The following is a 69195-nucleotide window of genomic DNA, read 5'->3' as shown; positions in this document are numbered from 1 at the left end:
AGCAGAACTGATGAAAACATTGCAAAAGTTCATTGAATTGTGAGTCAAAATTATTGCCTGACTGTGAGAAGCATAGCAGACCAAGTAAACATCGATAGAGAAACAGGAAATCTTAACTGAAAATCTTGGCATGAGAAAGGTGTGTGCAAAAATGGTCCTAAAGGAGCTCGCCGATGAACAAAAGCAAAGGAGAGTCAAAGTTTGCCAAGACCTTTTGGAGAGACAAGACGATGTTTTGGGCCGTGTTATCACTGGTGATGAAACATGGGTGTACTAATAGGACCCTGACACAAAATGTCAAAGTGCACAATGGAAGTCAGCCAGTTCTCCATGACCAAGAAAGTTCGGTCAGTCCATATCAAGAGTCAAAACAATGTTGCTCACCTTTTTTGATACCAGAGGGATTATTAAAAAATGAATTAACAAACAGTTAACCAAGTTTATTCTTTGGAAGTGCTGAAAAGGCTGTGTGGAAAACTTAGAAGAAAATGACCTGAACTTTTCGCCAAACGATTCACAGTTCTTGCATCACAACAGTGCACCAGCTCACACAGCACTCTCTGTGAAGGATTTTTTAGCCAGTAAACAAACAACTGTATCAGAACACCCTCCCTACTCACCTGATTTGCCCCCCTCCAATGACTTCTTTTTTTACGCAAAGATAAAGGAAATATTGAAAGGAAGACATTTTGATGACATTCAGGACATCAAGTCTAATACAATGACAGCTCTGATGGCCATTCCAGAAAGAGTTTCAAAATTGCTTTGAAGTGTGGACCAGGAGCTGACATCCATGCCTAGCTTCCCAAGGGGAGTACTTCAAAGGTGACCATAGTGATATTCAGCAATGAGGTCTGTAGCACTTTTTCCAGGATGAGTTTGCAAACTTAATTGTCAGACCTCATATGCTCTGCTTTGTGCTGTTTTGAGGTGGTCATTTGGCCGTTATCCATGTAGACCTATAGTTCAAGAGTAGCAGATTTAAAGTTTGGAGTTTTCAGCATAAAGAAAAAGATTAAACTTGTGGGGCAAGTGAAATGGGGGGAGTGGGAAGTAGGGGTTGTATAACAGGACGCAGAGCTATCTGAGGGCTGGGCAGAGGCTTCCGGGCCATCAGTAGAGGCACAATGGTGGGGCTGTGGGAGGACGACCAGGGGACACAGAGTGTGGACATAGGGACAGGGGATGGCCTCAGAGTGAATCCGCAGTGCTGACACTAACACTGAACTGTGCACCGAGTCTGGTAAAATTCAGAGAGTGCGTTGTCCCCAGGAGCTCAGAGACCCTCGAACGCTGTCAGGACAGAGGCCGAGCAAATGCTCAAAGCAGGGGCTTTGGGGGTGAGTGGAAGATGAGGACCCAGAGACATGTGCACAGGCAGCATTTGCACTAAGTCTGCTTCGAGGTGAGGAAAGAGGGATGGTGTAGCTCGGGAAATGTGAGGCTAAGGAGAAGAATTTTTCAACGTGACTGGTTTAAACACCTGTAAAAGCTGATGGGAAGGACAGGTTGGGAAAACCGGGGGAGAGGGGACAGGAGGTCACTAGGAATTTGCGGCTAAGTACATGGGCTCTGGAGAAAAATTCATGTGAGTTTAGATTCTTACTCTGCCATTTCTTATCTGAATAAGTCAAATGAAGTAGACATACTCAAGTCACCTTTAAAATTACAGACGTAGCAGGGTCACTCGCTTTTATCTTTCCCTGATGCATCTGGAAGGAAAGGACTGATGACCATCCTCAGACTTAAGAAATCTTTTCAATGTCTATGCCAGTTAAAGATATGGACATGCTTTTTCCACATTATTTCCGCATTATTTTTGTGAAATAACCGTCCTAAAACATAGTAGCTTAAAAAAAAACGAGGAGGTGGGGAGGGGAGGAGAAGAAGACAATGTTTATTCTGCCTGTGAACCTGGCGTTGACCCGCCTCCGTGGAGACACCTCATCTCTTGGCCACCCGGAGTTGGCTGAGGGTCTGTTAACTCAGAGTCTGGAGAGAACACTGGCTCTGCCCAGGACCCGTCAGTTGCTCCAGGTAGCTTGGGCTTCTCCACAATGTGGCGACTAGGTTCTCAGAGTGTGTGTCTTGAGGGACAAAGCCAGGCGGGAGCTATATTATTTTTGATGACCTAATTTTGGAAGTCACTCAGTGTCACCTCTACCTCACTGCATTCATTTATTGTGTCACCAATGTCAGCTGCATTTGGGATGGGGGAGGGGGCATTAGACTCCAAGTCTTAACACAAAAGTCTCAAAGAACATATGGGCTTGTTTTAAAAACCAGAACACCGATACATTGCCCATTAAGATGACAAATTAAAATTGCAGGTTTTTTCAGGGTGATTTTTACAGGACATAACAACTCTTGAAGCCTTCTTCATTCTTTAAGACACTTTTGTTTAAATAATACTTGCAAGGGCACATTTATTTTAACTAAGAACAGAAAAGATGGTGACTGTAACGAACATTCATTCAGGTTTCCACCTTGCACAAGAAAAACGTGATGGTTTTGCGGCCGTTCTCAGTTTACTGTTTCTCAAAATGGACCCTTCGAACTAGTTTATGAGGCAGAAGCATATCCTCTCACTGGACCCCTGTGTCGCTGAGACTTTCTTGCCTGTCACTGTGAAGACTAGCACCGCTGGCAATGTCAGCTGTATGACAAGCAGAGGGCAGGCCTTTGCGCTGAATTTTACCCGTTTAATGGAAAAGGATGAAACAGCACATTATTTAATGATGGAGTAAGGAGCATAGGTGTGTTCCCCACTATGTGCTGTGCCACTTGGCATGGCACAGCTTTTGGGGAGACAAAGGAGGCAGCACACAGGGTGTTCACTAAGGACCACGAGTGACCGGGGCTGGGGGAGCCCGGAGGAGGCTGGGGGAGGTGCCCTGGGTAGGGGCAGCTCCTGCGTGTGCTGCGTGAGAGAGAAGGAAAGGACAGCAAGTGTTCATGGGTTTCAGTGTGGGCTTGTGGGGAGTCGGGAAAGTCGTCTTCCATGAGTTCTAGTACATGGCTGTAAGTGAGGAAAGAGGAGGGAGGAGACAGAACAAAGTGAGGGAGGTTTGCAATGTTTTCTGTAGAGATGGAACAGGCAGCAAATTGTACAACCATGAAAGGGTTGCTGGGCAACCACAGAGGCCAGTTGCTTTGGGTACCATTGCTGTGCAGGGCCAGTCTGCAGTGGTCTCCAGATACTCAGTGACTTTGGTGTGGAGTCCAGGGGGCTGACACTGGACAATGCAGAGCTTTGCCAGTGGAGGGGGGTCATATTGAAAAAAGAATGGCCCAAGGGAAGGGCAGGAAGGAAGTGAAGACTGGAGGAAAGCAAGGTTGACTAGGTCAAAGAATTGGGTCCCTGGTGATGACAGACACAGTAGTGGGGAAAATGTACTGAGAGTGAGGGACAGCGGGGGAGAGGAGGGAGGGAGAAACGGGCCATGAGGACTATCTGTTGTCATTAGAGGGTAGCATTTTGAACTTTTAGGAGCTAGAGAGCTTAGAAGTGATGACAAGGCACAGGACGTGGCCCTGAAAGTGGATAGAAGTGGAAGTCACTGGAGGTGAGACGTCAAGGGACTGAGAGGTCTCTGGGGATTTAGGACCAAGAGTAGGACATGGTTCCAGGTGCCAAATACTGATACATGGTGGCAGGGGCCGTAACAGGTGGCCAGGAGCCAAAAGCTACAGAGAGCTGTAGGGTGCTCTAACTTGAAAGGGCTGAGACTCTTTTTCGTTTGTTTTGCTTGGTTGTTCATTTTACGAAGGTTGCAGATGTCAAATCAGATGTCAGTGCAAACGTGACCTACTGTTGGCCCAACTTCCTGGCCTGAACTATCTGGTGTAGAGGTGTCAGCTGTTTCTCCCTGAAAAGGCTGCAGGGAGAGCAGTGTCCTGGAAGAGAGCCCGGTGTCAGCCAGGGCAAGACCTGAGGGGGTGTTTAGGAACAGGAACTTAGAACTATAGAGAGTCACTCGTTTTACAAAACAGCATGTACCTGGTGGGTACAACACTGTTCTGGGCACTGGGATGCATTTGTAAATAAGACAGAGTAAGGAATTGACATTCTAGTGGGAGAGACAGAGGATAAACTCCCGAATAAGCATTCAATATAATTTTGAATAGAGATACAGATTGTGAAGAAAAAGTAGATGGGGCTCTCGGATGAAGAGCAAAGGGTACGTGGAGGAAGTGGGGATTTTCTCTGTCACAATGGTGTCCCCTAAGGGGAATGGAGGATGCGGTGGAACTCGTGTCAATGGCAAGCCTAGACAGACTGTTGGATGAAAGTTTGCTGGAAGAGACAGCTCTGTTGAAAGCTGGTGGACACCGGGGTTTGTAAACCGTCAGGCAAGACGATAGCTGCCAGGGTTTTCACAGCATTGTGGCCGCCGGGGGAAGCTGTGGCCAGGTACCTCTGCTACGGGCTGGGCCAATGATAGACACTTGCAACCGCTGCCACCACCTATAGGCCGAGAGCCACTGGAGGAGCTGCCTGCTGTGGGGGCGGGAGGCAGCCTCAGCAGGCGGTTTGCACGCAGCTCAGGAAGCAGTGGGGTATTCTGGAAGTTGAGTAAAGGGAAGTGGCTAGCACTTCAGACATGACACTCCTTGAGGCTTAGAGGAGACTTTTTAGGGCAAAGAAGAGTACATTGCTCTTACTAGGGATAAGTAAACATAGGAAATTTACTCTCCTAATAGACCTGTGGATAAGGTGGGGGTACCAGGAATGATACTGGGGGTAGAGCGGTAACTCCTGGGATGTCGCTGGGTGTCCTGATGGCCAGGGCACCCGAGATGCCACTCAGGCCCAGGCCGCCCGCCTAGTTCTCCTGCCTCAGGAGCCTGCAGGCCACGTGCTCATTGTCTCCTTACCTGGACTGCTTCAGATACATTTTTCTAGCTGCAGTGAAAGCCCTTCCCTTTTAAAATGACTAAACTCATTCTTTATTGATTCACGTATTCCTACTTTCACAGCTCTTACTATGTCCCAGATACTATTGTAGAAACTAGAGACTCAGAGATTTAAAAAAAGTGACAGTTCATAATCCAGTTGAGAGAACAGTTTTAAATATGACATTACAAAATAACATCAGCTGAAATATCAGCTGCCCTCTTCTTTCTCTCTCAGGCCTCAGTCATTACTTACATATCTTTATTACCTAGACACCCCCACCAGGGGCCCACTGCACTGGGGTCCCACTTCCCCTCCCGTCACCCAGGCGTCTCATCCCCACCGGGTCCCACTCATACCTCAAATACCACACGACTTAAACTAAGCGTCTCCCTCTGCTGCCCTCAGAACCATCTTCTCCTCCTTGTGTCTTCTTTCTCAATAAGTGATTCTACTGCTGTTACCTAAGCCCAAAACAAGAATAACCTTGATCTCCAACTTCAGTAGTCACTAAGTCCTGTTGAATTTACCTCCTAAATATTTCTAGGGCCTTCTGTCTGCCCTGACAATCATGTCCATAGCCTGGACCTCGTCTCCTCATCTGTGGGTTCCAGGGCAACCCCCCAACCAGCCTCCTTGCTGCACTTGGGCCCCACCTTGGCCCCTGCTGCTGCATCCGGTGGTCCCCCACTTTCTTCCATGATTCCCCTGTGCTCTTGGCACAAACAAGATCCCTCATAGTCTGGGCCCTGCCAACCCCCAGCTCATGTGTCCATTGCCCTCGTGAGTCCCTGAGCACACAGGACATGACAGCCACCGTGAGCCTCTTGTCAGTTCCCCAAGACATTGTGCTCTCCCACTAGATGTCTTTGCACGTGTTGCTCCTTCAGGGCAAACCTAAGGACTCAGCCCCTCAGATAAATGATGTGTAGCTCAGTGGCCAGATTACGAATCCCTTCCCCACTCCCCTGTGAGACACTGGGTCACCCCATCCCAGCAGGTGACAAACTACATTTTATTGTAAGCCTCTTCAGTTGATCTATAAGCAGCCTCCTGGCAGGGCGCTGCCCTGTGCATGTTTGTGTCTCCAGTGATTGTGTCATAGTAATAAATGTGGTCAATGAATAAATCAAGAACAAAAGTGGAGAGTGCTTAGAAACAAGGCAGAGGAGGGGCTAATCCATGCTGGGAGCAGGCAGAAAAGGAGTCAAGGCCAGAGGGCTTGTCTTCAGAGCAAAGGACACGAGCTCAGGCTCAGAGGCAAGCACGATGGTGAAATGTGCTGTGTTTGTCAGGATTTAGTTGTAGGTAACAGAAAATACTCTGGCTGATTTAACCAGGAGATGTTTCATATTAACCCTCTGGAAGTTTGAGTCGGCTGAGTGACAAGAGGGGTGGCCTTCAGGCTGGGAGTCCAGAAACAGCTTGCTGGGGGTCGTCAGGAGGCTGCTGTCACAAGTGCTGAACCTGGCGCAGGATCAGGAAGGCCAGAACGCTGCCTCTGAGGTGTGCTGTGCTTGCCAAAATCTGCAGTAAGAGAACGGGTGAGTCTCCCCCAAAGAATCAGCCCAAGTCCCCAGGTCCCGCAGTGTGTCTGATGGCAGAACTGAAGTCACGCGTGGCACCTCAGCTACAAGCAGGCTGAGAAATGCTGGAAACGTCATTTCTCAGCCTAGGTGGTGTTGCGGGGATAAGCTGGAGGGATTAGAGGCCGCTTCCCACCTTTACTGAGGGACGGTAACCAGAAGCCGCCCGTGTACGACAGTGGGGCAAGCGGAGCCCTGTGCAGGGTGTCCTCCCCCAGCTGCCCAGCCACGCTGTCCAGCCATGCAGGGCTGGTTTGGCCCATGCTCACCGGATAAAGTTGAGCCAACAGTCTTCTGAAATGAAGGCCACGCTCCTTCTCTGGGTGTCCACTTTGTGGCTGAGAACCCGAAGTTAACAGAAGGAGCAGTCAAGGGGATGGGGTCACCCACCAAGGCATGTGGGCACCTCTAGAAGATAGAAGAGGCTTCAGCCCTGGGCCCTCCAGAGGGAGCCAGGCTTGCTGACACCTTGTTTTGCCCGGTGACACTGTGTCCGACTTCCGACCTGCACAGCTGTAGGATAATGGATTTGGGTGTGAAGCCTGGTGTGTGAGGCAATGTGTCACAGCAGCAGGAAACTAACACAAGGAGGGTCATGTCACCAGCAGAAAGAGAGTAGTCAGAAGGGTGGGGTGCGAGGCTGACCACTCTGTCTTGGGGGTTCTGGGTGTCACATGTAGAGTGCACATCACTGGGGAGATGTCCATCCGACAGCTAGAAAGTCAGGGGCAGGAGGAAGGAAACAGTATTTTGAAAAGAAGTGGATAACAACCAGTATTTGTTGGGTACCAACAAGGTTTCTGTTTCCTTCACCAAGTTATCTTATCTGCTACCTATGACATCTTGGAGATGGTTTTTTGTTTTTTAACCTGATTTTCACAGGTAAGTGGCCAGGGGTCAGGAGATGTGATCAAATTACTCATCTAATAACATACAAAAACCGGACTCTCCTCTGGGTCAAATCTGATTTCAGACTGTGCTTTTTGTTTTGTTTTTTGTTTTTGTTTTTGTTTTTTTTATCATTTTGTGGTGTTATGGTTTTACTGCAGTTCTGAGGAAGGAAGTCAAAGCAGTTCCTGACAGATGTCCTAATTCTCAGTGACACAGATGAGGTCCCCAGTAGGTAATGTCAGGGTTGAGGGTTACTTTAAGAGGTTAGAGGTAAGTAAAGTTCAGAGCGATGTCAGTGAGAGAGGAGATGCTTCTCAGAAGGAAAGTTTTGTCATGTTATGAGGTCACGGGCTCCCAGACCAGTGGGTGTCATGGTGATGTCAGCAATGACTCACTGTCTGTTGGCCCAGCAGAGGAGGGGGCAGGAGACTGGGCAGTGTCTGGGGTATGTAACTCCTCCTGCCCCTAGTAATCTATTCCTGGGCCTCCTCCACGTGGGCACAGGAGGAAGTGTGTGAAGGGATCTCCCCAGTGTCTGAGGGCTCCAAGGGGACAGGGGAAGGAGCTCTTCATTTCTAGACTCAGAGCTGGGCTCATGTTGGCTCAAGGAGCTGGGGCGTCCTGTGCTGTAGACGCTTCCCCCAGCCCACACAGTATGGTTCTGAGCTGGGAGCCCAAGAACCTGACCTAGGCCCTTCAAGTCTTTGCATGTTTCTCCCTCTACCCAGAAGGCCCCTCTTCTGGCAAGAACTCACTGACCCCGAGCACTGAGCCGGTGCACAGACATTTCCCCCCAGCAGGAGAGCCTCCCCAAGGCTTCTGTGCCCTTCGCTTCATTTCCATGTTGCTACACTGTGTGAGGGCACATTGAGACTCCATCTGTTTCCTCACTGCTACTGGAAGTGTCTTGAAATCAGACCATGTTTAATCCACAGAAAAATGAATCAAATATGGGATCTGGAGTTGGAGAAACCTGGTTTTAAATTTTGGCCACACCATTGACTAGCTCTGTGACCTTGGACAAGTACTGAGCCTCTCTGAACCTCTCTTTCTTCGTTGGTACAATGTGGGTCAAAGAAAACCTGTTTCATAGGCTGTGAGCACGTCTAAGTGCACACTATGTGTCAGCTGTGCTGCCAGGCTTGTGGAACACTAACAGACCTAGGCCAGATTCTTGGGGTCCCAGCTCAGTGACATCCCTGCACACACTTCCTCATGTGTGAGAAGAGTGAGTGGGTTGGTGGCCACCACAATGAGTAAAGAGCTTATGACATCCAGGGACACTGTTGGCATGATGACAACCAAAGATACTGTGAAAAGAAAACCCTTAACCTTCCAACTGGGTCCTCATCAGAACCAAGAAAATGAACATCTGGGCCACTCAGCATTCTGTTCTGTGGCCACCGTGTTGCTCATTGTGTACGTCAGGGCAGCACTTTTGGTGGCATTTGTCTACTCAGAACCGTAAAGTCGACACTTGTAGTCAAACTTCTTGGTTTGGGACTCAGATGTGTGGTCATTGACCAGTAGGCACAACCATGGCTCAAAAGGGAGGGGAATTTGCATCCCGGCTTCACGCCCTCAGAGCTCCCTCTCTCTTGGAGCCCCGGTGGGTGCAATGACAATACCAGAGTGTCACAAGCACTTTTCATGTTTGCCACCCAGGCTTCACACCTACACATTTTAGCTGCATCATTCCCCAACAGTGTAACATTATTATTAATTTTCCTTGTTGGAACATTGTGGTTTCTCCTGTGTGCTGTTTTCATCTTTACTAAATTAATCATGTGGTTTTTTATCCTTTGGGTTATTTTCTGTTGAAAGGCTCCCCTAAGTGGGATCAATGGACCAAAGAGTCGTCATATGCTTAGGGCTTTGTATACATATTGCACAATCACCTTCTGGAAAGCTGGAACGGTGGCCTCTCACTGGCCTCAAGTCTCACTGCAACGTTACCAATACTGGGAAACGTGTTTTTCTGAGTGTTTGCTCATTCATTAGTGCAAAGACCTTATTTTAACTGTGATCCCCTTCTTCAAGACAAAACTTCAGCATTTTCTACATGTCTGTTTTACATCTGATTTTAATGTTTTGCAAAATTTTTTTTTGCTCATTTATCTACTGGGATTTTAATATTTTTCTTTCTAATTTGTGTGACTCCAAAAGCACAAGTGGAAAACAGACAAAGGCCTGGCTTGGAAGCTGCAGGAAGATGGACCAGGAGCAAGAAGAGCAGAGGTGGTAAAGAAAGATGCAAGGTCATAACACAGAGTGTGTTTTCACTTTCGGAGCTCCTTGCTATTTGTAACCTTTTTTGAGATTATGCATCTTTTTGACATATGGGTCCTTTCCCCCAAAATGAACCTGACCTATTGCGCAAAATTTACACGAGTTTGTGGACCCCTGACCTGTCCACAGACTCTCTCAGCGCAGAGCCTCTGTTCTGTAATAACTGCATTAACTAAAATGCTCATCTAGTCACGCTTATTTCACCTGTCTTAACAAAGAGGTAAGTTGTTATGTTTTGTGTTAGAACATCAATGTTATAAATAATGCAATGTAGTCTTTATTTCTTTTTCATTTTTTTTTTTTTGAGAGTTTTGAGGTTATTGCTGGATGGACCTCAAAGTTCACATGAGGATTTGACCTCACTATTCAGTCCTCTAACTCCAGGTATGACACAGTCTCAGCAATGTGGGGAACTTTGAAACAAAAGTAACAGATTGAGGCCCCCAAAGACTTCAGATTACCAGATTCAGAATTTTAAATAACTGTGTTTGAAATAGTTAAAGAAAAAAAAATAGCAAAAAGCAAGCAAGAGACAAATGTAACAAATGATCTGGCAGTTTTGAGAAAAAATTAAATTGAGTTTTTAGAAATAATAGTCTTTGAAATAAAAACTCCATGGATGGGTTTCAGCAGCAGAAGCAATGAATAAAGAATTATTGCACTGGGAGAGTGCAAAACAATCACACAGAATGCAGAACAAAGAAACACTGAGGACAGAATGAGGAGGCTCAAAATACAGCTAACTACAGCCTCTTAAGGTGGAAACAGAGAGCAAGGAGAAAACAATGTTTGAAGAGTTAATATCTTAGAATATTCCAGAACTGACAAACCAATGAATCCACAGATCCAGGAAACACAAAGGAAGATAAAGAGAAATTTGCATACAGACGTATTGTAAGGAGTCTGTAAACAAAGTTAAAGAGATTATTTTACACTTAGACTGATGGCTGACTTTGCCATAGAAATGGGGGCAGGAGACAGCTGAATGCCATCTCCTAAGTGCTGAGAAAATGAACTGTTAATATAGGATTGTCCACCTATCAAAACTATCCATCAAAAAAAAGGACAAGATAAAGAAATTTTCAGAGAAATAATAAATGAGTTTTCCACCAACAAGCCCTCATTAAAAGAATGTCTACGACGACTGGCGACCGACTGCCTCAGCTGAGGGGAGCGCAAGGCTCATCGTACCAGCACGGGCCAGGGAGCTGCGTCCTACACAGCTAGGCTGAGACACAACGGCTGGAACCAGAGTGGGGGGGAGGCGGAAGAAAGGGGGGAGAAAAAGAAAAAAGAATGTCTAAAAGTTGTTTTAAAAAGAAGAAAGATGATCCCAGAATTAAGATATATTTATTTTTTAATAGCTGCTATAACAAACAGTCACAAATTTTGTGCTTGAGAACAACACAAAATTAGCACCTTTCCTTTCTGTGAGTTAGAATTCCAACACACATATCACGGGCTGGAATCAGGGTGTCCACAGGACTGCTGGCAGCTCTGGACAGCCCGCCTCCCGCCATTCCTGCGCCCTGGTGGCCTCCTGACGCGCCCGGTGCCCTCCCCTCGTCACATCCCTCCTCCCTCCGGTCAGCCTCCACCTGAAGAGCCCTGCGATTCCCCTGGGCCATCCAGATGCCCCAGGACAAGCCCCCATCACAGGTCAGCTGATTAGCAACCTGCACTTCATCTGTGACCTTAATCCCCCTTTTCCATGTAACCAGGTCTGGGGATTAGGATGCAGATGGCTTTGGGGGCCGTTCTTCTGCCTGTCACAGGAGATCTGGGATGTAAGGGAAGAATGGTGAGCCAAGAAACCAGCAAACGTAGGGAAACCCAAACAAACCTCGTTATTATCTGGAAAACAAAAAATCTAAATGTGGGGTTAGAAAAAGAACAGAACTAAACTGCCATCAACAATGACATACAAGCTGACAGGGAGATGATTGAAGTTAAAAATACTCATAGATGTATACATTTGGGCGGAAGGAGAAAGTTGGGATATCTATTACCTTTACATGCTGAAAAGTTAAATACTTATGGTAAAATTTCAACAGTAACTACTAAAAGAGCAGAAACAGATATGTAACTTCTAAACCAGCAGGGGAGGTGGGATTGGAATTAAAAAACAATAACAACTCTCCCCTCCAAAAAAAAATAATAATAAGGCAAGAGGAGAAATAAAAAGCATTGAAAAGGGGCTGAAATAGGAATTAAAATTTTAGGTAGTGAAGCAAGTGCCAACATATTAAAGGTTACAAAAAAGTGGACATGGACTAAGCTGCCTAGCTGAGAGACAGTGTCAGGATGGATTTTAAAATCTGGCTTAGGGCTGTTTGCAACAGACATGCCCAAAATATTAAGCAGAAAAGTGGAAAGCAAAAGGATGAAAAAAACACAGTTGAGCACGAATTAGCAGGGGGCTGGGCCACTCTGTTCCTTTAGAGCACAGCTTCTTGACAAACAGACAGGAAGGGGACTGCCACCACATAGTAACCGAGAATTTAATTCACCAAATAGATGACATTTCTGCAAAAAGCAAAACAAAACAAAATACCCCAAAACTTCAACATACATAGATTGTGGGAAGAGCCGTGTCGGTCAGCTGACGTGCACTCACGCCCACATCACATACAGTGCTGTCGTCACCCCACCTCACAGATGGCAGGCCCTCTCCACAGAGGGAGGGGCTCCACCTGGCTGGGCTCTGCTCCCTCTTCCCTGAGCCCACACCTCACCAGGAGGCCTTCACATCAACCATGGGGTGAAGGGTGGTGTGCCTTTCCTGAAGGGCCACCATCACCCTCAGATGTGCTGAGATGGCTTTGGACGGAGGCTCTACTGGTGGCAAATGAATTAAGAGGCCCCTGGAGTGTCTGCCCCCAATCCGGTCACTTTATGCCCACAGGCACACACAACTCGTCCTGGCCTGGCAGTTGTGCCGACACTCAGACCCCAAGACCTGCTCTGGAGCTCTGTGAGGAGGCCACTGTCATCCTGGGCATGCATCTCCGTGCCCTCGTCCTCACCCAGCGGTTTCTTCCTGGGCTGGGGGCTGGAGTCCCGGCTTCCGTGGCCTGTGACTTTCTCCCATCAACCCCATTAGGCCCCAGCGTATTAACCCCAGAGAGGGCCTCTGGCCAGTCGCCAAATTAAAGAAGCAGGTCTCGCTGTGAGAGCAAGGCTCTTCCTGTCCCCCACAGCTTGAACTGCCAAGTGGAGGCGGGCTCAGGTGCCGACTGGCTGTGGAGCCCCACCTGCCCTCAGCCGCAGCTCCCATGGCTTCAGAGCCAGGCCTCAACTGGCAGGAAGCAGCAGATGTGCTGGAGAAAGCCAAGACCTACCCCTTCCCAGCCATGTGCCCTCAACATGCTGCCCCCACCCTTGAACCTCTGATGTGTGGGTTGTCACGCACCTGTGGCTGTTGACAGGAAGGGAACATAACATACAGAAGGGCCTGCCAGGGTTCCATGCTTGGGGGCATCTAACAAGTGTTGGCTGTTTCCTGCCTGGTTTGGGAAGTCTGCATGCTCTTGGATTGACTGGCTCTTCCTGCCGTGTTGCCCTCAGAGACACACTAAGGCCACGTGGACATGGATTCTGGGAGCTGATTTTTGGCCTAAGTTCTGTCACAGTCTTCCCTGTCACTTTCCTCCATCTCTCCATTTGCCAAATGGAGGTGTTTGCATTTGGCCTCTGCCGGCTGGAGTATCCAAAAGGTTTAAGACCCAGGCCAGCCTCAGAGGCCTGGGGACCCTATGCTGCCATCTCCTAGATCACGAGCTGCCCTTCATGTGGAGTAGAATTCTGTCTTCCACGTGTGTGGGGTCAGCAGCTCTCAAAGCACACCCACATGCATGGTCTTGTTCATGACTGGTCCTGGCAATGGTTCTATAGGGAAATGAAAGACAGATCGAGTGTCATGAGCTGTCTCACAGTGTGGGAAGTTGATGTCAGGCAGGAATAAGGACTTGTGTGGGACACGGTCGGTGGGTAACAGGGAAGCTCGTGCTATGTTCTGAGGCGGCATAGTTGGTGATGTGGGTTCCGAGTCAAACAGCTCTGTGCCTCAGTTTCCTCATCTGTAAAATGAAAATAATAGGAATATGTCTGAAAACTGTTGTGAGATTTGGTGAGGGTCCGTGTGACAGCCTGACAGCTGCTATGGTCATTGTCACTAGATGCTGGGTATGCTACCCAGACCCCGTCTGCCATGAGGGTGACCCACAGCTGAGGAGGTCTCAGCCCCTCCAAGGGAAGCCTGCATCCAGTGATCGGTCGGTGTGGGGACAGAAAGGCCTGACACCCTTGCCAGGGCCACGCTCACTCCAGACCTCCCAGGGGATGGGCGAAGCCTTGTGCTGACTACATCACAGTTCAACTCTATTCCTGCTCTGTCCCTCCTTCCTCACGCCTCCCAGTGTGTGGGACCCTGAGATAATTGCCCCATAATGGCCTGTGTGCCAGGCTTGTGTCAGTCCAGCAGGGGCCACAAAAGGGCGAGTTTGTGAGGGGCCATTGCAGACCCCCTTCCTAGAGATCAGAAAGGCTGGCCTGGGTCGGGTGTGTAGCTGTGTCTTGCAACAGACCCAGATGGTGAGACACGTGTAAAATGAGGGTCAGACGACTGCCCACCTTGTGGGGGTTGTAGGGTTGAGCCAGCAAACCTGGGGTGTATGAGACACAGGAAGCATTAGGTATGGACCTGCGGGCAGCAGCCCTCATCATGGAATGTCCCTCCTCATGTGACAGTGGATACGCACACCATGGTGACAAGACAGGCTTCACGGGCAGGTGCACCCGCTGTCCCCAGGCCCAACTTTCCAGGTTTACAAAATGCAGTTCCTCATCTGGCAGCAAACAGGCATTTCTGGGGTTCCCGGCCCTGCTCAGGCCTCGGTTGTCACTGGCGAGCCCAGCGAGAGCAGGAAGTGAAGGCACAGGAAGTCCCCGTGGTGGCGGCACCCAGGATAGACTGCTCTACCCCATCCCTGACCCGACCTCAGGCCTTGCGGGCTGAGTGAAGGATAACCAGGCCCAGTGACCGCTCAGAGAGACACAAAGGGCTCCAACAGGCCCCGCTGAGATGCTCGCGGACAAAGAGCCCTTCCACAGGTGAGCATGGCCGGTCCTTCCCCATGGAAGACACAGGCTTCAAGGTGGCAGGACCAGAGGCAGCCACCAGGTGGATCTGTCACCCCCATCCCTGTGTCCTAAGGCATTGCCACCGCAGGGCCCTGTCCCCACGCCCACCAAGCACAAAGCCATCTGCAGTCAGCGCCTGATCTAAGGTGGGGCCCGGGGTGACGGCCCTGCTCGGCATCAAGCGGAGGCCTGGGAGCAGGAGTGCACATCTGGGCACTTGTGCCAGGACTTTCAGTAGAAGGAGCCCTTACCCCTGCACTCTGTGCGTCACCCAGATGGTTCTGGGGGTGCTGAGTGTCTGTTCCCTGATGGTGGGATCCTGGGGCAGGGCACAGGAGAGCAGGCTCTGAACTGCAAAGAGACAAAGTGTCTCCCAGATGAGGTGGGGAAAGTGTAGCTGCCTTGTGGGCAGCGTCACACTGGCTAGGAGGGAGGTGGGGAATGTAGGACACCCCATTGCTCCCTAAGCCCCAACCACATTGGCCCCATTACCCCCACTCAGGGAGGGGCCTTCGCACTTGCTGTCCCCTCCACCTGGAACACACACTTCCCTTCCTTGACCTCCCTCAAGCCTCAGCTCCAATGTCACCCTCCTGAGGGGCCTTCGCCTACCACTTTCCCTAAGATAGAACCTATAACAGTCCCCTCAGAAAACATAAAGCTCTCAAGGCCACCTAAAGCTGTTTTCTCCTGGTGTCCTGTCCGTCTTCCTCTTTAGGACACCAGGGTCTTGCGTGGCACACCGGGCTCGGTGAGCCTGCTGTGTCTGGGCAAGTGGAGGAGTGCATGAACTGCTGGTGGTCACAGTTGGGTGGGCACACAGGTCCAGCCCCACTGGTCCAGCCCAGTGTCTCACACGTGACCTCCAGGTTTCGGCAGATAAGAACCAGTTTGGCTTCTGGCAGCCTGAGTCATGCTGTTGCGGCGGGGCGGGCCAGCCCTGCGTGGGTGTCAGGAGGAAGCACGCCCAGCCCAGAGGCGCTGGGGCACAGGTACCGCCTACTGTCCTCCTTCCCAGGCAGCTGCTTGTCTGCAGCCAGGGCCTGGAAGACCTAAGGACACCTCGTGGCTGCCAGGCCTTCCCCATGGCTTCAGGTAAGCTCCCTCCACTCCTGTCTTCCATCTGAAAATGGGCAGGACAACGCCATTAGTGGTGTTTGCCAAGTGGTTTCAGATTCTGGAGAACAAGGTCCCCAGGAAACGTCACAGGTGTGAGCTGCTGGCCATGTGGGAGGCCTGGCCACTGTGGAGGAACAGCTGTGTGAGGAGGCCATGCAGAGGCGGGGCTGGGCCAGCAGGTGACAGAGAGGGCTGGCCTGCCATAAGGAAAGTCTGCAGCTCTTAGAGTCTCTGCTCGTTTTCCACTGTTGGTAGAAACAAGGGAGCTGGAGAAATATTTCTGTACAATGAGGGGGAAGGACGGTGTGAGCTCCCCGAGGAACACCGATAGGTCTAAGCAGCAACGGGGAGGGTGGTGACTGTCACTAAGTAGTTCTGGCAGACGCTTGTCACAGGAGAATGCAGGCGCAGGTGGCCAGGACCTGTAATTTCTCCAGAAGAGTCAGATATTCTGATTTGGTATGTGTAGTATTTTGATTGAATAAAATAGTAACATGAACAAATAAAATATACAGTGCATGAGCTACCAGCTGTCACCTCTAGATCCGTGTGGGCAGAGAACAGATCTTAAGGCTGGTGTCTGAACCCCGTCCTCTGAGGGGTAGACTCTCTCCTCTGAGTGTCACCTCCTGGTTGTCAAGAGGAGGTTGACACAGGCACACCTAGTTTCATTGCATCTCACAGAACTGCTTTTTTTAAAAAAAAAATTGAAGGTTTGTGGCAGCCCTGCATCCAGCAAGTCTATCGGCCCATTTTCCCCACAGATTTGCTCAGTTTGTGTCTCTGTCACGTTTTGGTAAATCTTGCAGTATTTCAAACGTTTTCATTATTATTACCTTTGTCACAGTGACCTTTGACCAGTCATTTTTAATGTTACTATTGTAATTGTTTTGGGGCACTACGAACCATGCCCCTATTAGATGGCACACGTGATCGATAAATGTGTGTGTGCTGACTGCTCCCTGCACCGGCCATCCCCACGTCTCTCCCTCGGGCCTCCCTTGTTCCTTAGTCCCTGAGACACAGCCATGTTGACATCAGGTCACCTATTGACCGACAGTGGGCCCTAAGTTTCCAAAGGAAAGGGAGAGTTGCACGTCTGTTCCTGGCGAAGATGCTGTGAAGACTGTTGACATGACAAAAAAGGACTGAGAATGTCACATAAACTCAGTTGACAAAGCGGTGGCAGGTTTCAGAGGACTGGCTCCAATTCTGAAAGCAGTCCTCCTGTGTGTCAAATGCTGTCAAACAGCTTTGCACGCTATAGAAAAAAATCATTCATGAAAGGGAGAGTCGATCCGTGTGGCAAAGCCTGTCGTCGTTTCATTTTAAGAAATTTCCAGGGCCGCCCAGCCTTCAGCACCCACCCCTGACCAGTGGGTGGCCATCGACACGCAGGCAGACCCTCTACCAGCACCAAGATGGCGACTCGCTGTTGGCTCAGACGTGGCTAGTGTTTTTAGCAATAAAGTATTTTTTAATGAAGGTACATACATAGTTCTGTTAGACATCATGCTGTTGCATTGTCTAGACTGAATAGACTACAGTAGAGTGTAAACATTACGTTTACGTGCACTGGGAAAGCAAACATTGTGATATTCGCTTTACTGCAGTGGCCTGGGTGGAGCCCACGGCACGGTATCTGCCTATAGCAGCCATCACGTCCAAGTGTCCCCCGCAGGCCAGGCACTCTGCTTGGCTTGTCACCTGGCTCATCTCTGTAGTCCTCACAACAAGCACGTGAGGAAGGGCCATTAATGTTCACATTTCCAGGAGAGGACACTGTGATGCACAGAGGTGAAGTAACTTGCCCAATGCCAGGTGACCACTGCACGGGGACGAGCCAGGCTTGCTCCAGGGCAGGGACACTGAATGTGATCATGGGGGTCAACCCAGCTAAACCCCAGCACTCATGCCACAGGCAGCACAGCCCCTCCTCCCCCGTGGGTGTGTTAACATGTCGGCCATGGTCTTGTGTGTTTTTCAAATGTGTAGAGGAGGGTGCTGGAACCTATTCCAGAACTAGCAATAAACTGAAGAAATCACTGTACTTAAAAACAGTTCCATCCAAAACACCAGCACACGGTGCTGAATAAATGTCTGCACTTGACTTGTAATTACATAGTTGGAGGAGATTAAATATGAATGGCTAAATTAAAAATGAGTTGGTCAATGCTGTACCTGCTATAGCCTCTTTTGTCGAATGGTAGACTTATGGTTTGGGGGCACTCTCATATGCTCTGTCTGTCTGTCTAATAAAACAGGATACACCTCTGCTGCTAAAACCACACTGAACAGGAAAGGGGCAGTAACTGTGCCTGCAATTTGAGGCACTGGCCACCAGATGGTGCCAGCACTTCTAAGGGCTCATGTCACACGGTGACTATCACAGTTTTCCCGGGGATCAGGAGTTCCTAGGATGTGGGACTTTCCCAGGAAAAACCAAGGAAATTGATCGCCCTAGTCTGTAAGCAGGTAGAGCTTTCTCTTTATCCCATGTAAGGTTTTAGAACCATCTTTTTCTCACTGCCAAAAATTTCAAAGCAGTTATGGGATAAATCATTGCTCTGTAAGCTGTGAGCTCTAACTGAGGGGCACAGCATAAGAACACATATAAGCCTTGCTTCTGTGAAAGGTGCAATGAAGCAGAGAGGAAAAGCCAGCCGCTGCTCTGGCAGGATGGGTACGGGGACAGTTTCAAATCCTGCCTCCGCCAGGATTGGGGCAAGTGAGCTCTCTCGGAGGCTCGACTTCTTATTCTACAAAGCGAGCATAAGAACTTATCCATCTTGAAAATGGTGTAAGTGTGCCTGCCCAGCACAGCTTGTTACTGTTACGAGGGTCAAGCGAGATCGGCATGAAAGAGCAGGAAACAGGGCCCGAGCACAGCAGGTGAGACACACAGCCGTCCCCTACCCAAGCTCCTGTCCCCCTCCTGTCTGCACAGAAGCTGCCTCATAAAGCTCTTCATTGGGGCCCAGATGGCAAGAGCAAACACATACCTCTAGAAACACAACATGACGAGATCAAAGTGGCTTTCTAGACAGACACATATCAACCCAGAACCTGCTGGATCAAAACCATCTTGGGAGAACCTCGGGAGGATTTACAGCCAGTTGACCACTGGGACCTGGGAGGAGAAACAGGAGTCTTGCACAGCAGTGATGGTGACAGTCAGCTTTGCACAGTCTCTGTACTGCCGTTCACTGCAGGGCCGGGAGGTGGAGACAGACAAAGAAGACATGCGATGGTGCTGGAGAGACAGACAGAGAGGATGTCTCATGGCACTGACCCTCCCCTGTGCACCAGTGTGCTCTCCCACGTCTCAAGAAGGGTAACTGGAGCCTCTTAGGGAAAACGTACAGTTTGTACAGCAGCACAGCCAGTGCTATGTGTTGTGTGCTGCATGTCCAGGCACTCAGGAGCTGGCTGAGATGTCTAAGCGTGTGTTAGTCAGTAGCTGCAGAGGCACACTTGCTGCTTTATTGACAGTGCCTGGGTGACACGGGAGGCACAGCTGGCCATGTCTGCACTGGGATTCAATAAACTTCCCTAATAAACAGGATTTATCCATGGGAAGTGTTTTCTGGGAGGGGACAGGGCCTGTGGGTGAGATACTGAACTGAGGAAGAGAGCGATTGTGGTTGGAAAGTGGGACGATTGCCCTAGAAAGACTGAAGAGCAGCCAAAGCTCCCTCCCCCCCTGGAGTGCTAGGGCCAGCGAGTCACAACATCCCTTCCCAGCTCTGCCCGCAATAACATCATGCCAGTGGCTTGAAATCACCCGTGGTAAGTGTACTCACATCACAGAAGCTAGCAATGCTGTAAGTCAGGTGTCCTCTGGCGGTCGAGCCAGCACACCACTGCCTGCCTTTGGACTTGTGTCTCACGCATGTGTCCACTGTGACCAGGATGACCCTAAAACAAATCTGATAGTGTCACCCTCTGATTCACTTTTCTTCAAGGTAAGTTTCCTTCTCCTCAGCATGGCCTCTCGTCTTCCAGTTTTTCCCAAATGCTGCTTAAACTCCAGCTCCCAGAACAAGACATGACACATGCCACATCAGGTCCCAGCTCTGGCCAGCGTGGCTAGGGCCCAGCTTCCTGCTTAGATGATGAGTAAAGCTGGACAAAACATCTCTCTAAAACATTTGAGGGTGTCGAAAACTGGCTGAGGCTTTGAGGAGCCGCAGAGGCTGGAGGTGGAGCAGGGCCTCGGGCCTTACCCAGAAGCACAGGCCAGCTCCAAAGGCTGAGCTTGGCCAGACTCGGGGTTTGGGCACAGGCGAGAAGGGCTGTGCTGTATCTCCCACTGAGGAGCAGGGCCTGACAGATGCCCAGGTTTGGGAGGGGCCTGGAGGACCAGGAGGGAACAGAAGAGGGGTAGCTGGCACAGTCACCGACTCACCTCTAGCCCTGGCTAGGTGAAAGGTGCCTGGGCTGCAGGGCCTAGGCTTCCCTGCCCAGCAGAGGCCAAAGTGGGTCATCTCTGGGCAAAGTCATCATTTGCAGCCTTGAGGGATCCCCACAGTGTTTGCTGTACCATGTTCAGCAGTCAGCCACCGGGCACAGGCAAGGTGACCCATTCACTGGAGGAAAACATGACTGGAGGAGGCCCAGTAGGGATTCAGGTAGGGGAAGGACCGGGGACAGTGACCGGGGACAGCCTTTATGAGAACCACGAATAATAAGCTCAAGGATTTGAAAAACAAGACTGAAAATTTGGCAGAGAACTGGAAAGTACACAAAAAAGAAACCCAATGGAAATTGCAGGACTGGAAGACGCAATTGACTGAACTTGAGGACGAGCTGGCATTTGCGTGGGTGGCACTGGGCTGCTGAGCACTGCACAGGCATTAGCAGTGAACTCGCGACCTGCCTACTGTCACCCCAGTATTATGTGGACACGGACAGCCTGCTTTTCCCATCTCCTTGCACGTGGGACTTGGTCGTTTCTGCTGTCACCAGAGTCCAGTCGGTCAGGGCTGAGCATGGGGAGGGCACTAGCACAACTGTGATGCCTGCAGATGGGAGGGTAGGACCAGGCCGACGGGGAGGGCTGAGCCGACTGCGTGATGCAGCCCTTCCCCTCAGTTAGGGAAGTGGAGTGAGAGGCCGAGCGCCAGAACCGAGAGTAAGTTTAGTCAGACACTTCCTGTGGGCAGAAATCATAGGGACACTAACCTTTTTAAGACGGAACCAACGGTGGAATTGTGGCAGGGAGTTTGCCCTCCCCCACTTTATCCCCACCCTAGGGAATGAGGGCCGGAGCACAGGGCATGGCTGACTGGGTCAGGGATGTGTGGCTGGCCTCACCCACTTCGCCTGGGACGAACAGCACACGCCGCAGCTGTATGTTGTCTGAGTGTTTCCTGGAGGCCAGGGTTAGGGCTGAGCACGTCACAAGCGGCACCGCAGTCCTGGCAGCCACCTGTGACACGGCTTCTGTTATTAGCCCCAGCTAACAGCTAGCAGATAAGGGGACTGGGACCAAAAGCCCTTGGGCACATCTGCTGGGTGGCCCAGCTCATAAATGACACAGGAGGACGTAACCCAGGTCCTGGGCACGAACGCCCGTCCCCAGACCCAGAAAGGCCTGTGGGCCACTTCTCGGGCACAGACCTGGGAAAGGTGGGGACCCATGGCTTCTGCTGTCCAGCAGGAATCTGTCTCTGAATTTGGGTTGGGGTCAGAGGACTGGTCCCAGGAGCTGCACTTTGGGCAGGACCTTGACTACTGGTTCGTAAAGGACACCTCCTTCAGGCATCCCTCCCTAACCAACAAAGACAAACAAAACGCTCCCCTGGCCCTTGAAGGGAGATATCGGGTCTCACACGTACTTCAGAGGCAGAGGACTCCGTACCACCAGGGTGCACGTCTCTGAGAACCGGGCAGGGGCACACATGGGACAGTGACTGGGGACAGCCTTTATGAGAACCCCTCCAAGCAAATGTGCTCTGATGAGGAGCTTTTTAAAGATCTGGGAAATTCCTTTGTCACCTTCCTCTTTATGTCTCTTTTATTGAGGCGTAATTGACATATTATATCAGTTTTGGGCCAGAACATGATGACTTGCCTGGTACCACACGTAGTTACATAATTCTTTCCTTGTGGTGAGAACTTTTGATATCTACCCTCTTAGCAACTTTCAAATACGCAGTGTGACCTTCCTCTTCGGAGGGTTTTCCCTCACTTGACACACTGATTCATTGGTTGAAAATCGCCAGACTCATCACGTTGCTTGCAGCAGGGGAAGGCCCATGGCTGGGATCAGGAGGCCTGGATCCTTTCCTGGGTCTTTCTGGGTCGTGCTCCACCAGCGACAGGGTGGGGTAGGAGGGTGGCTGAGCTTTCACCAGTCCTGAAAGGTCAGTCTGCTTCTGCGCTGCCATGTGCACCCCTTCACAGAGGTCACGTGGAGAGAGATTCTCCCGCCTTTGCTCCCCACACACAGCAGTGTGCTTGCCTTTCCAGCTCTCTGGTATGTAGTAAAGAAGGTGGTGTTTACTCGTGTCCACTGAAGGCCAGAACTGTCCCCTTCCAGCCAGCTAGCCTCCCTTCCCCACTCCCTTCACTCTCCGTGAAGTGACTTGTTCAAAGCCACATGGGTGGTTGACAGCAAGTGGCAGAGGTGGAACTTGGATCCATTTCTCTCCTGGTGCTGAATTCACCTCAATGTCCTCAAGACGTGGACGACAGGGACAGAGCTGGTGTCAAGGCCCCTCCCAGGAAGATGGCTCTGGAGCAGAAAAGTTCAGGCAAAGCCAACTTCGCCATTTCTGTAAATAAAGTCGGTGGGGCTCAGCCCACCTCTTGCTTTATAGGCTGTCGACTGCATGTACGTGATGCTGAGCTGAGTAATCATGCGATCATGTGGCCCACAAACCTTAAAATGTTTTCCATTTGGTCCTTTTTACAGAACGTTCATAGTCCCTGGTCCAGAGTCCAGCAAGGACACAATGTGACATGAGACTGTCCCTGTGCTGGGGCCCTGCCACTTGGCGTATTGGGAAAGGGGACATTAGACTTGTTTTTTTAAGTCAACAAAGAGTCCCAGGACACCTGTTGGCACATGAGGGTGTCTGGTTCTTGCTGTGCTTCTCTTTCCAGGAGCTCAGTAAAGGGAAATGGAAATCTCTACTTTGGGGAAATTGCATAGGGAAAAGGGGACGGTCATTTACAGCACCGTGTTGCGACACTCAGCAGGGCTGACCGTGACAACAGCAAGGGTTTCTCTTTTTTTGAAATGCGAGGGCATTTCCGTTTGTCAGAGTGGGGCAGGGCGGTGACAGCTGTTTGGGGTGAGTGACTATCTTCTTTATAAGCAGCTCCTGTGGGCCTGAAATGGCAGTCCCCGTAGCCGGCGTGCCACAGGATGGGGGCCTGTAGGTGCCCCACCAGCCACCTGATCTCTCTCCTCCTCTTCCTGTTCCCTTCAGAGACAGCCTGCCGCCCCTCAGTGAAGAGACCCTGCAAGGTGCAAGCCTTCAGGTAAGGTTGGCCCCCAATGAGGTGGGTCTGTACTGCCAACGGTCCATTATTAGAGAAAGGAGCTGCGATGTGCAGCCCTCTGGGCTGGTTTTCAGAATGTTCTAGACGTGCAAGCTTGGCTGCCTTTGGAGACCTGGTTGACTTTCCCAGAGACCCCAGCAGCTCAGCGAGTGATGGACACGTATGTGTCCAGGTGTCCAGTGGGGGTTTGGGTCAAGTGTGCTGGGCAAAGAAGTGGAGAGGGTGCCAGGAGCAGGTGACAGTTAGCAAGGCCTGTCTGTGCTGATACCTGGGAGGATCCCAACCCTGGGTCTTCAACTACCCCATCTGTGACATGGGGTTCACGATGACCCTCTGCCTGCCTTACAGGTGGTTGTGAAAATAACACTGGGACAGTGCTCTGTGAACCGTCAAGTGTCCCCAAACAATTGTGATTTTTAAAAATTGGGTCAGGAGTTTGTGAGATGTCACCATCACTGTCGTGAGGACGACAGGCTGTGATGCGTCTGAATGTGCCGTCTGCCTTGTTAGCCCTGGGCTGAGGGTATCTGGGTGACCTCATCCTCTAGCCTGAGGCTGTGGGTCAGACCTGTGCAGACATCTGGGTTAGTGCCCGCAGTCCTAGCTGGCTGGGAGCTCCAGGAGGGCTGTTCAATCCGTCACATGGATACTCATCCAGAAAGGAGGAGTAACTACAAAGAAGTTTACAGTTTGCCTGACCATCTCACTGAGCTCACAGGATTCTTAAAGCTGCTGGGTGTTGGCAGCCACACTTCCCAGGACAGGAGATGAGGCACAGGCCCCAGGTCTGGCTGGTGGGAGGCAGGAAGTAGAGGGTCCACATCTACCTCACGGCCGGAGGGGCCCCCCACGAAGGAAAGACTGAGAGCCAGAAATGGGCTGCTGGGCAAGCTGTACAGGAAGCTGCCCCTGCCAGGCCCAGAGCAGGCCTGTGGTGGGTGGGTGACAGGCTCAGGGACATAACCCATGGTCTAGGGCTCAGGGTGAGTGACTGCGAGGTATCTGTCCCTCGAGACTTCTAACTCTGTGCTGTGGTGGCCACTAGTCTTAAGTGACTCTTTAAATTGACATTTCAATTAATAAAAATAGAAATTTTAAAATTCAGATCTTCAGTTGTACCGTATCTCAAGGCTCGGCAGCCACGTGTGGCCTTATGGGACAGCCGACAGGGAGCGTCCTGCAGCCTGGAAGTCCTGAGGTCCAGCACTCGTCCAGCTCTCGGATGAAAGGGAGCAGGGCTGGGGTGAGCCTGTGTCCTGGCCAGGGCCGCCTTCGGTGTCCTCCTGCCACAGGGGGGCGAAACCGTCGCCCCCTGGGCAGAAGGTCGGACTCAGTCTCAGCGAAGCCTAGGGACACAGGAAGGCTGGGGCTCAGTGCTGTCTGCGATGGGATCCTTTCTCGTTTCAGAATCTGGGATGTCAATCAGAAGACCTTCTACCTGAGGAACAACCAACTAGTTGCCGGATACCTGCAGGGACCAAACACGAAGTTAGAAGGTAAGAGGTTGCTGGGGACATCGATGCTGTGTGCACTGCCCGGGCTGCGTCGTAGCGGCCTCTGTGTGACATCCTGGCCACTGGAGGGCAGGGCGGGGTAAGCCTAGGTTGCGGGGTGCTACCTGCAGGCACGCTAGCCCCAGGGCCACAGCCTCCAGTGCACAGGCAGCCTGCATTCCTGTGTTCAGACTCCAGCTCCTCCCACAAGGGACACACCACATGGGGAGGCTGGCCTTTCCCTGCTTCGGGAGGCCCAGGGTCTTGGGGGCAAGGTGGTTCAAGTCCTGGGACCCCCCTGCGACCTTGTGTGCCAGTCCCCGGCTCAAGGGCAGCGTAGCTGTTGACCTGAAGCTCGGGTACTGGGGCGGGCGGGGGCAGCTAGGTGATGTGCCTGGTTTGATCTTCTGTTTGGATGCAGATGAGAAAGATAGGACCTCACTGCCCTTATGACCTGGGTCCAGTTAGGGGGAATCCAGGTCCGCCCTCCTCGCTGCCCCCTGCTCTCTGCAGACTGACCCTCTGCTCTGCTCTTCCCCAGAGAAGATAGATGTGCTGCCGGTTGAGTCCCATGCTGTGTTCCTGGGGATCCATGGTGGGAAGCTGTGCCTGTCCTGTGTCAAGGCTGGTGACAAGATCAGGCTCCAGTTGGAGGTAAGGACCTGCCCAGACAGCAACCTCCCCACATTCTTCCTGCAATTCTGGGGGCCGACTATGACCAGCTGGGCACTTCTGCTCCACATGGGGAGCTGGGGCTGTTCCTGCTGCTGCTCTCAGCGGGCTCAGCTGTCCCTGCGGTGTTTGGACGGTTCCTCGTGGTCACCCAGAGTTCAGTGGTCAGCTTCAGCTTCCCTACAGCGTGGCTGCTGGGAGGGGTTATCCCCCAAACACAAGCACTTATAAAACGTCTGCTTCATAAGTCTGGGACATACCGCTAATGTCCCCTTGGCTAGAGCCCATGTCACACGGCTGAGTCTAGTCTCCGTGGGGGATGGGCTACACAGGGGTCAGCACCAAGAGACTCGTTTAGGGACCTCCATCTCTTGTCCCCCACCCCACATACACGCTCCCGCTCCCAGTGAAGCCCCCGTCCTTGTCTGCTCAGACCTGTGGCCAGCACCCCTTGGTCCTGTGCAGCATTAAGGGCTTGCTGGCCCTGGGAAGAGATGGCTTTGCCTCAGGAGCCTGTTGGACCAAATCTTAACCCAGGTGTGAACCTTAGTCCACAGTGGCCATAACTGTGCATTGTTACCTCGCGCTGCTCACGGGCAGGGCACCTCTCTGGAGAGGACCGCCTGCTGTGTGTAGAACAGGGCTGAGGTGGAGTGGACTGTGACACTCTCTGCCTGCCTCCATTGCCCCTGCTCGAGGTGTGGACCCCAGCACAGCTCAGCCTTCCCAGGCCGGGGCCTCCACTCGTGGCACCACGTGCTCACCAGACTCACCGCCCCCTAGCGAGGGTGGCCAGACCTTCCCAAGCCAAGCTACGACGAAGGGGCAGCTTCTTTGTGGGGCTGTTATCCCAAGAGGCCTGGCACGTGTGGCCTCCAGCAGGGGTCCCCAGGTCAGCCTTCGCCCCACCAAGAGGGCCCCAGGGTGAGGTGGAAGGTGGTGGCATGGGAATCCTCACCTGCTGGTCCTGACCCCCAGGCGGTCGACATCACTGACCTGAGCAAGACCCAGGAGCAGGGCAAACGCTTCACGTTCATCCGCTCAGACAGCGGCCCCACCACCAGCTTCGAGTCGGCCGCCTGCCCTGGCTGGTTCCTGTGCACGCAGCTGGAGGCCGACCGGCCCGTGAGCCTCACCAACAAGCCCGGGGAGGCCATCATCGTCACCAAGTTCTACTTCCAGCAGGACTAGTGGCGCTGCCACACTCCCGCCCAGGTCCCCAGCTGTCGTGGGCTCTGAGTGTCAGCCTCAGTGGGCAGACCCTCAGAAGGGGCTCCAGGGACCCTGGTATCAGGACTGTGTATCCAGGCCCCTCAGCTCTCCAGCCTCCATTTGCCCCACGGTGGTCTTTCTGCAGTGCAGCTCAAAGCCCTTCAGGGTCCTTCCAGGTGACACCCAGGCCATCCGGCCAGCCTTCTCTCCTTCCGGGCTAACTCTCCACCCCAACCCACTAAGTGCCTTCACTGACCTTCCACCACATGGCTCCCAAACCCCAGGGAAGCTGCATTTCCAGGGTTTGTGGCAAAATGGAAAATAAGGATTTCGTGGTGTTTTTCAAAAGCCCATTTTATCCAATTTGAAGGAAAGTCTTTTACTTGGACATGATGTCCTTCCTGGAAGGGGGTAGGGGCTCAAAATATCCCTGTATTTGTGAAATGGTGGTGAAAGTCAGTTTTCTTTTTTGTTTCTCTTCCTTGTTTTTATAATGCCCTAACCTGTAAAAATGAGAAGTTAGCAGACCATGTTGGTCCCTCATTTTTTGTTTCTGAAATGTTCCTTAAGTCTGGACCCTACCGCCCCGGCCCCAAGCACTATCTCCTGTCCAGACCTTCCACAGCTGCTGGCAGGTCCCAGCCCCCAAGTCACAGCAGCTGCCCTCTCCCCCTGCCCTGTCCCCTGATCTCCCGAGGAGTGACTCTCTCCTTGGCCATTTCAGCACTTCTGACACTGAGACTTATTTGACAGATGCATGTACGTCTGTCTGTCTGCTCCCAGACTGGAGCAGCAATGTGACTCCATGTGTCTCTGGTCGCTGCAGGGCTGAGCACATTCCTGGCCTTTAGCTGGTGCTCACAGGGGTATGTTGTATGTGAGTGGAAAGTTTCCTGCTCTCCGTGACTCAAGCTCTGTTTTACAATAAAGCCTTGAAAATGCATCTTCCTCGCTGGCCGTGTCCATGGCCCCAGGCTCAGGGCAGTGAATACTGGGGAACGGGGAGGCCAAAGGCTTCCTCACCTTGGCCAGTCCAGGGCCATCTGTCCTCAGGGCCTGTCCCTCCTGGGGCTTTCCTGTCCCCAGACACACTAGAGCACATTTCCCTGCAGGAAGATGTGTAGCAGCATTGTCCCCAAACCAGAAACACCCCAAGGTCCCGTCACAGGAGAAGAAGTGCCTGCATTGCGTGTGTTAACATAGTGCAGCTCAGCAATAGACATGAGGAGCTCCGGCTGGTGGCACGCAGCAAAGTGGGACCTGTCACCCACAGAGGCAGAGAGCACAAACAGGCAACGCGGATGGGACGAACACAAGGACCAAGAACGTGTCCTCCCTGAAGGCTGGTGGCAGTGACTGGGGGACACGGAGGGTCTGGCAGGGGCACAGACAGTCAGGTTCCAGGCAGCACGCTGCTTGTCAGCTTGGATGTGGCACTTTTCTTTGTGTGCTGTATTTCAAATTCTGAAATGTTTCACAGATGAAAAGGCTGCCCCTCGTCTGTGGGGGAGGATTGGGTTGGCAGGGAACATTGCATCTGCCCCACGAGGTGGGTGTGTGAATCTGCAGGAACCACTGTCATTAGACGTCCCTTCCCCTGGCGAGTGGGGATGCTCTCCTCCCTCCTGCCCAGAGTCCCAGAGTCAGGCTCCCCGGGGCCATGAGCTGCCCTGAGATCCTCATCGCAGGGCTTCTTCTGGGCCAGTGTAGACTGAGATGCTGGGTACAAAGGGGACTGAGCACAAGCTGTACCCCTCAGCCTGCTCTGCTCCCCATTCCCAAACTGGACGCCTGCCTGCCTGGCTTTATTAGAGGAGAAGAGCTCTCTGCTGAGAACAAACTACATCAAGCAGGTTGCAAGGCAACAGACGGGGAAATCGTCACCGTCCTCTCCAGATCATGCATCCTGTGTCAGCACGGCCGCCCGTCTCTGTGTCTCTTCCTTGTGTGCAAAGTGGAAGCAGCCACGCCTGCTCCACGGGGACCATACAAGAACGAAATGTGATGATCCAGGTGACATGCTGCGTGTGACAAAAAGGCCCAGGTGGCTGACGTGTCCTCAGTCCTGGTAAAAGGAGGACATTTAAGGCAGGAAATCCTTCAAGGCTGACTGGTGACAACAGCAGCAAACACGTGATTCTCTGCAGCCACCAAGCCGGTCAGACACTTCATGTGATGAGGTCGCATGGTCGCTTGCAAATAAGTTCCAGGCTCTGGGACTCTAGAGCCACTTCCTGTTTGCCTGTATGCTCCCAGATGAGACCAATCCGGGGAGTCTTGGCTTCCTCATCACTAAAGGCAGGTAACAGCTTGTGCAAAGGGGCCAGGTTACCTCATTAAATGTTTGCAGTAACTTCCTACTGGGCATTAACATTATTTTTGCTGTCATTGGTCCTGGAAGAGTCAGAGCTCAAAAGAATGCACTGCAAAGTCTGGCTGCTTTAAGCAAGGTCTCCAGGTCAGCAGCAGCATGTGGAACCCCAGGCCTCCTGCCGGACTCACTGACTTACCAGGTGGTTCCAGCTCCCTGAGGACGTGACACCTCCCCCAGTGCCTCCTGGCTGGGGAACATGTTCTTCAAGCCAGGATGCCTGCCCCCCACCCCCCGCACCCCCCAACACACCCAGTTTCCAATGTTTTCTTCTGCGATGCATCGTGAGCTCCCAGATCAATGCCCCGTGTCTGCTAGGTGCTCGAAATATTTGGTGACTAAACGAATTGACCACTGACATATCAATAGGGGCTAATGTCTTACCTGGGTCAGAAAATTTGAGAAAATGGGGACTGAGGCCAGCAGAATTTTGAAAGAAGCCTAGAGAAAGGGTGTGGGAAAGCCTAGAGAAAGAAGCCTAGAGAAAGGCCTGGGTGTGGGGAGTTCCCAGGGTTCAGGGCTCTCAAGGAACAAGGTATGAGCATGAGCTGGCCGTGGCACACACAGGCCTTACTGGGTGACATGGTGAGGGGCCCTGACAGCAGGAGACCGCTCAGTGGTGGTTGCTGCTCGGGAGAGGGGCCAGGGGCTGGGGAGTGAGATGGGAAACGGCTCCTGTGTCTGGTGGTACACTCAGTAGTACAGTGGGCTCTTGGGCACAGAGATGCCAAAGGACAGCGGAGCTGGGGTCCCTGTGGCCTGGGCTTATCCATAGCTGGCAGATGTCCAGTATGCGACGCAGGCAGGCTCTAAAGGCTAAAAATCTGCTCATTTGGATGATGTTTAAGGCAATGGATGTGGACATATTTGAATTTGGCATTGAGTAGGCTGCTGAGCCTGCTGTGAAGAAATCAATCCCCCAGGGCTGGTATGCAGAGGCCACCTTTGGCTCCTTGATGGAACTCGGGGCCTGGATATAGCTTGGGAAGCCCGGCCTGGGCAACACATCCATATGATTCAGAGGCAGTGTGCAAGGAGGATGAGAGGTGGGGGCTCAGGTGTGAAGGGAAAGCAGTGGGAGCGGGAAGGACTGGGAGGAACGTGGCTTCAGAGTCAAAGGCTGAAGTCGAGTCCCCCCAGCTGGCTCTCAGCGCAAACCTACCTGGAGCTCAGCAGGAGCAAAGGCGGCAGATGGCCCCTCACCTTGCAGAAACGCTCCACCACGTCACGGTGTATCTCAACGATATTTTAATTTGGGTTGAAGGTAGAAGTTTTCTGCTTTTTCAGTCACAAGGCTGGTTAAGACACACTTCAAGCTTCACCTTTCCTTTATTGGCATAAATCGTGCTCTAATAGTTGGTGTTAAGTTGGGGTAAAATTCTGGCAAATCTTGAGGGAAACAAATAATTTTGTTTTTTCTCCTCATATAACTATGAAATCTCTAAGCCATAGTGGCAAATCTCAACATTCTTTATATTAAGCCCAGTGCTCAGAAAAGCTTGGATAGTGAAACACATCTGTGGGGTTCTCAGCCTCAAACGGAAAAAAGTTTAAATAGAGTGATGTCCAGCTTCCAAAAGATCCTGTGGCCTCTGGGTCTCCTGGGGCAGCAAGTATGAGGGGGGTAAAAGAGCAGTTCAAGAAATGACCACCAGGGGTCAGCATCTTCCCGACGATAATCCACACGCCGGCCTTGATCTAGGCTCTATGGCCCTGTGCCTGCGTGATTGACATGTGGAATTACCCCTACACTCGTGTCTGGGGGAATATTTGCCCCAGACCTTCTACTACTTCCCTCCTCCCCTTGTTCATCGGTGTCTGAGCCAAAGGCCATCTCCCCAGATAATCTCTGAGCCTTCGTGCTCAAGGTGCCCCAGTGGGCTCCAAGACAGGGAAAGCATAGTTCCTCAGCTCAGTACTAGGTGGCTACTGTGTCCCCAAATAGCACTCAATGCTACCCTTGAGTCCCCGGTGAAAAACTTGGACTGGGATCATGTTTCAGTGAGACACACACTCTCAGCAGAGACAACAGTGTGCAAGCGAGTCCCACCAATTAGGGAAGAAACACGGAAGCTGAGGGCAGAGATGCGGCCCCTCGCCTCCCGTCCATGCCATCCACGCCGTCCACACGCACACCGTTCACGCCGTCCACAGAACAACTCTCCACGGCCTGCTTTTGGGATGATGGCTTTTGATTTGTAAATGCATAATCAAATGTCCCCATTCTGTGCCCAGAACAAAGGACCCACCTGCCCCAAATGCCTTTCCAAGAGTTCATCTTTCCAAAACAATAAAATTACTTCCTGCTGTGAAATGACAATTGCCCACTCAATTATCCACACCGTGTTTTCAAGGAGATTGGGACAGGGCTGGTCTGGCTCTGACTCCCAGCCTCGGAGCTGGGGGCGTCTCCTCCTCCTGCTCTGTGACAAGGAGGTCCCCCAGCAATGCAGTCTGAAGGACTGTTTTACCCCTGACCACCTCACACTGCTCAGCCCTCTTTCCCCAGTTAATCAGGAACAAGAGAATAACATCATATTTATGACTTACCCCTTGGAGGGTTTCAGATAGAATCTGTGGCATTAACATCCAGCAACATGTCTCTTTTCTGTCTTGGAACATAAAGTCATTTAGTTATCACCCTCAAGTCTGCATAACAGTTACCACTCATGGTCTCCTAGGGATGCCGGGGGAGTTAGATTCTGAGCCAGCAGAGCCACTGAGGAGTTTTAAGCTAAAAGATGAAAGGACTTGGTTAGTACTTTTGATTAAGGTACAATTTACAAACAGTATCACTCAGGATTTATGCATATTCAGCCTGTGAGTTCTGACAAATACAGATGTTTGTGTAACTACTGCCTCACCAAAAATGCAGACTGTTTCCATAACTACTGAAATCTTTTTTGTAACTGCTCCCCCAGGGCCACCCTGCCCTGATCTCTACCCCACAGCCTTCCCAGAAAAGGACTCAGACCAAACACTCTTTTCTCTGGGTTTCTTCCTCTCAACACAGCGTTTCTGAGATTGACCCACGTTGTTGGGGGAAGTCAGAGGGCTTCTTTCTCAGGCTGAGCCGAGTTCCAAGGTCTGAGTATGTAACAATTGTAGCTGTGGACTTGGGGGCTCTTGCCAGTTTCATGCATAAAGCAGTTGTGGACATCCTTTCGGGGAGTCTTCTAGTGGATGTTCATTTCCAAGTCTTTGGGTAAACAGTGAGTAGTGGAGCGTCTGGGTTAAATGGTACATGCATGTTAGCGTCACAAGAAATTGCCGACTGCTTTCTAAAGTGGCTGCACCGTTTTACATCTGCGGCAGTTTCTCCATTTCCTCACCAATATTTTGTATCACCGGTGTTCAAATTTTAGCCTTTCTTGTGGGGTGAAGTGGGATCTCACTGCAGCTTTATTCTGCACTGGTGACGTGGAGCATCTGTCACGTGCTTATTGGCCATTGGTTTATCTGTTCCTGTAACGTGCGCTCAAGTGTTTCACCATCATTTTGACTGAGTGTTTTGGTATCGAGTATCGGTTTGTAGCAGTTGAATATCATCTGGATACGATTCTTTCCTCAGGTATGTGTTTTGTGAATATTTCCTCCCAGTCTGGGCTTGCCTATCCATTTCCCTAACAGTGTATTTTGATGGACATAATTTAAAACATTTTTAAATAAAATCCAATTTATCAATTCTTTTTATCAAGTTGTAAAAAATCTTTGCCTCCCTCAAAGTTGCAAAGATTTCCTCCTGTTTTCTTCTAGATACTTTGTAGTTTTAGTTTTTATTTTTAGGTTGAATTCGTTTTTTCTGTGTGGCACAATGTTCGTTTTTTCCTCTTGAAACAGGTTCATTGAGATATCATCATTCACATGCTGTACAGCTCACCCATTTAAAGTGTACAATCCTGCGGTTTTAGCGTTGGGATGTTAATTTCAAGTGTCCCACAATGCGGCTGAGGGACACCTGGAGTGCTGGCACAGGATCTCTGGGTGTGTCTGGAAGAGATTAGCTCTAAATCAGTGACAGAGTGAGCAGACCCCAAGGTGGGCCCCTTCCACCCGCTGAGGCCCCAACAGTATGCAAGGAGGAGGAAAGGTGGTTTTGCTGTCTTTGCTGGAGCTGGGATGGCCACCTTCTCCTGCCCTGGGACACTGGAGCCCCTGGTTCTCAGGCCCCTGGACGCAGACTGGGACTTACACCCCTGGCTGTCCTGGTGAGCCAGTGCCTATAAAAAACCTCCTTTTATATATATGCATGTGCCCTCCTGCTCTATTTCTCCGGAGAACCCTGACTAATACAAGTGTATCCATAGGCTTGTGCAGCCCTCACCACAATCAATTTCAGTATTTTTATCACCCTCTCCAAAACAAAAACAAAATCCTTATCTTTTAGCTGTCACTCCCCATTTCCCCTCTACCCCAGTCCTAGGCAATCGTTAATCTTTCTGTCTGTAGATTTGCTGAAACCAGACATTTCACCTAGGTGGAATCGTGCAATGTGTGGTCTCTTGTGACAGTTCTCTCACTGAGCACGATGCTTTCGGACCTGACCCATAAGGTAGGTAGTGTCAGTTTGGTGTTGTTTAGCCATCAGCTGATGGACATTTGGGTTGTATCCACTTTGGGCTGTTCTGATTAATGCTGCTGTGAACATTCATGCACATATTTTTATATGGACATGTATTTCCATTTCTCTTGGGTACACACCAAAGGTGTGCTTGCTGGGTCACATCATAGTACTTCTGTGTTTAACCCTTGAGGACTTCCTACTGTTTGACAGTGGCTGGATCCTTCCTAACCCCACCTGCGGTCTGCGAAGACTTCAGTCTCTCTGTGCCTCCGACACTTACTGCTAACCTTTTCACTAAGGTCAGCCCAGTGGATGGGAAGCCTGACCTCACGGTTTTGATTTGCATTACTCTGATGGCTAAAGATACTGAGCAACTTTTCACATGCTCACTGGTCAACTTGTGGGTCCTATTTGGAGAAATGTCTATTCAGATCCTTTGCCCATTTTTCAGTTGGGTTATTTGTCTTTTTCTTATTGAGTCAAAACATTTCTTTATATTTCTGGGTACAAGTCCAGGATCAGTTTTTACCATGCAGATTTCTAGGTGTTCCAGAACCATCTGTGGACTTCCCTTTCTCCCTTGGATTACCTGACATCTTTGTCAAAAGATGCCAATTAACCATGGATGTGTGGATTTACATTTAGACACTATGCTTATCTATCTTTATGTCATTTCACATTGAAGTACAGTGGTACCTCGGTTTTCGAACGTAATCCATTCTGGAAGACCGTTCGAGTTCTGAAACGTTCGAAAACAGCTGACAGCTAGGCCTCAAGATCTTGCACTCAGCAGAAGCCACGTGATATGTTCGATTTCGGAGGCATGTTCGAAAACCAAAGCATTTACTTCCAGGTTTACGGCGTTTGTAAACTGAAATGTTTGTCAACGGAGACGTTTGAAAACCGAGGTACTACTGTACTTCCTAATTTTCCCTGTGATCTCTTCTTTGACTCATCGGTTATTTAGAGGTATACTGTAACTTCCAAATATTTGGGCATTTTCTAGATGAAATACTGTTGTTCATTTCTAGTTTAATTCCACTGTGACTGAGAAAATAAGATCTATATGACTTCAACCATTGGCAGTTAGATTGTTTTTAGTCAGTCTGTGTAGCTGGGCTTGGTCAATGTTCCACGTGCACTTGAGAAGAATCTGTACTCTGTGCTGGGGGTATAAGATTCTAGAATGTCATTTTGCTAAAGGTGACTGGTAACATTTAAATCTTCTACACCCTTACTGAATTTGTGTGTACTTGTTTATTAATTACTGAGAGAAGTGTTAAAATATTCAACTGTATTATGGATTTTATATTTCTCCCTTTGGTTCTGTCTTTTTCTGCCTGATGTATTTGGAAGTTCTGTGGTTAGATTCAGGCATATTTAGGATTGTTAGATCTTCTTGATGAATTGATCCTTTTATCTTTATAAAATGACACTTTATTTCCGGAAATACTCCTCATATTGAAGTCTACTTTGTCCTAAATTAATATAACCACACCAAGCTTTGTCAGGCTTACTGCTTACATGGTATATTTTCCCATACTTTTCCACCTGTCTGTGTTTTCGTATTTAAAGTGTGTCTCTTTGAAACAGACAGGTGTGTCTTCTTTTCTTAGCCATTTTGACAAGCTCTGCCTTTAAATTGGAGTGTTTAATGGGATCACTGATCATTTTCAACCTTGCTATTTATGTCCCCTCTGGTTTTTGTTCACTCTTTCCTTCCTCTTTTCAGTAACTATTTTCACATGCCGTAGTGCACATTACTCTGCATGGATGTTATAAAGCTGTATGGGAAGAACCTCTCAGCAATGTGCATGCCTTTCCCTCTCCCTCCCATGCTGTGTGCGTTTCTTGTCATATACCTACTTCCACATGTGTTATCAACCCCCAACATGCTATTGCTTTTTATTTAAATTGCCAGGTGACTTTTAAATCATTTAACATGAGAGTCTTTTCTATTTACCCCTCTAGTTATTATTTCTAGCTTTCTTTGTTCCTTTCTGTAGATTTTAAGTTCTTCACTCATCTTATAGTCTGGGTCTGCCAGTGGCAATCACTCTCAGATTTTGCTTATTTGAAAATGTCCTTATTTGGATTTCTATTTAAAATATGTTTTTAACTGGATACAGAACTGTAAATTGATAGCTTTTTTTTCCCCTCTGTGAGCACTTTAAATAGGTGTCCCATTGTCCTCTGGCCTACATTGTCTCTGATGAGAAATTAGTGTATTTCCCCCGTGTGTTCTCATAAGATTTTTCTCTCTATATGTGTTAAGTCAGGAAATGTGAAAGGACCTGAGATTTGATTTTTCTCTGCTAGTAAGCCAGTGAGTTGGCATGTCACCGTTTTCATGTCACTGGGAGGAGATCAGACAGTTTATGACCCTTAGCAATGGCAGAGCAACTTCATTGCATAGGTCCCGACACCAATTCCCACAGGGCGATATGACAAGGGCCAGATGTCACCTCCACGGACAGTGGGCCATGTTGTAGCAGAGGAACCCCAATATTGGGAGGTCCTGATCTGACATAACGGACACTGACAAACACATCCATGTCTTCTAGACCGGGAAATCTTGAGGTGTCTCTTCATTCCAGGGTAATGGAGAGAGGGAGATTTCATTCCCTGGAGCAGATTTGTCTATATTCCACTTAGTTGTTTATTTTTTAAATAATGGTGATTATATTTCTGCTGAAATTCCCTATCTCTTCACCCATTATATCCATCTTTTGCTGTAGGTTCTTTAACAGCTTTGTCATGGTTTTCATTTTTAATTCTTTATCCTGTGATTCTAACATCTTACTTGTCTGCAGGTGTGATATTGTGATATAGCAATAAATATATATTTGGTGTTTGCTCCTGTTCCTGACAGAGCTCATAAACACCCTTATAATTTCATGAGTGAGGGGTAATAGGGGCATCTTTTGTTTTAATATTTGGTTTTTATTGTATTGTAAACATTGTGAATGAACAATGTAGATGCTCTGGGTTCTGTTATTTTCCTTTGAAGAGTTCTAGCAGGAAGTTAAAATACTGGAACCTCAGCTTGGCTTTGTGGAGCCTTGGTTTTTGATTTTGGATGGTTTTCTTTTGGCTTTGTCCCTAATTTTAGGATACATTCCTTAATACTGGGGCATAGTCTTTACTTTTGATGTGTGGCTATTCTGGGGTCTCAGTGGACAATCCAAAGTGTTTACAAAGCCCCTCTAAGATGGCAGGACTGGACCCCCAAATTCCCCAGCAGTAGGCCACTCACAGCTCAAACGTCCGCTCAGCTGCTGTTTTCCTCCTGATTGTTCAGATTCTCTCCCGTGTGTTCACTCAGGAGGCAGCAAAGCATCTGCCGGCCTCTTGTGCAAGGGGAGAACCTCTCCCTTTGTGGCTCCCCCCTTTCCAAAGTTTCCCCCAGGGAGCCCTCATCCCAGCACCAGTTACCTCACACCTGTCGGCCTCATTCCACCCCACAGGGCCTGCTCAGTGACTGACACGCACAGTAGGTACACGACAATGCTTGTAGAGTGAACAAATGAATTGCTAATAGGTTACAGGATTGCTGACCTAGCATCAGGACCCATCTAAAAAGGACAAAGCGTCAGTGCTGCGTGGTGACAAAAAGCATGGCCTTTGACAGACTGACCTCGTGGGTGGAAGGGTGCGCGGGGTGGGGACGCGGGAAGGGGGGTGCTCAGGAGTCAGCGGAGACCAGCCCTGGGTGGCCACGGTCAGACCAGTCTGACGGCTACGCCCCGCCCCGCCCCTCTCCTCTTTTCCCCTCCCTTCCCTTCCCCTCCCCTTCCCGCCAGTACCTCCCGCGAGCGCACCGAGCGCACCGTCGAGCTGATGGCCCAGCCCCCGCGGCCGCCGCCTGCAGCCCTTGCTGCCCCCGCACCTGGAAACCTGGGCACCTGGCCATGAGGCGCCCGGGCGGATGGGCAGCGGGAGCAGGAGCCTGGCGGGAAAAGGGTAAGGCGGTGGGGAGGCTGGGCTGGGGGTCCCACCGCCCCGAAGGGGCGGTGCACCGCGCACGTAGTGCCCGGCCTGGAGCACCTGTCCGGGGCTGGGCCGGGCCGGGACGGTGAGGGCAGGGAGCCGGCAGCCCGGAAGAGCCGGGAGAGGCTGCAGGAGGGTCTAGGGCGAGTGGCAGGTACGAGGACAGCAAAGGACACTCGGCTGTGCCCCACCGGGAGAGTTGCCCCAGGCCTGGGCGCGGTGGCTCCACCAGCTCCTCCAGCTGGGCCTGGTGGACCTGAGCATCAGGACTGCCGGAGAGCAGGAGCGTCCCTTAAGGCCAGCCAGTGTTGGACCGGGGTCACCCTGAGGGCTTGCCCCTGCCTCCCTGCTCCCATTTTTGGTGCCTCAGTGGCCCCAGCAGGCCATGACCAGGCCTGCGCTGAGGGCCCCTGCCTACTGGGGGCCTGGCAGGCAGTCTGCCCCCCAGGAGAGCACGGGCTGGAGGAGAACCCCTCTTTCCCACCCCCTTGATGCTGCCCCTGCCCTTGGCCCTTCTGGGTGTTACTGGCCACAGGCCTTGGAGAGATTCCTGGGAAGATCAACAGTGTCTGCTCAGCTGACAAACTCACATACCCTCCTGGGGCCCTCTCTGGTCCCAGAACCGAGTCTGGCTTGTCCTTTCAGGGGACCATGGGGCAGCAATGTGAGTTCCTGCCCTGTTTCTGCTGGATGCATGACGGATTTTGTTGCTCTGGGCAGTGCCCTCACCCAGGCTCTTGGCCCTGTGCATGTCTAGTCAGGAGGCCGGCAGCAAAGTGAAGGCCTGGGCTGCCCTGGAACCTTCCCCAGGCCCAGAGTGATGGGTGTAATTAGCAGCTAAGTGTGTGTCTCTGAGCCCCTGTGCATAGAAACACCCACATGAGTGTAGTCCGTGGATAGTTGTGCGGCTCATTCTTTTTTCCAGACGTGGTTTTTCTTGTGTGGAGGATATGAAGAAGAGTCATTCATTCATTCATTCATTCATTCAGCAAATATTGACTGTAAATACGCAGATGGCCCATCATTTCAGAGCGATTAGTGCTATAAAAATGAAACAAAGGGGGTGGTGGGCAGGACAGTGGGACAGGTGACAGCACCTGGCCCTCAGCTGGAAGAGGCAGCAGGCAGACCTTCTGAGTAAGGCAGGGAGGTGGCACCATCTCAGCCCAGAGCCCTGGTCACAGCGTAGGAGGATGTCTTATCACTGTGAGCAGGACGCGGGCTGGCTGCAGGGGGCCGAGAAGCGGTGGTGGGCTGTCCCTCTCCGTGTCCCAAGAGTGTATTTCCTGTTGGGGGCCTAGTCTAAGGCAGACATTTATGCTTCCCCAGTGTCACGCAGGGGATCCTGCTCACAGCGCCATGTGTCGTGCGGGGTGTCATGCGGGGTCTCCTGCCGACTACGCCATGTGTCATGCAGGACGGCCTGCGGGGTCTCTGGTCCCACTCCCCACATAAGAACACAGGACATGGTGAGGCCAAAAAGGAACACCCACGGAACCATAGGTTAGGGGAGTCACACCACTATTCTCTCACTGGCGGCTTGGTGGGAGACACAGGAACCAGGAGCCACACAATTCTCAACCCTCACTGTGCCGCTTGCAGGCTCAGCCACCATCTTCTTGCTAGCCCCCATTTTCTGCTAGCCTAGCCACGGCAGTTATATTAGTGCCCAATGGCTCACTGGTTACAGCTGACGGCCAACTAGCCACAGCTGATGGCCATTTGATCACAGTCGATGGCCATTTACTACCTGAGCCAGCACCTTTCTATGTGAGGCCGAGAGCCTGGAAACTGCTTTCTGGGGCTCTGTCCGCATACCCAGAAAGCAGGTTCTGTTTCTCCTCGCTCATTGTTCATTCAGACACTGTTGAAGGCCTCGGTGTTCTAGGCTGTATTCCAAGTGTCACTGACATAGCAGTGCACTGGACAGCCCTTGCCCTCACAAAGCTTATTTTCTGGAGAAATGACAGTGAACAGGAACAGCGATGGTACGGCATTTTATAAATGCTGTGAAGAAAAGCAGAGCACCTTATGGGGTTCGAAGGCAACTGGGCTGTTGTGTTCAGTAGAGATGTCAGGATGGACTATGCTGGGGGACAAGACTTCAGTGAACAAAGCACAGTCAGGTGACTCTCTGGAGAAGGACACTCCAAGCAGAGGGAACAGCATGTGCAAAGGCCCTGAGTTGAGAACAAGGCATGAGCTGTGCTAGAGGAACGTGACAGAGGCCAGCAGGCCTCTCAGAGCTTCTGGTTAGAGGAGGCAGGGGTGGGCTCAGCCTGATGACCACAGGCACCCAGGAGAGCGGATGGTGCTCCCAAGCAAACTCAGGGTCAGGCCTGCTGGTTGACCCCCAAGCAGGGGACAGTTGATCACCAGAGATGCAGAGTATGTCTCTAGGTGGGACACTTGCTTTCCTCACACCCAGCATTATGTGCCAACAAGGAGAGCTGAAGTGGGGGCAGACCTGTGCTTTTCAAATCAGTAAAGACACTGGAAACTGGTGATGGGGAGAAAAACTGTTGCCTCCTGGGAACATCCCAGTAATCCTTCATTCTTAAATTGCTTAGGTGATCTCATTAGTCGGCTTGAAAGGAAGACAGGACATTTATTGAGCATGCACCGTGTGCCAGCCTCCCACCAAGTGCCTTATGGCAGACACATTGCCCTCACAGCGCGTCTGTGCAGAGTGTACCAGCCCTGTCCCCGTTTCACAGATGAGAAAACCGAGGCCAACCTTCACACAGTTGCTAAGGGCAGAAGTCAGGTCATAGTCAGGTGGCTTTAGAGCCAAGTGCTGGGAGGGAGAGACTGGGCTGACAACTGACGGGGGAGGTTCGTCCCAGGGGAGATGTTTGTCCTAACGCAGCGGGACAGGGTTGTTACAGAACCAGCAGGGGCTCTAAGCCCAGTCTACTGCACTTTTCCTTCTTTTTTAAGGTGATATTTGCATGGGTTACAATTTCTTTTAAAAATATTTTTAAAGGTAATATTTGCATGTGTTAAAAATGTTCTCACAAATGTTAGTTACTTCAGACAGGCCTTGGGCACACAGCGAACCATCTGACTCCCTCCTGTCCTCGGACCCCAGTTCTCTGTTCCATTTCTTGAGAAAATGTCCAAAAGGATGCATTTCTAAACAAGCACATGTGTGTATGCACACCTCCACTTGCTCGTTCTTACACAAACGGTGCTAATACTCGGGTCTGTACTTTGTAATTTTAATATACTACCATTCTGAGTCCAGACGTACAGATGTACTTCATACTTGCTATGTAAATGTGCCAGCTCCCAAGTGGAGGTTCAAACAGTGGGAGGTCCTCAGAAGCCTAGGGGGTCCTCTCTGGCTTTCGGGGTTTCGTCCCCATGTTTGTGTGTTTGCAGTAACAACAATTTATGGAGCTTACTTGTACCTGTGCACTCGCTCACTTCTGCATCTGCCTCAGCAGGAGGAAACCACAGATGTGGAGTCATTATTGAAAAGCCATGTGTGTTTTAGGTTTTGGCTGATCTGCTTGCTGGCTTTCCAAGACGGTGAGACTTGGTCCTGAGTGGTTCCTCGGGGCTCCACCAACTGTGTGTTACAGCTTTCTGCTCCTGCTGGTTTCACAGAAAGAAACGGCATCACACTCAGGTTTAATAGGTGTTTCTTTATAGTGAGTGCCATTGTGTCTCACAGAAGTTTTAAGGTATTTGTCTTCCCCTTTCTGGGGCCTGTTCATATCCTTGGACCGTGGTTTAAATTGGGTTGTTGTCTTGTTCCTTTTTTGTTATTGAGTTATAATCACGCATCATCTCTAGCCCATTGACTGCCTCTCACTGCCGCCCCAACCCTCACAGGCAGCGGCCACTCTGATACAGTTAGGATGCATTTATCCTCGGATCTGTACGCACATTTGAGAAGCCGTATTGATTTACATGTGCACGCTGAACTTGCACACATGGCATTGAGCCACGAATCATGGTCTTATTCTTAAAGCTGATGCTGTGTTTTGGAAGGACCTCTGACCGCTGTGTGAACTTGGCGGGCGCAGGGCACTCCATGGTTGGACTTACTGTGTAGTCATCTAACAGGTGATTGTCGTTGGCTTAATCAGAAAGGTTGGAGAAATGGCATTTTGGGCGTGTGCCTTAGAGGATGGGGAAAAGGAACGGAGCTGAGCAAGTGGCAGCATAGGGACACGCTGACTAAAAGCCCTGCGACACTCAGGAAAGCCCCGGGGATGCTGGGGTCACTCAGGGTGTGGACATGTGGCCCCAGGAGAGGCTGGGTGGGGTAATCTCAAATGCCAGGCTTGGGCTTTGCCTAAAGGCACCAGGGGAGAGGCAGTGGGGCTGGAGGTCAGTTAGCAAAGGTTTTCAAGGGCCACAGTGGTATCAGGAGGAGACATGGGGTGGACTGTGGACGTGGACCCTAGAGGCAGGAGGCCCCTGCAGTCTGCAGACGAGAGAGGAGCGGGTGCTGAGAGTAGTGGGGCCAGGCATCGGAGGGGGCATGGGGTCTAGGCGGGTCGAGGTTGCTAAGTCGGGAAACCAGGTGGTGTGATGGCACAGACAGGACCTAGGGATGAGAGGCTCACCTTGCTGGGGGATCCCTGTCGGCAGTTAGGCCTCCTTCAGGCTGCAGAGGTCTCTGTGAACCTTTGGTGAGTAGATAGAAAGTGACTATGTGGCAGTGGGTAAGGTTGCCCAGGGACAGAGCCCAGGCATATATGCAAGGAGAAGTGGATGGACAGGCCCAGTCAGCCAGGGACGCCTGGTGCCCTTTCGAACACTGCCCTCTCCTGGCCGGAGGACCTCAGGAAAGCATCCTCTTAGCAGGGACCTGGGCAGGGGTGGGCTGTCCTTATAAACAAGGATATGAAGGAGGGTCCCTGCCCCTGGTGTCTGTCAGGGGCCTTGGAGGATGCATAGGAGTGCTAAGGCAGACAGGAGGCTAGTGGCTCAGGAAGCACAGGCAGGTGGGCTCTGTTCCTTGGGATGAGCTTAGACCGGCGCTATTCCTGCTGGGAGCTGCCAGCCTTGCTGTCCCCTTGTCCCTGTAGGTGACTTTATCTGTAGAGTGTGGATCAGCTCCTGCGGGCACAGAGAGGGCACTGGCTTGGGGCCTTGTTGCTACAGGCCGGGTGAGTGTGGACACCCCCAGGGGAGTGCGCTACCCTTCAGGTGTCCCAGGAAGTGCCCGGCTCTGTGTTCTGTCTGCCTCCTTCCCTGTGTCACTGTGTCAGCACACCTGTCCTCTGTTTTGCGTAGCACCTGATTCTTGCTTTCCTGCTAATTGTGAGCCCGACGTCCTGTTCAGCACTTAATGGCAGGTCACAACTAATGAGCATTATTAGGAAGACTCAGTTTTCCTTCCAAAGGAGTAAATGCTGGGCACAATTTTTGGCACAGTTTTCCACCTATACTGTTTGGCACAGTTTCCACCTTTATTATTTTTCCTTGAATACACACAATTTGAAAAAATAACATAAAGTAGGCATTATATACTTTAGCGTGGTCTTAAGAAATAACATTTATGAAATCATAGGTTGACTATGTCGGTTACTTTAATTTTTTAAATTTTTTTAAGGAGGGCGCAGCTCATAGTGGCCCATGCCGGGATCGAACTGGCAACCTTAGTGTTATCAGCACCATGCTCTAACTAACTGAGCTAACTGGCCACCCTTATGTTGGTTATTTTTATAATGCAATTCAAGTAAATGTTTAACTATTAAAAATATTTGTTTTGCATCCCACACACCCACTCAGGCAAACCCAGCCATGGCTGCATAGAGTCACAGAGGAGGTAATCTCTGCTGTGAAAGACAGGAAAATCTTTTCCTCTGCCCTCTTAGATTTAGTTACTGGGGACTGCGAATTAAAGTGACGAAAGACAGATGAACAGTACAAAAGGGTTTATTGGCATACATAGTAGACCAATCAAAGAAGTAGCTGGTTTGTGACATGGCTAAAGGCATATGTACGTAACTCAGCAGGGGAAATGGAGGGACAGAAAAGGCTCCCATGGGAAGACAGATAAGTTTCTGTGGGCCACACAAGTGGGTTTCTAGAAAAAATGGGAGCTAAGAAAGTTTATGGAGATGTTTGTGTCTGTAGGTATGCATGCTCTTTCAGTCCCTCTGGGCCATAAATGTCCCCTGGAAGAAGGATTGGGGTGGATTTCATTGGGTTCCCCACAGAGAGTATGGCTGCTCTGAAGAGGAATTTATGGCAACCTGTTTCCCAGAAGTTGCTGTTTTTATCAGATAAGGGAAGCTCTAAGACGGCTGCTTTTTGCATCTGTCAAATCTCAAATGTCTTTGCCTTAAAATAGTTTTCATACCAACTCTGGAGCTCCAAGTGAGTCCCCACACCAATATCAGAGAGGTCACACTGGCAGCCACTTGAGAGGTGGCGAGAGTGAGGGGTCCAAACAGTGACTGCCTGGGCAGACCCTCTCACACCCTTACCATCCATACGGGGGCTCAGGCATCACTGGTGATGAAGACAGAGGTTGGCATAGAACCTCCCAGCCTTTAAAGTGAGCAGAAATATTCAATCATTATTTAATGTAACAAATATAATTTTCTAATACTTTTTTTCTGCTGATGATAAACATAATACATACTTATTTTTAAAAAATTAAATACATACCAAAAAAGCATAAAGAACTTAGCTGTGTGTACTGTTACCACACACAGAGCCACCATCAACCAATGCTTAGATATTTCATTACCTAAATACACAAACAAGTTTTTAAAAGTTGAGATCATACTGAATATATAATCTGTTTTCTCAATAATATACCGTGAGCATCTTTCCACGTCACTAACTACTCTGCAGAACTGGGTAGTCACATGGCTGTGTGGCTGCAGCACCGTCTGCTTATCTACTCCCCAGTGGTTGATATTGTCCAGTAAGCGTCCTTCCTTTGTAAGTAACTTCATGTACATACGTTTCGGCAGATGTTTTGCGAGCGTCTTCTGGATGCCAAGGGGGCTTGGGGACGGAGGTGAGTGATTCTAGAGTCCTACAAGAGGATAGACCCTTGACAAGTGGCTGCAGGTAAGGTGCTGATCTAAGAACACACTGAGTTGGGAGGGAGCCGAGAAGGGAGCCTGGGAGAGAAAGCCTGGGCCAGGGAGCTGTGGCCTGGGCGTCTGTCCGCGGTCAGAGAAGGGACAGCCCGAGGTTACTGTGCCTAACAAATGATTGGGCAACCAGATCCAAGAGACAGAAGCTTGCCGTTCACTTTCGAAATCACTTCCTGCCCCAGGAAAACAAGGGTAACGCCAGTGCCTAACGTGTGCCGGGAGGCTGGTGATGGTTTGTGCAATCAGAGGCATAGGGGTGTCATTGGCCCAGGCCATGGACTTACTCCCGGCTCTGCTCCATCCCCAGTGAGCCCACAGTCAAGTTGGCCAGTGGGACTATAACCTCTGACCTGGCTGAGGAATGTTGGGATGCAGGTGTCATATCTGTCCTCAGGCCTGAGACCTGAGAGGAATGGGCCTTTTCTGGAGGAAGCAGCATGTGGCTGCCCTACGTTCAGGGACACAGAGCCCCTTGAGGTGCTTCTGGCCTGGCTGTCATCCTGCCCGGGAACTGGTGCCCTTAAAAGGACAATGGTGAGCTTGCTCAGCTCCAGAATTTTATACGTGTTAAGTTGGAAGAAGTGAGTGCAGACTGCACTGTCCGCAGCCCTGTGGACTTGGAGGGAAGGCTGCTCCTTCATGCCCTCTGGACGCAGAGGGCAAAGGGTGAGGCAGTCCCAGTTCAAGTCCAGCCTGCGTAACTGCTCTGACGCCCAGTCTCCTCATCCATCTGTAGCGTGGTGACAATGACAGCACCCCACACAGACTCACAGGGCTGGAGAGGCTGCTTGCAAAGGGCCCCTTGCTTAAGGCCAGTCACCAGCCAGGCACCCTTCCTTTGCTGCCTCTTGGAGGGCAGACCTTGTGCTGAAACTCCCAGAGCCCCGAACCTGGGGAATCCGCTCCCCTGCTGCTCTCAGTTCTGAGACACCACTTCCTCACCTGTGCCCAGTAGCTTCCTCTGCGGGCAAACAGGAAGTCTCTCACCTTGAGGGTGCGGGCGGCAGGCAGGGCTGCCTGGCAGGGCTGTGTGTCCTCTGGGCCCTGGGCAGGGGAATGCTGGGTGGGTGTGGGGGAGCTCAGGAGATCTAAGCTCACCACTGGCAGGGCTTCGGGCTGGAGCCAGTTTCCCCTTCTGTGCCCTCATTGGAGCCACATACCAGCCGTCCTTGCGCCCAGGGTCCCCCAGCCAGAGCCATGCACCTTGCAGTGTGGAAAGGAGATAAAATTCTAAGAACCAGAACAGAGCTGACAGCTGCAGGAATCTGGAAGTCTCTTCCAGAAGTTTGCTATAAGCCATGTCATAGCCCCAAACACACACACCATCATACCCAAGGCCAGGGCCTGGAGCAGAGGGAGAGATGGGTCCCCTTCCCATGGGTGGGTCTGGAAGTGGTCAGGGAGCAGGAGGAGACGAGGGCGTAGTCACTCCTCGTGGCTGTGGAGCCAGGCACTGCACAACCTGGGTACCATCAGGTGGGGGACCAGTCCTGGTCTTTGAGACATTCACAGTAAAGGGGCAGGTGGACCCCTGGCCCTCACCTGACCAGCCCCATTCCAGCCACAGGGAGCGAGGACCCCTGGGCCTGTGGAGAGGCTGGAGTGAGGCGGTGAGACACTGACCCCCATCCTCAGCTCACGGCCGCCTGGCTCCTGCCCCGTCACACACCCCCTCCCCTGCTTGTCCACAGCTGCCCTGTGGCCACGTTCAGTGGTCACTTTGACTGCGTGACTCCCTGTGCTCTGCAGTAGCATTCAGCAGATCCAACCACATCCTCTTCTAACTTCACCTCCTCTCATCCTCTGTGATGACACTGTCTTCATGTCTCACTCTCCTCCTTGACAGGGCAGCCTGCTGCTGGGCAGGACCCCTAGCCCTCAGTGTGTACCCCTTTCTGCTGGTTTCTCTACCCCTCCCTTCCTGTCCACTCCAGGCATGGTGTCCAGTTGCTTGCTGAGTATCTCACAGGCATTGCAAACCTAGTATTTAAAAAAATCAAACTTGATTTTGTCTCCTAAGCCTCATCTCCCCAATTCTGTCCCATTCCAGCATATCCCATCAGCACCTATCGTATTGCTCCAGCCGGAAATCCAGAAGCTGCGCCTACACCCCGCTCCTTTGCTCTTTGCAATCCCGATGTGGCAGATCCTGCCAACCACCCAATATATACTCCAAGTCCTCTATATCCCCTCTAAGCCCCATCTGCCTCCCCAGTTCACTGAGCCCCTGTCTTCTCCATTCAGCAGCTGACCACCTTAAACACTAGCAGAAATGCTCTCTGACCTGTCATCTCCCTGATGACCACTGGGGACCCCAGGACCTGGCCCTGCTGCTCCTGCCCTCCCCAGGCCCCCAGGCCAGCTGCTCCAGCCACATTGCCTTAATTCAGGGACCTTTCCAGCCTCAGGTGACGAAATAAACTGCAGTTTCCTCTGCCTACGTTGCCTGCCTCATTCTCTCCACACGTGGGCTGCTTCTGGTTTATAATCTGGCATTGATTCATTCATCTACTTGTTTAATTCTGTCTCTGCCACTGAACTGGATGCTCCCTGAGGGCAGGGGTCTCACACAGGGACCTTGGAACTGAGTCCACAATCCAGTCCCGAGGGGGCCTCACGTGCTGGCCTCGGTGACAGTCTGGCCGTACATGCTGGGCAGTGTTGTAAGTGCCCAGACAGAAGGAGCAGCTGGGGTGGGTGTGGGTGTGGGTAATGATCCAGGTTCCACTGACTTTGAGGTACCCCAAACATTTTCCAGTCCAGAAAAAATAGCGGTGGTCCCATCCAATATGGGGGGCATGTCTGGGTTATAACCACAGCTGGCACACTGTCTCATACAGTGTGTCCTGTTCTACCTCCCATCGTAACTAGGAATCAGGACCCTTAGCCCCCTGGGAACATGGCCACTGCAGAGCCCACCCCAGCCTCCAGCCCCCCAGGTCTAGGGCTGCAGGGAGCAGCGAGGCTGTGTCCCCGTGGGAGGAAGAGGCCATATGGCAGGGAATTCCAGGCTCCTGGGGCCCAGAGTGTGTGGAGAAGGGCCTGGTAGCCATGGCCCTGTGGCCCTGCCTAGGGGGTGCAGCTGGAGGAAGGCTGGGGTCACCACCCGGCCCTCTGCACTGAGGGCCATGTGGTCAGTCTAAAGGCGCTGTGTGTGTGGAGGGGTCTCCTGGGAAGTTAAGAGTTATGAGGACTGGAGCAGGGGCAGGGTAAGTCAGTGGTAATGAGGCTGGACTGGTAACCAGTGCATAGGGAGACGAGACAGCATGTGGCCCCAGCCCGTCTCATGCTCTGCACACCTGTAGCCTGTGTCCTACAGATGTATGTTGGGAATTCAGCATGGGGAACATACAGAAGTCGGTTCATGTACTCAGAGGCTCTGAGCTCTAATCCAGCTGTGCATCCCTGGGCGGAGGCTCGGCCTGTCTGAGCCTGCCTTGGGATCTATATGATGGGTACCCTGATCCCTCTCCAGGAGGTAAAGGGAGTGGCTGAGGTGCCACTGGGGAACACTGTGACTACCAGACAATTGTATTAGGTCAAAAAATCGGACTGTTGATTGCCCGAAACAGAAAAGAACAGTTGCCCCACCCGATCTCCTGTGTCCCACGGGGTGCCTTGAAGGGAACTGAGAGCTGGGAGGATGAGAACCTGCGACAGAACCACAGCAGGAAGGGGTGGGGCCTGTCACAGCCCAAGGCCTGCACCTTCCCCTTTCTGTCCCAGGCCGTGGGGGGTGAAGGGCGTCCTTGGCGGGTTGTCTCTGGCCCAGATGGGGGCCCTGGAGAAGGGGCCTGGGGGCACAAACCTGGGAGCAAGGCTCCTATCTGTGGGCAGGAAGTAAGTGTGAGGTGCAGAGCAGTGGGGAGCCACGGGGAGGGGTGAGATTCTCTGGGGCAGTGGGGAGCGGAAGTCGGAAGCTCCAGCGCCACGGTCACCACGCTTACCACTCTCGGGCAGACACAGTGCAGGGACTGCTGCTGGGGAGCCAGGTCGCCCAGCCTTTCCTGGGTCCTGTGCAGGTGAGCACGGTGGGCCTGCTGGGGTGGGCACGGCTGGGAGCAGGGGGAGCAGGGCTTTGTAGGGTCACTTGTGCCCTGGTGGCAGTGACAGGTGGGCAGGAAGGGGGCAGCTGGGGGCCTTGCTGTGCACTTTCCCACCCCCTTCTCTCTGTTCCCCTCCCCATTTGGCCTTCCTCTGACTCCTGCCCAGCCTCCCCAGAGCCCTTAGGGTCTGCAGTAGTGAAGGTGGGGGGCATGGTGACTGCTGTGGCTGGATGTCCAGTGGGTGCTCTTGGGTCAGAGGCCTCAGGTGAGTCTTGGCCCATGACCTTTGAGGGACAGAAATCAGACAGGCTGGGTTTGTGTGGGGGATGCAGTCACTGCAGGGAGCTTTGGGGGGCTCCCAGCCCCACTCAGAGAGGCTGCTTGGAGGCTGGGACCCGTTTATGCCTGCTGATCTGAAGGGCAGCAGGGCCGGGTCACTCTGTGTCCCTGTGTGGGGCACTCTAAGGCCTTCAGGTGAGGCCAGGCTCCTGGATGGAAGCCCCTCGCACTGCCCGTGTTCTGGAGCCTGAGATGCTGTGCTGAGAGTCACTCCTTGGCTAAAAGGCTGAGAAGGGCGACCTCTCCTTCCCTGAGGACTGTGGGGCCTCGGCCAAGTATGAAGGATGGACCCCAAATGGGATTGTCTCCCCAACTTCCTGGGGCATCTACAGACGAGGTAGATCCCCAGCTCAGGGATCACAGCTGCTGAGCTGTTGGTGGAGTTTGGGGGAAGAGGTTGTCCAAGAAGGGGTGGGAAGGCCAGTCTGACTGGGGCCCTCCTGGTGATCCTTGCCCTTCCCAGGCTACAGCTGCTCTGAGACCTGTTGGTGTTCTGCCCCCATCCTCCTGCCCCATCCTCCTGTCCCCAATCCTGTCCCCATCCTCCTGCCCCCATCCTCCTGCCCCATCCTCCTGTCCCCATCCTCCTGTCCCCATCCTCCTGTCCCCAATCCTGTCCCCATCCTCTTGCCCCCATCCTCCTGCCCCATCCTTCTGTCCCCATCCTCCTGTCCCCATCCTCCTGTCCCCAATCCTGTCCCTATCCCCCTGCCCCCATCCTCCTGTCCCCAATCCTGTCCCCATCCCCCTGTCCCCATCCTCCTGTCCCCAATCCTGTCCCCATCCCCCTGTCCCCATCCCCCTGTCCCCAATCCTGCCCCCATCCCTCTGTCCCCAATCCCCTGTCCCCATCCCCTTGTCCCCATCCCCCTGCCCCCATCCTCCCTGTCGCAGTCCTCCCTGCCCTCTTCATTCTTCCTCCCTGCCTAAGTCCTGGCTGACCCCACCACTGGGTCCTCAGTACCTGGCAGCCCCTCCCTCCCTGTCTTCCTCTCTGTGCACATTTGCATGAGGCTCCTTAGTGTGGCAGGAAGTAGGCCTGCCCTAAAAGTGTCTTGCAGTCCTCAGGCCACAGGTTCAGGCAGGGGCTTCTGTCTTGCAGCTCCAGACGCAGGACTCAACCCTTGGCTCCTACCCTCTGGGACGACATTCTGACCTGGTTCCTGCCAGGGCAGCGCAGGGAGAGGACAGGTCACTCCCTAAACCTGGACAGGCCAGGAAGGAAAACGTTTCGAGGGCAAAGGGAAGGAATGTTTGCCAAGTGGAAGCTTAAAGGGTGAGAGGGACTTGGGGCAGCTCTGGAGGAGGCTGAAGGCGAGAGTGCCCGCAGGGCTGCCTGTTCTGTCAGGAACCGTGTCTGCGGGTTTCTTTTCGCTTCTCCGCCTGGACCTGCAAAGCTGCAGAGAGAACTGGGCGTGGTATTTCTGCGTGCACAACTGGCCCAGCCCCCTCCCTGGCGCTCAGACCCATTTCCGTTTTACAAGCTGTGTACTAGCTTACTCCATCTTATCCTCTCATTTTACAGACGAGGAAGCAGGTGGGGTTTCTGAGCAGACTCAGTGGCTGGTCAGTTGTAGTTAGGATTTGAGTCCAGTCTGTGAGCCTCAGATGAGGACGTTGAGCGGGTCCTCCAGTCTCCTCTGCACCCAGCTGCTCCTGAGAGTGGGAACCCTCATGAGCGTTTTTTGGCTGCTGGCCTGGCAGGAGCACCTAGGGACAGCTCTGCCTTCCGGGTGTTGGGCTTCCTGGGAGGAATGTGGTTGCCTCAAGGGCAGCCTGGCCCTTGGGTCATAAGGTTCGGATTCTGTTGGCTCTTCAAGGTCAGGCTCCCCAAGCCTTCAGGGAGGTTGTTGAGCCTGCTGGGCTCCTCCTTACCATCCCTCCTCCTCATTGTCACAAACACCTTTGAGTGCTGGCTGGCGGGTGAGTCCTAGGGGACAGTTGGATCTGAGGGACTCCTCACAGGGAGTTTGTGACCTCCCGGGAAGTTTAGTGGTGGGAAGAACAATGCTGGAAGAGCCGTCTTCCCCAAGCTCCGAGTGCTCTCCTCTCTGGTCTCCAGAAAAAAGCTGCTGCAGCTTACCCACACTCCCCTCCACTCCCGGAGGGACCCTGTTCTCATGGGAGGGCCTAATCCACATCTGGTGTAGAAGCAGCACGGACCTGTGCACATACCCTCGCTCAGAAGGACTTGTTTGCAAAGATGGACATGTGGCACTCCCTCTTAGAAACTTGCAGGATGCCGTGCCCCCTTCCCTGCCCACCATGCCCACTCCCTTATTGGCATCTGAACCTTTCCTGTCACGCAAGGGGGTGATGTTGTGTCGTCCAGACAGAATGCACTGACCCACAGGGACGCTCCAAAGGCCAGACACGTTCAGATGCAGGTGGGGGGTGTAGAGGAAGGAGGACCCATTGAGAAGGGGTCCGGGAGGGAACAGCTCAGCCTAGGGAACCCGTGTTCAGGTCCCCGTAAACCGGGTGCTTCTCCCCTGTGCCCTCATCTCCTAAATGGAGTTGTTTTCCTAGTGTTTCGGTACCCTGTGGGCTGGTTGCTCAAGGAGGCTGCAGTGGGGACATGCCACCTGCTCCCACTTGGTCACCCAGTGGGTGAGCGTCCACTCTCCAGGGGCCCAGGCCCAGCTTAGAGCTTAGTGGGCACCTTGACCTGCTTTCCCTGAACCAAGCTGCCGGCTGTAAAAAAGGACTAGCTGGCTAGCCTAGGGAAGGACGCAGGTCCGAAGGACAGGCGCCTCGGGCAGTGGACATAGGCAGGCTGTGGCCTTCTTTCCTGGGTGCCTGCTTCTCCCGCGGAAGACTGTTCTTCTTCACTCTAGTCTGTGTCTGTCTGGTTGCCACATGCTTTGGTCTGTGTGTCATTGTTGGCTCGCCACTGATTTCACGCTGCTTTAGGCTGCCAATTACCTTCACCCCTCCAATCCAGCTCCCCAAGAGGAGGTCCAATTCAGCCAGTCCATCTTTCTCAGTAAGCCACTTGGTCCACCTTCCGCCCTCAGACGGGTGAGCGGGTGAGATGGTGGAGTCAGAGAGAAAACATGGTGCAGTCCCCCCGCCCGCTGCAGGGCTGTAAAGGACAGTGTCCCCCAGCAGGGGCCATGGACGTGGTAGGCACTCCCAAACTCGTCTGACACACTGGATGTGAGCTCCCAGGGATCACAGCCCTTTGCTGACCTTTATTTGCTTTGGGCACTTCCAGGGCACAGTGGATTCCAGTTGCCCCCGGCCAGCACACCCCCTGATGCCCACCATGGGATTCTGAAGACGGACACTCCTGGGCTTCCACACCCTTGTACTTTGTGGATGATGGGTGATGACAGACTGTCTGAACACCCCAAGCCCATGGGACTTCTTAACATCTGTTTAGAAGATGACGTGCAGCACCCTCCAGGAGTGCACCCAAAGGGAACGCCCGAACCTTCCTGGGAACACACCTGGGCATCTGCCCCCGCTGACCTCACAAGGCCAGGCGCCCCTCCCAGTGGCTCCAATGCAGAGCCCATGGACCTGGGGGCCAGCCCATCCCTGGGGGACCCAAGGCAGAACCAAGGCACGTCCACGCAGGTGGTGTTCTGGGCAGGCATCCTGCAGGCCCAGATGTGTGTCCTGGACCTAGAAGAGGAGCTGGAGAAGACCGAGGGGCTCAGGGCTGGGCTGAGGTCCTGCCTCCCCATGGCCCCTGCGGACTTGCCCCCCTTTTCCTGCAGCCATGCGAGCCCTCGGGACTTGGGCCTGCTCCCCAGTCCACCTGTGGAGGAGGTCTCAGGGGAGGATAGCAGTGGGCCTGACGGCGAGGACCAGGACCTGGTTTGGCCAGGCAAGGGCATGCCGGGCTCCTCCCTGGAGTGGGGTGCTGAGGAGGAGAGTGTGTTCTTTGACAACCCCCTCTTCCTGGAAAGCCCCTGCTCAGACTCTGCTTCTGGGGCCCGCTTCTCCTGGGGGACCCCAGATGCCTGTGCTGCCATGGGGCTTGACAACCCACACACCCTTGAGCCTCCTGTCCTGGCCCCGGGAGATGGGGCGCCATGGGGGCTGGGCGAAGACCCGGATGGCGGGGAAAGCATTGCTGACTCCAGCGGGCACACCACCCCTCCATTCTCTGTGCCCACCTATAGATCCCACTCCTGGGCCGTGGTGGACACCACTGACCAGGCTCCCACAGCACCGCCTGGGGACAGTGAGGTAAGCCAGGCCTGGGAACAGACCCAGGGCTGTGCGTGGGGACACGGACGGCTGGGCCTTGTCCTGCACTCCAGTCACTGGGCCCAGAACACTCTTCAGATGCCAGGGCCTTTGGGAACCCTGGAGTAATAGAGCTGGAAAGCCAGACCAGTGTGGCCTTGGGAACTGTGGTAAATTCTATGCAGGCCATGATGCCAACTGAACACGATGGCCCTTGCGTCCACAGTGTCTCTGTCTCGCCAGCTCTGAGGGCGGTGTCTGAACACTTGGAACTGGCAGCTCCTCCACTTACAGCCTGTTCCCGGCCTTTCTCAGACGCTATCCCTCCTGCCTCCCAACTGTAGCTGCAGGGTCAGCTGCCAAGGGCGACCTCTGCCCCTGATGGGAGATGCCCGAGAGTCCCACCCTGTCTTTTCTTAGCGATTTCAGCATTTTGCTACTTTTAGCTCACCATCTTTTATTCCCTCTCCCCTCCCAGTGTCAGTAGATCAGACCCATATGACAATGGCAGAGGTCCTGGATATCAGCTAGGACAAGTTACAGGGACAAGTGTGGGAGACAGCAGGGAGCACGATTTTCCCAAGGAGGCCTCTGTGAAGAGATAAGGGAACTCCAGATGGCTGAGCAGGGCTGGGACTGTCTGGTCTCCTGGGTCCCAGAGAGCAATGCAGACTTGTTACTCCAAGATCAGAGGGGCTTCTGACTGGCTGGGGTCTCAGTGTGAGTGGGCTCTGGGGCCCTTGGGATCCTCAGAGGGAAGCCTGGGAGCCCCGCCGAGTGCCTAGGGCTGTCACTGTGCCCCCTCCCCCTGCCGCAGCACAGCCCCTCCTTGGGCACAGCCTCTCCTTGGCTGGTGCTGCAGGAGGCAGGGCCACCTGGGAGACTGGCGAGGGAGAAGAATGGCAGAGAAGATGGGTAGTCAGTGGACATTGGCCCAGGAGGCCTCGGTGTGGGACCTGTCCTCCCCTTTCCTTCTCTAAGACTCCTCTGGCAGATGGTCTTAACCCTGCAGTATCCCATGTGGACAAAGCATCGATCTGGGAAAAGGGACCTGTTGGATCTAACCCTGACCCTGCCACCCATCATGTGCAACCTTGGGCAAGTCACCTCACCCTCTGAGCCTCACCTCCATCTGTAAAGAAGGAGTGGGAACCCATGATTTCCAGGGCCTGGCATCAGCACCCCTAGGATGTGGGCCTTCTCTGGCCTAGGACCGTCCTCTGAACTCAGGGCCCAGGCCCGATGGGAGGACAGCAGGGTGGGCTCTGTGTTCACAGTCGTGCTCCCTGCTCTCTGCCTCGACCCCCCTCACCTCTCAGGGCCTCCAGGCCTCACGGACACCCTGTGCCTCTCTCAGCAGGCCCTGCCCAGTGCCGTGGGCTGGCACACAGAACAGGGTCCTTCCTGGCCCAAGGTGCCTCTCATCTCCCAGGACAGAGGTGAGACATACCGTGGGGTCTGGGAAATTGGGTGGTGGGAGGATTTGCATCTGGAGTGGGACAGAGGTCATTCTTGGATCCATGGGTGTCATTAGGGGTCCCATTGTACTGTGTTGGAGCCAGACAGACTTGGGGTTAAATCCTGCTTCTGCCTGTGTGACGTTATCAGGACCGTGGGTTTCAAATACTCACTTTGCAGAGTAAATGAGGAAATATGCAAGAGTGGTTTAGTAAGTCCTAAGCCCTGGTTGCCTCGGGGCTGGAGCCCTGGGAGCTCTATGCAGTCTGCCTCTGCATGTGGGAGGTCACTGCGGGAAGGAGGGACAGGACTTGCCCATCACAGGGAGGAGCCCCACGGAGAGCGCCTGGCGGGTGGGCCCAGAGGACTGTCCTGGCTCTCCAGGATCCTTGGCCTTCAGCCTGCTGTTCACCCTGCCAGCCTCACTCCATGCTCTTCCTCAGGTGACAGACATGCTGAGTGTCCCCAGGAGTCTGCTCCCTGCATCTCAGCCCCTAGTCCCTGGGGGGGCCCAGCCCCTTCCCCAGAGTGTAGCAGCCCTGAGTCTGACAGCAGAGGCCCCGGCTCCAGGCCCAGCTCTGAGTCCTCCCCAGAAGGCAGCCCACGGCCCTGGGGCCAGCAGGCCAGCAGCATTCTGCCCAAGTGGACACCAGATGCTCCCTGCCCGTCCCTCCTGGAGAGAGGTGGGGCAGAGCCGAGTTCCCTGGAGAGAGCAGCTCCAGAGTCTGGGGGTGATGTGAAGAGTGAGGGGGCCAGCCAGCCTGACGTGCACCGGACCTCCACGGAAGGGTGAGTGTGGGACTGGCTGGCTCTGGCTGCTGCTGATGGGTGTGTCTGGGAGGTTCCTGTCTAGGAGCATGATAAGTGCACACTGGGACTGAACACACCCATGTCAGTTAAGCCAGGCTATCTGCCCGGCCACCAGCAAGGTTCTGAGGGAGACGGGAGGGCTTGAAAGCACCAGAAACCAAAGAACAGACAGTCACACGTGTGCCGAGGCAGGGCACTGCGAGACCTGTCCAAGGCTGGACAGCACGGGGGCAGTGCCCAGAGAGATGGCAGTCATGCCAGATAGGTGTGGGGCGTGGGAGGTCAGAGCTTGTGACGTGGGGTCACATATGCTATGAGTCTGAGGACGTGTCCGGGAGAAACTCGTGCCAGAGCCTGGGCCCAGGGTGCTGACTCAGATCTCAGGAAGCCAGAACACCAAGGGGGTTTGACTGGGACCAAGGGATAGGGTCTGGGGCACAGGTGGGACCAGGCCAAGTGGGGAAGCAGCTGAGGTCTGCCCCCCAGATGCTGCATGGAAACGTCAGCCACTGGGGTCTCCACATGGGGAGGGGCTTTCTTGGGCTGGCTGACGAGGGGTCACCTGATGCTGCAGTGACTGCAGGGTCAACCCCACTCCCATTGCAGTGTCCCTGGCTGGTGGCACAGAACCCATCAGTGTCAGGATCAAAGAGCTGTCCTCCTCGTGCGTCTGGAAAACTGTTTTCTCTGGAGACAGCTGTTCAGAGGCAGGGTCATCAGAGGGGTCTCTCTGTATCTAGACCCAGAGTGTTCGTAGTACCAAAATTAAAGTTAATTCAGCCCACGATGAAATAAGTAAATCCTCCTAAAATGAGACCCATACTTTGAGTAAATGATATGCTAAATATTCTATAAATGAATTTACTTAATCTTATATTTAATATAATATTGGAGGTTTAATTTTCCTTGCACGAGCTTGCCCAATGAGAGGCTTTCATTCACACTTGACTTTCACAGTGAGATCATAAAGGTCTTTCTGATTTTATTTTAATAGCAGCTTTACTGAGATGAATTTACATACTGTACAGTTCACTCATTTGAAATGTGTAATCACATGACAATTTATTTTTGTTTAGTGCTTTTCCCCCCAAAGTGCCTCTCCATCTAGACACCATTATAGTAACGACACTAACCGACAAGGTCATTTTTGTAAAAGTGTTTCAGGGCTTCGTCAGCTGATCACCCAGACAGTTCTCTCTCGAGGGGATGCATGTGTCATCCTCACATCCCGCTCTCCATTGCTCACTGGATGTGTGCCCCAGCTCCTCCCCTAGCTGGCTTTCCAGGTGGTTCCTGGTCTCACCGCATCACTTTCATGGACTTCGTGAAATCGTAGGGACTTTTTAAACAAGATTTGTAATTTTGCTGTTCAGTTAGCTTCCATTATGTTTGCTCTGCCTTGCTGGGTGTGTCTGAGTCTCAGGACGCAGTGAGAAGTTACCGGCAAGGACACTGACCCCGTCAGGCCAGAGCCGGATGTGTTAAGTGGAGAGGGCAGTCTGTCAGTGAGCATTCTCGTACTATGATTTCTGCTTCTGTACACAATTGCTCACTATGGCAGTGTGGACAATGAGCATCCAGTAGACAAGCGTGCCTGGTTGTGATGTCACAGGGCAAACTGAAGGGTTGAGTAGAAACGGGACGTGGGGACTTCTGAGGTCATGTGTCTGTGGGGCTCGCCAGCTCACTTGTGTCCCGCAGTAAGGCCCTTTACCACAGTACAGAAGGGAAAGGCTGGAAGCCACCTGAAGCTCGTCTAACTTCCCATTCTTGCCTCCTCCACATGCCTTTCTCGGCTCCAGATCTAGCAGTGAGGGCTGGAGCTGGAGGGCGGGGACGGGCAGGCAGGTACCCTGAGGGCCGCTCCACGACTTGACCAAGAACCCTTTCATGTCCATCCAAGTGGGAGTCTGATGACACCGATGGACTTTCCCAGGCTTCCTGAGAGCCCCATGTCCCACGTGCAGCCCCCAGAGGAAGGCCAGAGGCCACAGGCTGGAGACAAGCTGGCTAATGGCATCGGGACCAACAAGCTGGCCTGGGACCTGGCCTCTCGCCTCTATCGCCTAGAGGGCTTCCGGAAGTCGGAAGTGGCAGCCCACCTGCGGAAAAAGTAAGTGTCTCTGAGCCTGAGCAAGGCCAAGGGTGAGGCAGGACAGACTTCCTCCACTGGCCACCCCTCCCTATCCCTGTGTCCCTCCAGCTGACCTCTTACCCCATCATGCCTGTTCTGGTATCACCCTTCTCATACCCTTGACCCAGCTTACAGCCACTGGACTGGCGACTTGGCCTCTCTGCCCTGATCCCACGTATCTCTCCTACCCAGCAGACCAGACCCTGGTTGATCCTTGCCCTCTCAGCCCCCTGGACCCACCTGTCAGGCCTTGGGATGTGTGCAGACTTTGGGGCCCCTCTGTACCTGTGGCCCCAGCCCAGCCCTGACCCCACTTCCCTCTGCAGTGATGACCACAGCAGGGCTGTGGCTCAAGAGTACCTGTCCTTCTTCCAGTTTGGAGGTCAGAGCCTGGACCGTGCCCTCCGGTAATGCTCTGCCCTCTGGGGGTGGGCTGTGGGCCTAGGCCTCACCCTCCAGTTATGCTCCGCCCTCTGGGGAGTGGGGGGTGGGCTTGGGCCATGCCCTCCGGTAGCGGTAGCGCTCTGCTCTCTCTGGGGTTGGCTGCGGGTGACTGGGCTAGCAGCCCACCGCGGCCTGACTCTGGCCTCCGTGCAGGGGCTTCCTCCAGGCCCTGGTGCTCAGTGGGGAGACCCAGGAGCGGGAGCGAGTCCTGTACCAGTTTTCCAGACGCTTCCACCACTGCAACCCTAGGCTCTTCTCCTCAGTAGGTAGGAGGACAGGGCCCCTGGGTACTGTGGTTTGTTTGGGGGACTGTGAGAACCCTAGCATTTGGGGGTTACCCCACCCAGTGCGGGCAGAGGAAATGCGGGGTCTGGTTGCAGCAGCTTTCTCTCCACTCGGGGCAGACTCGGTCCACACCTTGACTTGCGCCATCATGCTCCTGAACACTGACCTGCACGGACAGGTGAGAGGGTGGGGAGGCCGGGTGGGTCCCAGATTGGCTGGCTGGGGGGTGCCAACTGTCCTTGTCTCCACGACCACAGAACATTGGGAAGAGCATGAGCTGCCAGGAATTCATCAGCAACCTGAATGGCCTGCAGGATGGTGGGAACTTCCCCAAGGAGCTGCTGAAGGTGTGACGCCCACTCGGGCCTGGCCCTGCCTAAATGGCCTTGAGGGACAGGGCCTGTTTGGTGGAGGGACTGAAGCGTCTGCTGGGGTCTGTTAGTGTGTGCACGTTCTGTTCCCGGTGCCCACCCTGGACCTACTGAACCAGACTCTGGGGCTGGGCCTGAATGGCCTTGAACTTCCAGACCTTCCCACTCTGTCAACTCCCTCCAAGCAGGATGGCATGTGGCTGATTTCATTTCCCTTCAGAGAACTAGTTCAGTCCTCACTCAGCTCAGGCTGGGGCGACAACCGCTGTGGTCATCTTGTGTCTCCAGCTCCCCACACAGTGCCTGGAGCTCAGCAAATGCTCCATAAGTTGTCACGTGTGTGGGAAGCGCAGATGGGCTCCTTCGTGCTCAAGGGAGGAGAGCAGACCCCCTCCATCAGAGGGAGTTGGGCTCCTCCGTCCACCTCTTTGCTTCTGTTCCAGGGCCTGTACTGGTCTATCCGAAGTGAGAAGCTGGAGTCCGCGGTGTAAGTGAGAGCCCTCCCCAGCCCTCCAGGACTCTGGGCAGTGCCCCTCAGAGTGGGGTGGGGCCAGTCTCAGAGTGGGTACAGCCCAGGTGACACCTGGGGGTGCTGGAGGCGGAGGCTTGGGGGCATGACAGGAACTGATGGGTTGGCTTCAAAGGACTCCTGGGTGCCCTGGGGTGTGGCTCCCCAGCAAGACAGAGGGTGGGGTTGCTGAGGCAGTGGGCACCTCCAGGTGGCCTCTGCACAGTCAGTACCCCAGCCAGATTCTCTGTGGCCAGGGATGAAGAAGATGCGGCCAGACCCGAGGAGGCCCAGCTGAGTACCCTGGCTGGCAAGATGAGGAACCCCTTCCTCCAGCTGGCCCACGACTCCACAGTGCCCACGTACAAGCAGGGCATTCTGGCTCGAAAGATGCATCATGACGCAGATGGCAAGAAGAGTGGGTGTCTGCTGTTGTGTGGGGCCTTTGTGTGGGGAGGGTGTGGGGGGCAGCACTGCTCAGGGACACCTGCTGTGTGAACAGTCGAGGACAGGCAGCCCACGTTCCTTCCTTGACGGTGACCGTGTGCTGTGTAAGGTGCCCTGGGGGAGGGGGCGTGTGCAGACACAAGAGGGGCCTAGTGTTTCTATCCTCAGAGCCCTGTGGCGAGGCAGGGTCTGATTGGTATCTGGGAGCTAGGTCAGGTATGGGACGTGGAACGGGGTTTTGTTTGGGGTGGGATGTGGGGGGCAGGATGGTTACGGCGTCTGGGAAACAGTGGGATCAGGGCTGAACCTTACTGGGTCTGGGTATTGGAAGTTGAGCAGAGGGCGTCCCCCACAGAGAGGAGCAGGCAGTTTGCTGCAAACATGGGGTATGTGAAAGAGAATGGTGGGAGATGCACAGAGCTGCACTGCTGAAGACTGGAGGCTTTAGAGCAGGGAAGTCATGGAGTCCCAAATGGGACTGGTGGACACCAGCCAGGGAGTGAGCATTCCACCGGCCTGAGCGAGGCCAGGGCTCACCACAGGGGGACCGCCTTCTCCTGCCCAAGGGCATGAGCCCAAGGGGTGGGTTTACAAAGTGGAGGTCATCTTGCAGAGGGACCAGAATGATGTCTGAGCAGGGCTGTGCTTGTGGATGGGTAGGGGTGTCCGGAGAGGGGACGGCCTGCCTGAAAGTCACATGTGGTGTAAACAGTTCTAGTCTGTTTTGGTTTCCACATGACTGCCTGTGTGTGAGCTATGGTCCGTGCCTGTTTGTGACTGTGTGTGTTTTTGCATCTGTGTGTTTATGTGCACCTGGGTGCTGGGGGGCTGGAGCTGGTGTGAGGGGTGGGTGGGGGGCCTGGGGGTGTCTGGGTGGGGTGCCCCCACCCACCTGTGTGCTCTCCTGGAGCAGCGCCATGGGGCAAGCGCGGCTGGAAGATGTTCCACACCTTGCTTCGAGGGATGGTCCTCTACTTCTTGAAGGTAGGAAGGGGGTACACGCCCAGATGGGCGGGTGGGCAGCTGATGAACAGCTCTTTCCTGAGCCGCTGTGCCCTGTGGCAGGGAGAGGACCAGGGCCTGGAGGGGCAGATGGTGGACGAGCCCGTGGGGGTGCACCACTCACTGGCCACACCAGCCACCCACTACACCAAGAAGCCACACGTCTTCCAGCTGCGGACTGCCGACTGGCGTCTCTACCTCTTCCAGGCACCGTGAGTCGGGGTGGGAAGCAAGCAGAAGAGCCCCAGCTTCCCATCCCTGAGCCCTGCTCACCTCTGGTGGCTTCTGGCCTTGCCCTGCTGGAGCTGCCAGTTGACCACAAACCCCAGACGGGCAGTGAGAAGGGTGCCGCTGCCCACGCTGCCTGTGGTCCGTGTCCTTGCAAGCCCACACCAGCCTCCCAGTCCAGGCAGTCACTAGCAGTTGTCATGCTTTGACATTTGATGTGAAATCTGTTACCTTCCCTGATTTTCCTCTTTGGTGGATGAGCAAGGCCACCGGCACAGGTCACCCTCTCTGCCAGCTTCAGGGTTCTGGGTTCTGAGCTGCTGTGAGAACACGAGAGGTGGGGGGTGGGAACCGGCGACAGCTCCCACTCCAGGGCCCGGGGACCCAGGGCCTCTTCATCTGCAGCACTGCGAAGGAGATGAGTTCCTGGATCGCACGCATCAACTTGGCCGCGGCCACGCACTCAGCACCTCCCTTCCCCGCTGCTGTCGGCTCCCAGCGCAGATTCGTGCGGCCGATCCTACCCGCGGGCCCGACCCAGAGCTCCCTGGTACGGCCTTGGGGTGGGAGGCAGCACGGCGGGAGGGTACAGGATGGGGCGCGGGGTGTAAACCGACCTAGAACAGAAGCGCGTGGCTGCGCACCTGGCCTAGGGAGGGGGTAGGGGCTGCTGAACCGGGGAGGGGTCAGGACAGCTTCTCCCACCGTCCCCCACCCTCAACCCCCCTCCCCCGCTCCCAGGAGGAGCAGCATCGATCCCACGAGAACTGCCTGGATGCCGCCTCCGATGACCTGCTGGATCTGCAAAGGAACTTCCCGGAGCGGCGGGGCCGCAGCCGCGAGCTAGAGGAGTACCGCCTGCGGAAAGAATACCTGGAGCATGAGGTGAGGTGCTGGCTCACGTCCTCCCCCTTGTGGCCGCTCCCAGCCCTGCAACCTGCGCTCTCGGGCCGCTTGGGGCGTGAGGTGCTTGTGTGCGCGCAGGGTGTGTGTCCTCGTGTTCCGGAGGACAAGCAGCCGCTTGTCTGAAACACTCTTAGGGACTTTACTTTCATAGTTTTTTTCCTCCTAAGTTGAACGAAAAAACTCTTAGCTGAATTATTTCTCCGAATGCCTATCTAATAGTAACAGTCTGTATTACTTGCCTGGATTACTTTGTTAAAATATCTAACAACTCGGGGGTAGGGACTATGGTCCTCATTTTATAGATGAGGAAACCAAGGCACGGAGAGATCAAACAAGTGGTCCTGCCTGATAAATTTACGTGCTACTCCAGTCATTTGCAGTCTTGAGTAAGAAATGGCCGTTATTAGCTCTGTGACCCATGCTGGGACGTTTTATCCCCATTCCCCCCTCAAGTTCTGCTTTGGCCTGACACCAGTCACGTTCTGGGACCTGAGCAGGAGGGGTAGGTGAGGGGCAGTGTGACAACAGAGGGGTCAGAGGCTATCCAGAGGCAGAGAAGGGAGCATCCGTGTTGCCTGCTGGCTGTGCCCACTGAACCTTGGGACTGCCCTCTCCTTTCCTGGCTGTTGCTGTCCTGTGCCCCACCTGACCTCCCAGCCTGGGATGATGACCCAGTGGGACGGAGGGAGGGAAAGCACTGAGCAAACTGGGAAGCAGATCTGGGGGATGCTCGTGACCGAGGCCTTCGGAGTGTGGAGCAGATGAGCGCAGTTCTCGTCACACTCTCCAAATGCCGGTTGACAAAATGCTGTTCAGGGCAGACAGCCGCCGTCTATGCGCAGTGCTGCACAGATCTCAGGCCTGCTGGGCCATGGATCTCTCAGTGTCTGGGAGCTGTTACTGTGTTTCCCCGAAAATAAGACCTAACCAGAAAATAAGCCCTAGCATGATTTTTCAGAATGCTCGTAATATAAAATAACCCCTAATGCGTCTTTTGGAGCAAAAATTAATATAAGACCCAGTCTTATTTTCGGGGAAATACAGTAGGGCTTATTTTATATTACGAGCATCCTGAAAAATCATGCTAGGGTTTATTTTCCGGTTAGGTCTTCGTTTCAGGGTAACACAGTAGTTCCAGCACTACGCCATGTGGGCTGCTCATATTATAATCCTGTCCAGGGGCAGCAGGTCTGTGACACACCTTGCTGTGTTCTGTAGAAGCTGTTTGCTCAGGCACAACACAGACACTAGCCGTCGATCCAGCTTTCTTTCTGCAGAAGTCCTTATCGCCATAGCTCCCTGTGCACCTGAGCTATCTGTCCCTCTCAACTCCAGCCTCCTCCCCTCCTGGAGCCAGGTGGTGCTAAGGTGGGGGTGCCTGTGTTGCAGAAAACTCGCTATGAGATGTATGTGCAGCTGCTGGTGGCCCGTCTACATTGCCCCTCGGATGACCTGGACCTGTGGGAGGAGCAGCTAGGGAGGGAAACTGGAGGCATGCAGGAACCCAAACCCAGCCTGAAGAAATCCCACTCCAGCCCGTCCCTGCAGCAGGACGAGGCCCCCACCACAGCCAAGGTGAAGCGCAACATCTCAGAGCGTCGGACCTACCGGAAGATCATCCCCAAGCGGAACCGCCATCAGCTGTGAGGCAGTCACCGCACAGACTGGCTCTGCGCTGGTGCACACCTGGGATGAACCCTGTGGGGAGCCCGTCAGGGGCCCAGGGTGAGGCGAGGCCCCTCCCTCCCTGCTGAAGGGCAGCTTCCTGCTCTGAGCTTTCCAGATACTGCTGTGCCTGCGCCCTCCATGGCAGGTCCTCGGCTGCCCCAGGCCCTGGACACTCCCGAGGTGGGAGGGAAGTCAAGGATTTGGTTGCACTCCTGGAGTTTGCCCATGTCACCCTCCACCCGTCTAGAATCCAGAGTGGCCCTGGTTCCTGGGCCTGGGGGCAGCTCGGCACTTGTTTGAGACTCAGCATAGTGGGCCCTGAGCTTCCAGGAGAGCCTGGGCATCAGCGGCCACGAGGACGGTCTTGCTCTGGGAATCAGGTGACCTTCTGGGCGAGGCCCTGGAAGACCACAGCCAGCCTCTTGTGGCTGAGGGAGCAGCGTCACTCAGGCTTCCCATGGAGGGGACAGCTTTCTCGGCAGGACCCAGTGAGGCTGAGCTGGGACCTGGGCCTTTGTTTCCTCTTCTGAACTACCATGGTCCCTGCGTGCCAGCAGCAAATGGGAGAGGCCCTACCTCCCATGCCCAATTGCCAATCAACAGAGCAGAGCCAAAAGCTGAAAGGTGGGGGCTCCAGAGCTCTGCAGGAAGCCCTAGAACAAGGGGCCTTTGTGTCCCCAGAGCCAGAATGGAGATTCAGACCCCTGGGGAGGCCCAGACCCCCTCCCACACACCCCATCCCTTAAAGCTCCATTCCTCAAGGCCACCAGGCCCCCTGGGGGCCCCTTCCCTCCTGCCCTCCCCAGGCGGGAAGTCCCCTTGAGCTGCCCTCTGGCTGCTCCCAACTGGGCGTACTGTGGAGGGGGATGGCATTCAGGACACTTGGATCTGAGGCTGTGCCTGTGGGAAGGAGGCTGGACTGAGGAGCAGCCACCATTGTTTCTGTTCACCCAAGTGTGCCTGCAGGCTGCCCGCCAAGTGGGGCCTCTCTGCTGCCCACCTGCCGCCTGCTGGCTGATGCACTGCCTCTGCAGCTTTCCTGCCGGCCCTCCTCCCGTCCTTGCTTGTAACCAGCCCTGGGACCTGGAACTCCACCAAGAGGGTCTGGCCCTTGGGGGACGTGAGAGGTGTCTGACCAGGGACTGGGGCTGCGCAATGCACCCAATGGGTATGTAATAAATACAGAGCCGTGAAAGAGGAAGTGTGCACGAGTGTGTGGGGAGGGGAGGATCGGGCAGCTGGGGCCGCCTGCAGGGAGCAGGCTGCCTTCCCTGTGCCCTGCGGGCACACGTGTGTCTGCATGTATGTGTGTGTGTGTGTGTATGCATGTGTGTAGAGCACTGTTCGTGTGCAGGAGTGACACAGACTGTCAAAGCTGGAGGGGACCTCAGAATCATTTATTCACCCACTCCTTCATTGAGTTATTTCACAAATCTTGGCCACTTTTCATGGGCCAGTATTAGGGGACCCAAAAATGAACGGAACATGTCCCTGACACACCAGAGGTGACAGTGCTGCCCTCTGTTTCCCAGCTGTTGGCACACAGGCACACTCATTTTGCTGGGACGGCAAGCTAAAGACATGTTCCTACCTGTGCCCAGGGCTTTGGTCTGTGGTCTGGGTCCAGGGCAGGGCATGCGCTCCTAGGGCCTCCTGGGTAGCTGTGTGTGCAGTTCACGTAACAGCCCAGCAGCAACCGACTGCACTACTGAGGTGGACGTGACTTGGCCCAGGACTGATGCTTACCTCTCGGTGGCCTTGGGTGAGTTATTGGCCCCCACTGGCCACGTAGCCTTATTTGTAAAACTGGAATAAAGCCAGAGGTTTGTGTGCATGCGTGCATGTGTAACACTCGATGCTTCTTTGCTCATGTACGACTGGCACCTCTCTTCATCTGGGCATGCGAGGCCTGCAGCGCCAGGGATGGTGGCTGCCAGGCGCCCTGCTGAGCCTGCAGCCTAGGCTGGCAGACTGTGTTGTTGTGCTGCAGTTATGACAGGTGGCCACTGGGTGGCGGGCTTGCATCTTTCTAGCTCAGAGAGGCCCAGGTGTCCCGCTGCCTCCTGGGCTCCCTGGGCGCAGGTCAGGCTGTCCCGACATCGCTAGAACCAGGAGTGGCCTAGGCCCGGCCTGCCACATCCGGACACGTCTCTACCACACAGAGGGAGGGACTTTAGCATCTTCATGCAGATGAAAGCAAAAAAGTTTCTGGAGCCTTATGGGGCGAGGCTGGAAGCTCCCACAGAATTGTCCCAGGTTATCTACGAAAGAGAAAATAGCCCCAATCCTGGGTGTGGGGCAGGTCAGACCCACAGGCCTAGATCTGACCTGCTTGCCTCCCCACCCCCTTTCCTACGGGCTATGGGTTGGTCCATCACTGCAGGAGCGGACAGCACAGGTTTTGGAGATGAGCTTGGGATCCAGGGCCCTATGCCGCTCACCATTACCTTTCCTGCTCGGGCTGGCTTTGTGCTGATGGCAGCATTTGTCTGTTATTTGCCAGGCACCAGGGAAGAGTAGCCGGTCACTAAGGCCCAGGCCTGGGTGCATCCTCTGGGGGCTCAGACTCAGATGCAGACAACAGGTGGGGTGTGTCCGAGTTGGAAGGAGCTGGGCTGCAGGGTGGAGGGAGGCGATGAGGGGGGCTGAGGCCAAATGGGAAGGGACCTCGCATGCAGCTCAGGGTTGGTTCTGAATGTGGCTGGAGAGCATCTATGCTCTTAGTGCAACTCTTCTATAAGTAAAAATAAAAAAAATGAAAAGGGGAAAGAGACAGTGGCTTGGAACCTCAGGATAAGCTGGCAATCCCACACCTGGCCCGCCTCCGCCCTGTCCTCCAGGTGCTCGCTCTAAGAGGTTTCCTGAAGGCCAGGCTCCCTGCGATCACTCCTCCCCCTGCCCTCTGCCTCCAGCCCTTCCTGGTGCCCATGCCCTCACCGTTAGCAAGGGCTTGTACCTTTACCTGTCTGTTTCTCATCCCTCCTCCTGCCTGCACCTATCTGCGTTGCTGAGACTCAGCCTGCCTGCTCTGCTGCCAAGTCTGTGTCCCTCAGGGGTCCCGGCTGTGTCCATGGGCCTACTGTGTACCCCCTTCATTATCTTGCTTTGTGAATGCCTTCAGGTGTCACCACCATGAAGGGAAAGGTGGTCTTTCCAGCTGTCTCCTTCCCTCACCTAACTCCTGGCTCCTGCTCATACCTTGCAAACTGGCTTCCGCCAGACCCTCCCTAAAATGCCACCACCAGAGAGGGGCCACTGACGAACTTTCATCATCAGATCCAGTGTCTTCTCAGCCCTCAGCCCATCCCCTCTTGGTGACCTTCGGCCCTATCGGCCACATGAGCTGTCTGAGCTGCACAAGACTAGTGTGATGTGGCCTCGGCAGCGGGCCCTGGAGTTGATGGCCTGGGAGCGGTCCCCGCTGTCCCTTACATCTGGCCAGTTACTTAGCCTCCTGTGCTGCAGTTTGCTTTTCTCTGTGAAAGGGAATGATAACACTGCTTATGTCACAGGGCCCTTGGAGTATTAGGTAGAGCTGTGCATGTAAACGTCCAGGAACAATGCGGGCGCGGGAGGAAAATGGGCAGGCCAGCTGGCAGCACACAGCCTCTGGACCTTGGCTTGGGCTCCACCCTCGGACATGTGAGTCCTCTTCCAGTCTGGTGTCTGTACTCAAGTCACAAGTCTCAACTCAGATGGGCTTTAGCAGGAAAGGACCTTGATTGGTTCCAGTAACAAGACAAACTGCGTGCAAGTGAGGCTTACTTACCCCAGGGCTCCTAGGCCAATGAGGCAGGAGCCGCCTCCTGGTCCAAGATAGCCCAGCAGCTCCCAAGACCCCCTCTTCTGGGCACAAATCCAGCACACAGACAATATCTGCTCCATCGGGATTGCAGACGCACATCCAGGAACAGTTTTTTGAGCAGCCTACCGTGGGCCATGTGCCCATCTCTGAGCCAATCACTAGGGCCAAGGGCTTCAGCCAGTCAGAGCCCATCTTCTGAGATGGGAGTAGGGTGGGGAGGAGACAAAACCATCGAAGGATAGGGACTGGGACCAGCTGTGGAGAAATTCTGAGTCCTACTAGGAGCGGGAAGGGGAGAAGCCACAGACATCCAGAGGCCTCCTCCAGGAAGCCTTCCTTGAGCCCTCCTCCCAGTTACTATCTATCACACCAAGTCTGTAACTCCTTTTCCCATTTCCCAGGAGAAGAGTCAGGCTGGTTTCCACTACATCGCCAGGGCTGTGTTCGGGACCTGACACCTCGACTTGAAAACCATGAGCCTCAAGCTTGGTCCTCCCCAGTCCCCAGCACTTCTGTCCTGCATGTTTGTTTTCTGTCTTTGCTCTCAGACCCACAGGTCTGGCTGCCTGCAAGGCGCTGGGAAGCTGCGCGGGACTCTCCTAAACTGAGCCTTCCATCCCATCTCTGCTCTGACTCTCAGACGCGCAGTTATAAATGCCTGCAGGACTTGGCCCCTCAATAAATCCTCCTGGAAATAATCAATTTCTGGACAGATGTTACTTATGACACCTAAGTCTGAGCTAGGTGGCGTCTCCTCCCAACCCCTGTCTGTACTGATTCTGTGACAGCTCGCCTACCACTTTGACAGACAGCACACCAGGACGGTGAGGACACTGGAGCCAGACAGGCCTTCTGTTCTCTGATCTCTTTGTCCCCATCTGGTGTGACAGGCACAGGGTTGGGAGGTACATGCACAGAGAATCAAGGACTCCCTCATCCAGCAAAAGAGCCCGCAACCGGACAGCCCTTTCACCTGGCCACCGAGACTCAGGGCCCATGTGCAGTCCCCACACTGTGTCACTTCGGTCCTGAGGCTCTGTCTCCTGTTTGTACTTTGCTGATTTACTGCGCTCCCTGTGAGCTGTCCCAAACTCCCTATGGAATAACGTGGGGAATGCATTAATATTTACGATAACATAAACAGAATGTCAATGTGTGTGTGTGTCCTAGGAGGGACATTCCTAAAGCGCAAGGACCATGTCTGTTTGTACAGCGCCTGGCACGGTGTCACACTGAGGCTTAACAAATGAGTTCTGGTGAAGACGAGAAAGGAGCTGGCTGCACAAAGATACAGAGGTGTAGCCCTCCAGCTGGGCCTCATCCAAATCCCTGAGCAATGGCCACCCTCCGCCCACCTCACTCTGGCCGACACACGCTGCCCGTGTCCAGGACCAACTGTGGCCTCACCTGCATTGCTCTCTCACACGCCCCTTCCTGCCACAAGTACCCACAGCCACACTCACTCACACTTCACCTGAAACACCCACCGCCCGGCCCGCAGGCCCGTCTGGGGCCTGGCAGCAGCACGTGGTGTCAGGAGATGCCAGCGGCTGAGCCCTTGGAGGTGTTGTCCCCAAGCGTGCCTTGGCGCTGTGGGGGCCTCCAGCCAGGCAGGGACCAGGCAGAGGGAGGGAGAGGAGAAGCTGCTGCAGAACTCCAGATGCGGTAGTTAAAAAGAGGACAGAGGCAATGATCCTTCAAATTGCCACATCTGTATAATCTGCCTTTTA

At 53.3% G+C, this 69195-nt stretch overlaps 2 protein-coding genes across 16 annotated transcripts; both read left to right on the top strand.

Moving 5' to 3' along the window:
• The first annotated feature begins 15762 nt into the window (after positions 1-15762).
• IL1RN (interleukin 1 receptor antagonist) lies at positions 15763-27756 on the top strand. Of its 3 annotated transcripts, none has more exons than XM_033100983.1 (5): positions 15763-15900; positions 23364-23415; positions 24844-24932; positions 25471-25583; positions 26580-27756. In XM_033100983.1, exons 1-5 carry the CDS (start codon positions 15891-15893, stop codon positions 26790-26792), a joined length of 477 nt encoding a protein of 158 aa, XP_032956874.1. In that variant the 5' UTR covers positions 15763-15890; the 3' UTR covers positions 26793-27756. The 3 variants fall into 3 exon arrangements, with proteins under 3 accessions (XP_032956874.1, XP_032956873.1, XP_032956872.1); XM_033100982.1 differs by lacking the exon at positions 15763-15900 and adding an exon at positions 23124-23225; XM_033100981.1 differs by lacking the exon at positions 15763-15900 and having other exon boundaries at positions 23234-23415.
• Positions 27757-37564: 9808 nt separating this feature from the next.
• On the top strand, positions 37565-68011 carry PSD4 (pleckstrin and Sec7 domain containing 4). Of its 13 annotated transcripts, XR_004422467.1 has the most exons (19): positions 37565-37711; positions 44686-44732; positions 52417-53399; positions 54381-54497; positions 54757-54838; positions 55301-55646; positions 57571-57780; positions 58128-58208; positions 58399-58511; positions 58650-58708; positions 58788-58877; positions 59345-59388; positions 59667-59827; positions 60770-60840; positions 60922-61070; positions 61492-61636; positions 61828-61971; positions 63382-64828; positions 67867-68011. XR_004422467.1 is itself a non-coding variant. In XM_033100891.1 (18 exons), exons 1-18 carry the CDS (start codon positions 37677-37679, stop codon positions 63637-63639), a joined length of 3102 nt encoding a protein of 1033 aa, XP_032956782.1. In that variant the 5' UTR covers positions 37565-37676; the 3' UTR covers positions 63640-65516. The 13 variants fall into 13 exon arrangements, 12 of the variants coding, with proteins under 12 accessions (XP_032956782.1, XP_032956779.1, XP_032956780.1 ...); XM_033100891.1 differs by lacking the exon at positions 67867-68011 and having other exon boundaries at positions 57604-57780; positions 63382-65516; XM_033100888.1 differs by lacking the exon at positions 67867-68011 and having other exon boundaries at positions 63382-65516.
• The last annotated feature ends 1184 nt before the right edge of the window (positions 68012-69195 follow it).

This window comes from Rhinolophus ferrumequinum (genome assembly GCF_004115265.2).
Source record: "Rhinolophus ferrumequinum isolate MPI-CBG mRhiFer1 chromosome 13 unlocalized genomic scaffold, mRhiFer1_v1.p Super_scaffold_3, whole genome shotgun sequence".
Lineage (NCBI taxonomy): Eukaryota > Metazoa > Chordata > Mammalia > Chiroptera > Rhinolophidae > Rhinolophus > Rhinolophus ferrumequinum.
The sequence above is the reverse complement of the archived record's forward strand: the minus strand, read 5'-3'. Positions and strand labels throughout refer to the sequence as shown.

Excerpts from the sequence above, each read along its gene's own strand:
- IL1RN (XM_033100981.1), top strand. The coding sequence starts at position 23,300 with ATGGGGGCCTGTAGGTGCCCCACCAGCCACCTGATCTCTCTCCTCCTC. Across the intron at positions 24,933-25,470 it reads ACCAAACACGAAGTTAGAAG|AGAAGATAGATGTGCTGCCG; the intron begins GTAAGAGGTTGC and ends GCTCTTCCCCAG. Across the intron at positions 25,584-26,579 it reads AGATCAGGCTCCAGTTGGAG|GCGGTCGACATCACTGACCT; the intron begins GTAAGGACCTGC and ends CCTGACCCCCAG.
- PSD4 (XM_033100888.1), top strand. The coding sequence starts at position 37,677 with ATGGGCAGCGGGAGCAGGAGCCTGGCGGGAAAAGG. Across the intron at positions 37,712-44,685 it reads AGGAGCCTGGCGGGAAAAGG|ATGTTTTGCGAGCGTCTTCT; the intron begins GTAAGGCGGTGG and ends ACGTTTCGGCAG. Across the intron at positions 57,781-58,127 it reads GCAGCCCACCTGCGGAAAAA|TGATGACCACAGCAGGGCTG; the intron begins GTAAGTGTCTCT and ends TTCCCTCTGCAG.